We start from the raw sequence: 72,089 nt of genomic DNA, 5'->3' as shown, positions 1-72,089 counted from the left end.
CACTGCTAGCTGTCAGAGGAACACAGAAAGACCTTTCACTTCAGCAAGAGCACAAGTGATCATGTCTACACAGCTATATCTGAGTGGCTTTCAACCGTGGGGATTGACCTTGTGACGGATTGGGTCACAGAAACCCGCTTAGGACTGCCGCCCGATGTGCTGAGACTACCTTGAAGCCCATTTTCCCTGGCAGCTTGGGACTTCTGGTTGTGCCAGACATGCTAGTCTGCTACAAACCCAGACCCAGGTCTGAACCACGTCCCCCAAAAGCTGCAGGCTTAACTGAAAACAGCTTAAGTAGTGTTCCTGTCTCCAACACCCAGATACCCAGTTCCCAATGGGATCCAAACCCCAAATAAATCTGTTTTACTCTGTATAAAACTTATACGGCATAAACTCATAAATTGTTCTCCCTCTATAACACTGATAGAGAGATATACACAGCTGTTTGCTCCCCCAGGTATTAATACTTGCTCTGAGTTAATTAATAAGTAAAAAGTGATTTTGTTAAATATAAAAAGTAGGATTTAAGTGGTTCCAAGTAATAACACACAGAACAAAGTAAGTTACCAAGCAAAATAAAATAAAACACACAAGTCTAAGCCTAATACAGTAAAAAACTAAATGCAGGTAAATCTTACCATCAGAGATGTTCCAATAAGCTTCTTTTACAAACTACAGAGTAGCAGCCGTGTTAGTCTGTATACGCAAAAAGAAAAGGAGTACTTGTGGCACCTTAAAGACTAACAAATTTATCTGAGCATAAGCTTTTGTGAGCTACAGCTCACTTCATCGGATGCATGCAGTGGAAAATACAGTGGGGGGATTTTATATACAGAGAACATGAAACAATGGGTGTTGCCATATACACGGTAAGGAGAGTGATCAGGTAAGGTGAGCTATTACCAGCAGGAGAGAAAAAATCTTTTGTAGTGATAATCAAGGTGGGCCATTTCCAGCAGTTGACAAGAACATGTGAGGAACAGTTCTTGTCAGAATAGAGAACCTATCCTTGCAACAAAGCCCATTGCCAACTGTGTCCACATATCTATTCAGGGGACATCATCATAGGGCCTAATCACATCAGCCACACTATCAGAGTCTCATTCATCTGCACATCTACCAATGTGATATATGCCATCATGTGCCAGCAATGCCCCTCTGCCATGTACATTGGCCAAACTGGACAGTCTACGTAAAAGAATAAATGGACACAAATCAGACGTCAAGAATTATAACGTTCAAAAACCAGTCGGGGAACACTTCAATCTCTCTGATCACTCGATTACAGACCTAAAAGACGCAATATTACAACAAAAAAACCTTCAAAAACAGACTCCAATGAGACTGCTGAATTGGAATTAATTTGCAAACTGGACAACATTAAATTAGGCTTGAATAAAGACTGGGAGCGGATATGTCATTACACAAAGTAAAACTATTTCCCCATGTTTATTTTCCCCCCTACTGTTCCTCAGACGTTCTTGTCAACTGCTGGAAATGGCCCACCTTGATTATCAGTACAAAAGGTTTATTTCTCCTGCTGATGATAGCCAACCTTAATTGATCACTCTCGTTATAGTGTGTATGGCAACACCCATTTTTTCATGTTCTCTGTGTGTATATATATATATATATATATATATATCTTCTTACTGTATTTTCAACTGCATGCATCCAAAGAAGTGGGTTTTAGCTCACGAAAGCTTATGCTTAAATAAATTGGTTAGTCTCTAAGGTACCATAAGTACTCCTTTTCTTTTTACAGACTAGACTTCCTCCTAGTCTGAGTCCAGCAATCACTCCCACCCCTGTACAGGTTTCAGAGTAACAGCCGTGTTAGTCTGTATTCGCAAAAAGAAAAGGAGTACTTGTGGCACCTTAGAGACTAACCAATTTATTTGAGCGTGAGCTTTCGTGAGCTACAGCTCACTTCATCGGATGCATACCGTGGAAACTGCAGAAGACATTATATACACACAGAGTATTGTTTCATGGTCTCTGTGTGTATATAATGTCTTCTGCAGTTTCCACGGTATGCATCCGATGAAGTGAGCTGTAGCTCACGAAAGCTCACGCTCAAATAAATTGGTTAGTCTCTAAGGTGCCACAAGTACTCCTTTTCCCACCCCTGTAGTTACTGTCCTTTGTTCCAGTTTCTTTCAGGCATCTCTTTGGGGTGGAGAGGCTATCTTCTGAGCCAGCTGAAGACAAAATGGAGGGGTTTCCAGGCGTTTATATAGTCTCTCTTGTGGGTGGAAACCCCTCTCTTCTCCTGTGTAAAACCCCCTCCATAAGATGGAATTTTGCAGTCGCCTGGACAAGTCACATGTCTATGAATGATTCAGCTTTTTGCAGGCAGACGCCGATGTTCACATGTTAGTTTGAACATTCCCAGGAAAGCTTAGATATGGATTGACATCTCCTAAGGTCCATTGTTAGCTAAGTACCCCCAATTACTTGAATAACCCCTTCATACTATGTTGACCAAATCGGCCTTATGTGCTTCCTACAGCAAATGCTTTAAATACAAGCATAGAGCCAACGCTCATAACTTCAGATATAAAAATGATACATGCATACTAATAGGATGAATACATTCAGAATAACAAACGTTGCAAAGATATGCTAGATATGCCATGTAACATAAAACATATTTGTTTTGTCATATTTACACTCAGAAGCATATTTCTATAAAGCATTATGGGGTGCAACGACACAGATGTGACTGGTAATCATACAGAGAACAAATCAAGTGGCTCAAGACTGACTACCGCAAAGCCAAAGATGCTAATGGCACCTCTGGGAAGTCTTCCTCTTCCTACCTCCTTTACAAGTAATTCCACCAGGTTCAGGGAACTTCAGCAAGTATTGAAGCCCCATGGTAGTGCACGACAATCTGCTGAGCAGAGATTGGCACCTCAATCACAGGCACCTCCGGAGGAGAGCCAACAGCTACCAGGCAAAGGGTAAGAAGTGACATTGGTGCTCCGGCCAGTCACCAAGGAGACTATGATGCCAGAGCAACTGCAGCACATTCAGTGTCAATATTCAGAGGAGCTGTTTGGGAAGCAGCCCATAGTGGGACTGGCAGCAAAGTTCTTCTAACATGTTTGTTATTAATACATGAATGGGAGGGCTCTCCAGCATATGGTTGAGTTATTAATACAAGCCAAGACTGTAGTGTGCTTCCATTCAGGGAGGATCTTATACCAATTTCCTAGCAATACCAATTTTATACCAATTTCCTTTCCCCTGACACTGTGTGGGACACCAAGAACTGAGAGGGTAAAATAGTTAAACGACCAGTTATGAATTTTTTACTAGTTACTCACTGACCGCTTGAAATATGGGTTTGGGTACTACATTTTGGAGCATCACATACCCCTCACTGCTAATACAACACATCTTATACATCAGCACTATCTCAGACCATGTGTACAATGAATGAGTAAAAACAAAACCCAGTCCCAAACCTGGAGTGTGTACTTGGTCCACAACTGGTTGTAATAAGTCCAAACAAAACCAGAATGTGTATTTGGTCCACAGCTGGGTGAAATAGGAGTCCAAACAGTAACAAACAACAGAGACCCAGACCCCCAGAGGTATTTGGGCACCTAATTCCCATTGAAATCACTTATAATCTATCTTTTGTAGTTAATACATTTATTTTGTTTTAATGTAAGCTAGTGAGTTTGGAGCGAAGTGTATGGGAATCTTAGCTCAGAGAAGCTGTTGTATATTCCTCTCCACATTGAGAGGGATGTGAACTGGATAATAAATTCATACTGATTGGGGTTTGGACCAGGGCAGGACGGTACCGCTCTGGGGTCTGTGGCTGGTCAGAGAGCCTGCATGTAACTGCAGCTTGGTGTGTCCATACCTGTGTGAACGCTGGTGGAAGTGCAAGACTGGGAGCATGTCTGAAGCTTGTCACAGCAGCATAGTGTGAGAGGGAACCCAGGCTGGTGGGTCAGAAGGCTCAGTGGTACCCAGTTCCAGGTGCACTCCCAGGGGAACCCGTCATATACACTACAGAGTTAGTTCAACGCAAGCAGCTTATGTTGACCTAACTCTGTAAGAATCTACAATAAAATGTAGCTCCCACTAATGCAATTTGGCCACCACACCGAATTAATTCCACCTCCACAAGAGGTGTAGCACTTAGATTTATGTAGTTAGGTCGATGCAGTGTCAGTGTAGATACTGCATTGCTTATATTGACTGTTGCTGCCTTTCAGAAGCCATCCCACAATGCCCCACATCAACAGTTAAATCGTTGCAAGCGATCCTGGTAAGGATATGCACTGCCGACACAAGGAGCGTAGTGTGGATATGCAAAAGCAACTTAATTACTGCCATGGCTGTATGTTGAAGTAACTCAGGTTGACTTAGTTTTGTAATGCAGACTTGCCCATAGTCTTCCCACTACATGTCAAGTTCCTGCGATAAAATGGATGGTCTAATTCACAGTAAAGGTTAAAATTACAAAATTACATTCATAAAACCAAATGGAATTCGTAAGTGGAAACAGGCATATTCACTAAACTGTCAAAGTAACCACCTTTATTTTCTTAATGGCTAGATGGGAGGGGTCCTGGCTTTGTTTTCTTTGTAACATGGAGTCATGGTATGGAAATCTTGAGGACTCATTGTACAGGAGTATAAAATGATCTCCCTAGAGAAGTGGTGAAAGCACTCCAGCTTGGAACTTTTAATCTAGGTTGGATACAGCTGCAGTAAATTAAATTGTGTGCAACTCTCATGCCAGACTGGCAAATGGATGGAGTATGTGAATTAACAGATATTTTCTATTTCTACAATTGTTTAAATCTGTTAAATTGAGAAAAACAAGACATTTAACACCTTCTCACTTGATTTCAAAGGTTTTGAAAAGTGTAAATCAACAAAGTAGATCCTGACATTTCCTTAGACCTTATTAACAGAAAAAGATTTTTCTTTCTTTTACGTTACCATTATATTCAGCTGAGGCCAATTATTTATGTACACGTTGGGCAAATTCTGCAGTTGCTACTCAGTGGGAATTTGCATGAGCCATGAGTGAACAGAAACTGAAGGATTTGTCTTGTTGTTTTTCAATATTTCCACTGGAAACAATAAATACAAAGTAATTCATTTCTACCTCTGTCAAGAGATATTTGAAATTTGGCTGTTGTGCATTTCCTGTTAGCAACTACTGTTTATTCTTTTACTGTGGTGAGCTCCTAACAATTATTATTCAAAAAAAGAGGATGTGGAATGACCAGTTCATGCAGACTCTGAAAAGCTAATACTCTTTGCCTAAAAAAGACTGCCACTAAGTAATTGCACGTAGAGTGTCAAAAACGACAAATAAAACACAATGGTAGGGAAAAGATGTACCACTTCATATCATATCTTTCTGAGGGCTTGTCTACACAGTGCACAGCAAGCTACTGTTTGAACCTACCTCCCATTAGACTTCTGTGGTCTAACTGTTCACATGCACTCTGCTGATGTGCATTAACAGTTTTGTTAAGGCACTTTGAGGTAGTCCTGTTTCAAAGAGGACTAGATCAAAGCAGATAGATGCAGCAGACAAGCACAGGGCACTTGCCATGGACTAACTGATTGTGTAGACAAGCCCTTAGTAAATATTTGTTATAGTTCTTTCTGAAGTCAGTAGATAATATCTTGGCCCTATTGAAGTCAAAGAGTTTTGCCATTGACTTATATAGCATCTGGATTTCACTCTGTACAAACAACATGGGGTTTGGTTTGTTTTTTTGGAGGGCTCCATTTCTTGGGTCTGTTAATTTATCTACAATTTTAATATCAGTTACTTTATTATCATGCCTCCCCTGCCTTACAAAGAGCATGAGCATTTTCAGATAATCCTAGTTAAATCCTATAATCCTTATATAATCCTTGTTAAAAGGTTGGAAAGCTTCTCATTCCCTAATTTATAAATGCCCTTGTGCTGGTTGTTTACAATTAGTCAAATTCAATGATCAATGAAATAACAGATGTATTTTTCCCCAATCTAAAGGGGCTGGATAAATTAAAACTGACTGGTTTTGTATGTTACTGATTGAATGAGGCACACATAAGCCAAATTACAATGGAAGAGAGATGATGCAGTGTTGTTGAAGGTCCCAGGATATTAGAAAGATACGATGGGGGAGGTAATAACTTTTATTGGACCAACTTCTGTTGGCTACAGAGACAAGCTTTTGAGCTACACAGAATTCTTTGGACCTTGTCTCTCTCGCCAACAGAAGTTGGTCCAATAAAAGATATTACCTCCCCCACCTTGTCTTTCTAATGGAAGAGAGTGTGACACTTAACTTGCATAAATGAACTGTAGGGAATTACAATATATTAAAGTAGTATTAGGGGTCAGACAAGCCCAGAAAAGCAAAGATTTACTCTGTTGTGCTTGGATACCATACAATAAGATTCTGTATGCAAGAGGCCTGTGCAAGTACTAGCATAAATGGACTAAAAGGTTAGTGTTTCTGATATAACTCAAATTCATTGTAAGTGTGGGTTGAAATATTTAGGGGCAAATCTTCATCCCAACCTCTGATTTGTATGCATACTATTTGGACATGTCCTTCATATGAAAAAAGGAAAGTTAAACATTAGCAGGAAGTCAGCCAACTGGCAATCAACTAAAATACCTTAAAGGTTGAGCAGGCCCAGGTAAGTGCTATAGAACTAAAAATGAAAAGCTGATTAAGTACTTTCAAGAGATTTTGATTCCTAGCCAGTCAAAGAATGAGCTGTTCTTTTCCTTGTATCTTACTTCCACTTTCTCTCTCTGTGATTAGGAAGAAAGGAGGACTATTTCTCTCTATGAATCCCTTGACACTTGGGTTAAATTGTAGCCATCCATCCATATTTTTAAATAAGACACACCTAAGAGCACTGTGGGGAAAAGAGAAAGCGAGAGTGTGTGTATATTAGGTTATATATCTGGAAAGAAATATTAGCAGTAAAGTAGGTTAGGCCTGACCCATTCTCCTGGGGACCAGTTCATGACAGGGAGTTAGCACCTATACTGAGATTTCAGAATGCAAGAGGCCACATGTGCCAAACAGCTGCCTACTTAAACTGAGGGATTGTTGAACCTGGTTTCTAGTTACCCTGTGCCTGAGAAGACTCCGGTTTCTTGGGTCTAAGGTATACGTTCGGGCAGGCACCCTAAATGTACTTTCCCCCTGGACAACATTCACATTCTTTATGAATCCATAGACTAGGTATAATTAAAACCCCTCTGAAAAATAATTATTTTGCATTAGTAGACACTTTCAAAGTTTAATCTCTTAGCTGTTTTGAGGGGAAAGTGGGCCTAAGCCATAGTATGGAATAACAGCCCATAAAATCCCTAAATTACTAGAACTATAAATGCGGGGGGGGGGGAAAGCATCTGAAACTAGTATCTGATAGTAATCAGATTTGTAATTGAAAACCACCCACACCATTTTGAGAAATGTAGTACTATATTAAACTCACCAACACCACCCCACTAGAGTGGTATCTTTTGTTTCAGTTCTCAACTCCAAGAAAATCTTAACGGCCATATTTTAAGCACCTGAAAATAGACATTTTTAATAGAAATGCTGAGAGAGCTGTAAGTGTGTCACAGCACTATAAAGGGACCTTGAGGCAGAATGATTTTCAATTGAAAATGTTGTGTATTCCTCATCATTCCTGCCCAGAACAATGTGTACCTAACAATGAACTGTGTCATAGCCAGTATGTCCCAGACAGTAGCCCCAACAATCACTTTGAATAGTACATCTCAGAAGCACCCAGTCTTTATAGCCGTCTCCTTGTCAAGTACAAACACAAAGGTTTCAGAGTAACAGCCGTGTTAGTCTGTATTCGCAAAAAGAAAAGGAGGACTTGTGGCACCTTAGAGACTAACCAATTTATTTGAGCATAAGCTTTCGTGAGCACAAAAGCTTATGCTCAAATAAATTGGTTAGTCTCTAAGGTGCCACAAGTACTCCTTTTCTTTTTACAAACACAAAGTGTCCCTAAGAAACAATGATGGGCTAACCTGACTGTCCAGATCAGAGTTTACCACAGCACATGGTTCATTGCTTCTCTGTCCAACAGGGACTGGGAGTGGTGTGGAAGCCACCAGTTTAATCTGGAGAGGAGAGTTTAATGGGAGAGAGTCATTTCAAAATAAAACATTCTGACCAAACCTCAGAGCACTATTGACGCTCTCTAAATGGAGCGTCCTGCCAACAGAGGGTTTTGGTGAGACATGTTGTCAAGGTTCCTTCCCCACTCTGAACTCTAGGGTACAGATGTGGGGACCTGCATGAAAGACCCCCTAAGCTTATTCTTACTAGCTTAGGTTAAAAACTTCCTCAAGCTACAAGCTTTGCCTTGTCCTTGAATCGTATGTTGCCACCACCAAGCCTGTTAAACAAAGAACAGGGAAAGAGCCCACTTGGAGACGCCTTCCCCCAAAATATCCCCCCAAGCCCTACATCCCCTTTCCTGGGGAAGGCTTGATAAGAATCCTCACCAATTTGTACAGGTGAACACAGACCCAAACCCTTGGATCTTAAGAACAATGAAAAAGCAATCAGGTTCTTAAAGGAAGAATTTTAATTGAAGAAAAAGTAAAAGAATCACCTCTGTAAAATCAGGATGGTAAATACCTTACAGGGTAATCAGATTCAAAACATAGAGAATCCCTCTAGGCAAAACCTTAAGTTACAAAAAGACACAAAAACAGGAATATACATTCCATTCAGCACAACTTATTTTATCAGCCATTTAAACAAAACAGAATCTAACGCATATCTAACTAGATTACTTACTAAGTTCTAAGACTCCATTCCTTTTCTGTTCCTCGCAAAAAACAACACACAGACAGAGAACCTTTGTTTCTCCCCCCCTCCAGTTTTGAAAGTATCTTGTCTCCTCATTGGTCATGTTGGTCAGGTGCCAGCAAGGTTATCCTAGCTTCTTAACCCTTTACAGGTGAAAGGGTTTTTCCTCTGGCCAGGAGGGATTTTAAAGGTGTTTATCCTTCCCTTTATATTTATGACACATGTGAAAGGTAAGTAAATAGGGGCAGTAGAAATTACTTTCTTTCTAACAGCTCAGTTATGTTACTACTGTCCTTATTCTATCCTAGAGGGAAAGCTGTTTTCTTCTCCATAACATTTGTTCTTGTCATTTTGGCAAAGATCAAGTATAGCAACGATTAGAGATATGGTAAATTCTCTAAGGAGGGTGGAGGTGAACAAATATGTCCTGCATTTGGGGACAAGGAATGATCAGAAAATGGGATCTATGATCTAGGAAGTCTAATGTCTCTAACTACTATGAATTAAAGTTATTTAACAGAATACTGTATTTCTGGGAAATAAGCTGGTTTGACTACTATTTCGTTCTTTTCAGATAGCAAATAGTCAGGACGGAAAAAAATAAGGAGGCTGAAGGTGCTTCTTTCAGAGCCCTGTTACTTTAATACAGACAGCATAAAACTTCTTGAGTCAGGCTGCCTTTGTTGTGCTGAATCTTTACTCCACGAGGTTGAGAGCAAGTTTTCTATAACTGCTCCTATGAAATTAAACACTGCAGCTAAGGCCTAGCCTACTGTATGACAGCTTCAGCCACTATTTAAACCCAGTGTTTAAACAGGCAAGCATTTTTAGGGTAGCAAAGATCCTAATGAGAATGCATTACAGACTTCTCACTGATATGCTGGCAGGCATTGCTCAGCAACTCTGAAAATAAGGCCCAAGGGTCTCAAGTTGAGCACCTAAAATCAGTGGCTGTTTTGAAAACTCGAGCCTGTGGCTTCATTAAAAATGCCACAAAGTTTAAAAACAACAATTTTAATGGACAACCAACCAATCCAGGTATGGGATTGCTATTTTTTACCAAAGCCTTTTTTAAACTATTAGGTTAGCGCTGTGTTCAGTAGATCAAAATAAGCTCACACTTATTCACCACAACAGACAAATAGACATTTCACTACTCAGTACAAAAACAGAAGATGACATGTAAGCATCTCATTTCCCTGTTCCCTTTTAAAAGTCTCGATTTTTAATCACATTGCCAGCTGTCGGTTCCTTCAATATTTTTCTGCAAGAGTACAGTTAGATCTGTTTAAGCTTATGCTTAAACATTGATTCAGAAATACTGGCTATTTGGCCTTCTAAAACAACAGATGTGATGCATCGTCTATCTACATCATCTTTTACTTCCTGTAATCAAGCAGACTCACCCAGCGGCGCCTCCTGCTGCACATCTGCGGGAATTAGTGGGTCAGCTTCTGGAGGGCCCTCTGCTGAGCCACCTTACCACTGGGCCCGGTCCCTCTTCCCACTGGGGTGCTGCCCCCTGGCAGTAAACCCCAACAATCCCTGAGGGTCTCCCCTCCCTGGGGAACCCCCACCCACTACCCCCACCTTTCCTCAGTCTTGGCTACTGCCAGTCATCGCTTAGTCCCGCTCCCCGGGGCAGACTGCAGTGTATCAGCCACTCATCACCGGCAAGGGGGGTGGGACCTGCTGCCTCTGCCTACCCATGGGCTGCCCCCTTGCAACCCCAGTACCTAATAGGCCCTGATCTAACCTCGCAGCCTGGAGGTTTCCGGCCAGAGCTCCCCCTGCTCCCCTGGCCTTTCCCCCTCAGCCCTGATCCAATCTAGGTACTTCCTCTGGTCCCTGCAGCCAGGCCCTTCTCTTTCTGAATGCAGAGAGAGACTGGCTAAGCTTCAGCCTAGCAGCCCCTTTATACGCCCAGCTGCGGCCTGATAGGGGTGTGGCCCAGCTGCAGCCATTTCCCCATTCAGCCTAGCTTTTCTTACCCTCAGCCCTGGCTCTCTCCCAGGGCTGGCTTTTAACCCCCACAGGGCAGGAGTGGGTAACCACCCCGCTATACTTCCCATCTACGTTGTACAAAAGTTTACACTTGTGCGCCAGTAAAAACAATTCTCTTGTATTGGCTTCTTGTTTCACTTTTGCTCTTTGAATTTTTTTTTAAATCTTAACAAGTGAAACTAAATGGTTGGTGCTTCAAATGCTTTAACCGTACCAATTTAATCTGCATGTTAAATGCCCTAAAGGTGTGAAAAGTTGTAAGTGGGAAGCTAGGTATTAGCAAGCTTCACTGAGTGGTAATCAGCATACATTATCCCAATACCAGTTCCCCAATACAGGTGCGTAGCTTCTTTCGTGCATTTAACATGCGCGAATTCAGCTTTGTGTGATCTGCAAAAAAAAAAAAAAGAGAGAGAAAAATAATTTAAAATACTGTACCTGTAGTGCGGGTGATTCTGCCTGCCATTACACTCAATGTAATATTGACTATATGCGATTTTCGCTTTATGCACTGACTGCAGAACGTAACCCCAGCATAAGATGAGACTCGCCTGTAAATGTCTGATTTAGCTAATGTTCCATATGAGACACTAAAGTGGGTGCTACATTAATAAATGAATATAAGAGACTTCAAATTACAGGTATGTTCCTCAGATGGTCATTTCTCCTCCATCTCCCAATGGATAACTTGATCCGGCCAAAAGAGCTGCTGTTTGACATCTTTTTCCAAATTCAGATACAATAGTACGCTTAAGCAATAAATGTTGAGTACTTTACAGAGTCTATAGGACTTTCTGTCAAAGAACTAGAGGTCAGGTGGGAATAAAGTAAACTGTAAAGCTGAAGGTCTTGAAAAGCCTACTACAGAGAGTTTCAAGTCATCTGCTATTCCAAGTGTATGGTTTGTTTGGTTTTTTTTTAACTAATCAGTGAGATATATTTTTCAAAGTACTTTTCAAATAAAAGTAATTATACTTTTAGCACAAATGAATATTTTACCATTTAAACATCATAGACTAGCACTAAATCGCATCATGAAAACCATAAGGTTTGTTAATAATTGCAGAATACCATTGCTCTAATGCATATTCAAGATGCCATCTAATGCATTTTAGCGAAAGAGCAGGCTTTTTGCAGTCACAAATCACAATAACAATGTTCTAATTATGTTTGACAGGCATATATATCATGATTACAATAGCAAAAGCAAAACTATAAAAGGTTTCTTGGGGATATTCTTTTAAATGTAGAGCAATCATGCGTAAACCATAGAAAGCAGATTCCATGTTGTAAATTTTCTATTTCTGGACAAAAGCATCTCCCAATTAGGAAATCTTTGACTGGTTATGTCAGGCAAGAAGCTATCAGTCTATGGATGGGTACAACAGTTGTTACCAGATAAAGTTTTTCAATCCAATCCCATATTAAATATTTCCCAGTAGTATTCAGAAGCATCTTCATCTGTTCCATATCACAAAACAATCTCTTTGAACAAAAACATGACTCTCTCTCAAAGCACTATCTTCAACAAACAAACAAATGTTACCACAATGATTTAGGGTTCTCTGGGCTCAGACAAAAAATGGAAACATATGTACTTGCAGAAATTTCTGGAAAGCACTAGGTCAATCTAGTATTAAACTAAAAGATATAGACGCTCAGTTTTTTAATAAAGTACTTTGAAGAGGAGAACTAAAATCTGGAAATGCAAGTGAATGTGGATAGACAGAGATGGATTTTAAGTTAGTCTGTAACTTTAATAAACTTAACCCCAGAATGCCCCATTTCCCCATACCAGGCATTTAAGTAGATCCAATCCAATCCCATCTAACCTATAACTCAGGATAGGCAGTGGAAAGTTTATCCTTACAAGTCAGCTCATTCTTCTGAATCTTCTCACCTTCCCCCCTGCGAAAGGGACAGAAGGTACCAAAGAGGGACCCTGGTCTCTACATATTTCCAGTCTCCCCTTTTCCCATAGGCCCAAGGTTTGACTGCAAAATCCTAAGTCTCTTATTTCTGGGCACTAGCCCTTTTGGCTGAACTAAACATTCATACAATTCTCATTATTAAATGTCTGACTCCTATTCTTAGCTGGGTCTCCATGATGCTGCAAGGAAAGGGGTTGAGGGGAACAGGTGATCCCTCAGATCCACAGCATCCTAAAAACACACACTAAATACAACATAACTAGAGGCAAGGAGGGTGGATTCAGCTAAAATGGGGCTATGGGCTTGAGAAACTCAGGACAAAAGGTTTAAATAACTATTGTGGTGAGCAAGGAGCCAGTAGGCTTCTGCGGCTTTAAGACTAGCCACTGGAGTGTCCAGGGGGAGGAGGGGTCTAACTCTGCCTATACTCCCCCTTTAATTCTAAACCTCTCCAGCAACTTGCAGATCCAATCAAGTCTCCCACCTGTAAACTAGGTGGGCAGCCATTTTGGAGGACCTGACCGTACAGTCACCTGAGAAAATGGTTTTTAACTATATTCCATTGGGCACCTCCTGGGCCATTCCAATGACAAACATTTGTTCTGATGAAGAGTTTGAATGGGTCATTGGTAAAGGGTCATCCCTGGCCAAGGATGTTTTAGCTGTATTTAAAAAGATGGCGGAAATCCCCCAATCCCACATTCTATTCAACTATTGTGCCAGTTCATAGGGTAGCTGAGAAGTGACATTTTTTACTGATTACGGTTAACGTATTAATAGTTCCATGTAATCATAGCCTAATTTGTGGGGCTTAAATTCACCAATTAGCATCCATTCATCCTGAGGGTAAATAAGTTTTCAGCTCAGAGAATTGTGAATGGAAGCATGAAACTTAAGAATCTGTGCAACTAGTACCTTTAAAGAAATGCAGTTTTTTCCAAAGAAAATGTTTTGCAAAGATTCACAGGAAGGGTTTCATATAGTCTTGGCTCACTGTGCTCAACATCAGGGGGAGAGTCAATTTTCTCTTTCCAACCATATACCGCTGCCAGGTGTTCAGCTTCCTCAACATTCTTTGTAGCAACAACTTGCAGGATCAAGCTTCTTGTTTCTCAACTATCTAAGAGTACGTCTACAGTATGAAATTTTGAAATTATTGTATTCGAATTTTCAAAAGTGATTTTATACATTCGGTCTTGTGTGTCCCCACTAAGCGTGTGAATTCAGCGGAGTGCGTCCACAGTACCAAGGCTAGCATCGAATGTCTGAGTGGTGCACTGTGGGTAGCTATCCCGCAGTCCCCGCAGCCCATTGGAATGATGGGATAAGCTCCCAGTGCATGCTGGCGCAAAAAACATTCTCATGGGTGTTTCACGGTGTGTGTCATCAGTCGCTCCTCCCTCCGTGAAAGCTATGGCAGACAATCATTTTGCGCCTTTTTGGTGTGCAGACACCATACTGCTTTCAGCAGACAGTGCAGTACGGTACACTGCTGCTCTCCTGCTACTATGAATCCACCTCGCATTTCCTCTCATCTTCCTATGTAATCTCTATAATATCTACTCTTTCTCTTCCTCGTCGACCGCTTCCGCTGCCAACTCTGCTCAGCCATCGTGAACTGAGCAGCACAGCTTCCGCCGCCAATGCTGTTCTCCCGCTCTTGCCGCGCTACTGAGCCTTTCCATGTTGTCTGCCCTGGGCTCCTGCCTCCTTGAAAGCTACAGAAGACAACCATTTCCCACCTTTTTTTGGCTATCGTGATCCGAACAGCACCTCTCCACTGCCACTCTGCTCTCCTACGTTTCGTGCCCTTTTTCCAGGATTACCTGTGCAGGTGCCATAGCGCAGCAAGCATGGAGCCCGCTCAGATCTCTGCTGCAGTTTTCACCATTGTAAATACCTTGCACATTATCCAGCAGTACCTGCAAAATGGGGTGAGGAAGCAACGACAGCACGATTACGATACTGATGAGGACATGGACACAGGCGTTCCTAGAAGCACAGCATGTGGCGATTGGGAGATCATGGTGGCGTTGGGCCAGGTTCATGCCATGGAACGCCGATTCTGGGCCCGGGAAACAAGCACAGTGGTGGGACCGCATAGTGTTGCAGGTATGGGATGATTCCCAGTGGCTGCGAAACTTTTGTATGGGTAGGGCCACTTTCATGGAACTTTGTGACTTGCTGTCCACTGCCCTGAAGCGCAAAGACACTAAAATGAGAGCAGCCCTCACACTTGAGAAGCGAGTGGCCATAGCCCTGTGGAACCTTGCAACTCCTGACAGCTACCAGTTGGGTCGCAAATCAGTTTGGAATGGGCAAATCTACTGTGGGGGCTGCTGTGCTGCAAGTAGCCAATGCAATCATTGACCAGCTGCTATCAAAGATAGTGACTATGGGAAATCCGAAGACCACTGTGGATGGCTTTAATGCGCTGGGGTTCCCTAACTGTGGCGGGGCAATAGACGGAATGCCTGTGATGGTGGACTGTGCTCATGGTCACCTGTGCTGATGAGATCGCCACGGTGACCAAACAGGAAATGAAATTCAAAAGTTCCCGGGGCTTTTACTGCCTACCTGGCTAGTGCATCGGAGTTGACAGTGTTGTCCAGAGCGGTCACAAGGGAGCATTCTGGGATAGCTCCCGGAAGCCAATAACGTCAAATTGCGTCCACAATTAACGTAATTAATTAAATTAACACAATTAATGTAACCCGGAACTGCGATCTCTACTTTAGCGCTACTCCACTTGCCGAGGTGGAGTACAGAAACCGGATTAAAGAGCCCTTTAAATAGAAAAAGCCGGTTTGGTTGCGTGGATGGAATCAGTTTTATTTCAAATTAACTCGCTAATTCCAAAATAACTGCGTACTGTAGACGAGGCCTTAGGTTTCAGTAAAATGGTCTTAAAAGATGCAATAGTATCAAACACATAGTAATATACTGTTTGTGCTAAAAAAAAAGCCAAAACCCATAAATGATTTTTAATTTTAAACATGTTTTATTGGTAGGATAGACTTGCAACAACATTCTTCAGCAGCTAACATCTTCAACACCTGAGAACTGCCTTCTAACAGTCTACCTGTTTTATATTATGCAAAGAAAAAAAAATTACTAGCAAGTTTTGGCTGTGGTTTTTTTTTTTTTTTGGTTGGTTGGTCAACGTAGTGCTATAACTTCTTGCTTGTCCCTCAGAATCTCTTCCTCCTCATCTGTATGGCTTTCATCACAGTCTCTAAAAATAAAAAAACAAAAAAAAACCCACACAATACAATGATTATCAACAGTTTGTGCTCAAGGTCCTCAAGGAAACAAATCCTGGTAGGATTTTTTGGTCCTGTTTCTCATATTCATCTAATGTTAACTTGATTTATCATATTAAAAAAGGTATGACCGTTGTGCAATCGGTAAATTGTAACAAAGTATACTTTTGGCCAAAACTACCGCGTCCATTTATTTTTCTCAACTTCGGACAAGTTGTTTCTCAACTCTCTCAACTAGGCTTGGCAGGATTTGATTTTCTTAAAATAATTTCACTGGATGATATCAATGTTTATTTTTAAGCTTTTTAATTTTCATCAATTTAAATGTTAACAGTTGTGCAAAATTATGGGTGGGGCAGACAATTATTTAATTACAGTAGATTTTGAGATTTTAAAAGTTAAAGCTTTAACACCATTAAACACAAATGGAATATTTTGATGCTGATAAAGTAAATGTCCTTAAAATCAAATTTTAATAGGTTATCAAGCAGTTTCTTACTTTCCTTATGTGTAAATTTTGATTATCATCGAAAAAATATTTCCATCAGTTTGTGTGTGCATGGTGAAATCAACAAAGTTCACCAACATTTACTAATGAAAATCTAATCCTTCCAACCCCACTCTTAGCTAAGTGGTGAGTCAAAAGTACCTTCCTTATCCTGTCTCACCTGAAAATCCCAAGTCCCAGAATGAATAAGCTAAGTAAGGGGTTTTCATTTGTGCCATCATCATTGGTTTAAATAGCAACCAAGAAAAAAAACAAACTAAAATTTGTTTGAAATAGCTTTCTAGAATCTTGAGCATAACATTTCTTCTGCTACTGTTTTTATTTAATTTGCAAATTTTGTTTAATTCCCTGTTGACATGCACCTGCTTCATTATTAAACAGGTTTCATTTCCAAAACATTGTACAAAGTTTAACTAATCCTTTGAGATAGAATCATTATTATTTCCATTTTATAGATGAGTTAACTGAGAGGCAGAGAAGTTAAGTGACTTTTCCTAAGGTCATGTACAGAATTCGTGTCAATCAAAGGATTTTCTGGTTTTCAGTCACATGCTCAGTCCACTGGACCATCCTGCACCATAACTGATGACAGAAACATTGATTCCATAACTGTTCTCATTAACCTATGCCTTTTGGTTAGTTGGAAAACAGTTCCCACAGCAAACTGTCGAGGACTTTCATTAACAGCTGCAATTTTTATGTGTCTTGGCAACAGGGCAAGGTATTTAAAACCAAAACCCAACATTAATAATCTATAGGCATTTACCAGCAAATTACACCATTTTCATGATTTCTGATAGCTTTCCCTCCCCCATGAGAGTTGCAACAAATTTCCTATCACCTAGACCTGTCCACACTCTGTTCTTTCAGATATCTAGCAACTAGCAGTGTCATTCTACTTTCCTGGCAACAGCAATCATACCACTCTAACTGCCAGATATCAAATTCCAAGTAACGTATCAGAGGGCAGATGCAGAGGACATGGTTAAATGATGGAATTGTACAATTTTTTTTTTATCAGACATCAAGCAGTGACTGAGAAAATGGAAACATCTGCACTGCAATGGTCCAGAAAAGGCTTAAAAACAATGTTCAGTGAACCGTGCACAAGAACTAATGTTTTCCAATAAAAAACATAATTTCATTATTTTCTTAAATTAAGATTACACAAGTGAAAATAAATTAGTCTAGCTATGTAAATTACTTTGTGTGGTCATGAAATTTCACATTTAATAAATGGGTCCTTACAATTTTATTTCTAACGAAGAATAACTCTCTCCCCAATCACAGATGTCATGAGTTAGCTAGAAATTACTTGGCTAATTTACACAAGCAGCATATTTTTAGATTTATATTACTTCTACCCCAATATATTGCTATAATCTTGGTGGCTAGGGACTATTTTTTCTTATTTTTAATGGACTGTATTCCCTTACAATTTTCATCTTTACATGTTATATTAACTCTGTGATTTAACAAAACATTGTGCAGTGTAACAAACATGTTAGGGCATTTTTTAATTCTTTTAAAAATCCCATCAATATAGTAAGTCATTCAGATGAAACACATATACTAATAATTGTCCCTTTAAAAAAAAAAAGTCAATGAGTAGTTTGCCAGTCAAGCATTTTACTAAACAGCTAAAAAAAATAATCAGCAGGTTTAACTTACCTACAAATATCAACTCTACTGTGGTATTTTATTTCTAGGTTATTATGGAAATCTGTAATATTTTCACTTATCTTCTTTGAATGTCTGCTGAAGGTGGATAAGTCTTCAGAGGTAAAGCTGTAAAGCTTTTCCTGAGAATCTGAAATATTTTGTAATTTTCAGTAGCCTATGTAACAAAAGTGCAGTATCTACAATATATGGTCTCTAAAAACTCTCTCAGAACAGTATAGTCATATCAGCAAAAAACATGACATCATTAAGATAACAGTGATAAAACACTCTGGTTTCAGATGTTACTGGAAACACAAATTAATTATAACTTTATTATATGGTTGCAGCGTTTCTATTATTTTCAAGAGTTCATAGTAAGGACAAAATACCACAACTTAAAGATTGAAACACATGGTCCATCAGCAGCTGCTACTATAGTTGCATACATTCCTATGGTCTTGAAATACCATAGATAGGGTAGAGAGACCTGATTTACTAGTTCACAATACTTCAAGAAGACTAAACAACATGGATCCCCACTCCTGGTGATATGTATGCACCAAAAGTTATATGGTCACTATGATTGCTAGAGGCTGCACCACTTCTTTATGACACTGAAGATACATAAGATAATATAGCCCTAACTATCCCTCAATTACTTCCACTTTTTCAGAAGCCTGTAGCAAAGTCTGAAGAAGTGGTGTCAGAAGCAGAAATTAAGAGTGAGACCATCTGACAGTCTTCTCAAAAGTCACTGGTATTTTATTTCTCCTTCTCCTTTGAGTATTGTCAGCATGCATCCTAACCCCTGGGAGATTAGCAGCAACAGAAACCTACAAGGATGTGAATTCGATGAGAATTAGTTAAATGACAACTGCAGGCCTGAAATGTGCATCGTAACTCAAAACCAAGACTAAAGTAATGCTGCATGAACATATACATGGAACTCTAAAGTACCAGCAGTATATGTCTCAATGATGGAAGAATCTCTTGAGTCTGGACTACAGCTTCCATGTATCATGTTGCATCACGGCCAGGGACACCCAGGAGGCACCATGGTGGCTCATCAAGAGGAGACCATGATATATTATGGGAAATGAAGCCTAGCCCATAAAGGAAATCTGAGGCATTAAGCACCCAAACTACAACTTCTATGAGGGACTGCGCCACACCTGGAGTATTGTGTCCAGTTTTGGTCCCCACACTACAGAAGGCATGTGGACAAATTGGAGAGCGTCCAGTGGAAGGCAATGAAAATGATTAGGGGGCTGGAGCACATGACCTATGAGGAGAGGCTGAGGAAACTGGGTTTATTTAGTCTGCAGAAGAGAAGAGTGAGGAGGGATTTGTTAGCAGCCTTCAACTACCTGAAGGAGGATTCCAAAGAGGATGGAGCTTGGGTGTTCTCAGTGGTGGCAGATGACAACAAGGAGCAATGGTCTCAAGTTGCAGTGTGGGACGTCTAGGTTGGATATTAGGAGAGAGTATTTCACAAGGAGGGTGGTGAAGCACTGGAACGTGTTACCTAGGGAGGTGGTGGAATCTCCATCCTTAGAGATTTTTAAGGCCCGGCTTGACAAAGCCTTGGCTGGGATTATTTAGTTGGTGTTGGTCCTGCTTTGAGCAGGGAATTGGACTAGATGATCTCCTGAGGTCTCTTCCAACCCTAATATTCTATGATTCTATGATTTCTAAATTAAAAATTTTGGTTTTCAATTTTTCATCAAAAAGTTTAAATTGTCTGAAAGCAAAAAAAAACAAAAAAAACAAAAAACATAACCTTATCCAACCATCTCTATTCACCATGAATTGTCTTCATAGAGGTGGACTTAAAAAAACAAAAACAAAAAACCACAATCCCAGGAGGGAAGTGTTTCTTTGCCAACACTGCCTGATAACTGGCATGTGTCATCTTGAAGATGACACATTAATAAGATTTCCTTCTTGGCCTCTTTTTTCCTCCCTGTTTGATTTGATCCTGGTGGCAGGGTTCATTTGCTGTGTTCATTATCAAATATCAAGGAAGCAGGTGGCTATTAAAATACTCAGACCCAGAAGGGGTACCTGACACATCCTGTCAGATTTCTTTGATAGACATGCAGGAGGTGAGATAAGTATGAGCTGTCTGCAATTTGTTCCTATGGAGCTGAGCTGAAGATTATGTGATGGTTAAAAGTAAGAAGACCGTTCTATTAAGCCAGAAACCTAGAGTTTTGCATAGCCCAGAAGGATGCAAGTACTTTGTGCTGGATCAGGTCTTTAATCTTCCACAAATCAGAGCTCAAATAATGATCATGAACACAACAATAATGTAGTTTGCTTTACATTTTTGCATGCATAAACACAGCTAAATTACTCTTATGTTCTCACTGTAAGTAATTACCTGTATGACTTTTTAGTTCATTTTCCAAGCCAGCTAAGGCTTGTTGATCAGCAGTATATTCTAAGAGAGGGTCATTTTGTTCAGTTACATCAATGCATTCAATTTTTGAAATTTCAGTAGCAGCTCTAGATAAGGGCTGAGTAGTTAAATTTCTTGGTCTTGTCTGAGAGTGTGTACAGCAGATACCATCAGATTTCATAGATTTAGAGGATGGTATATTTGCTGACAAAGGTCTTTGGAAACTATTATCTGAAAGAAAAACAAAACAATCATTATTGCCTTCTAATTGTGAATCATGATTTTAGATGTATAATAGAATTTGATCTCACTAATGTCATTTTCTGTAATTAAAGTAATAAATTAGTATTAGTCTTGGCAGAATCTGATTTTTAAATAATTTTGACAGATAATATTGATTTAGATTTTAAGCATTTTTATCAATTTCAGTTTTCACAGTTGTACAAAATTATTGGAGGGCAAGCACAGTAAACACTGAGATTCAAAAAAGTTAAAGATTTATAACCATTATAACATAAATTGTATATTTCAACACTTGATGCTGATAAAAGTAAATATTCTTAAATCAAATTGTAATTTAAAGTTCTCAAGTAGTGTTTTTCTTACTTTGCCTATCTATACATTTTGATTATCATTGACAGAAATATTTTTCATCTGTTTGTATGTGTGCGGTGACAACAATTAGTAAAAATCTAATCCTTCCAAGCCTAACTATTATTACTGAACATGTACATAACACAATGAAAATTATAATTGGCATCTGATACTCCTTTTATAGTGCCATATAACTTTCTGGAAAAAAAGTATTCTAGATTGCAAGTTAGCACACTTGGTCTGTGTGGCATAGAATATTTTTCTGCCATGTTTAAAACTATTTGGTTCTGCCATTTTTGATGTGTATAAAAATAAAATATGAGTGTATAAACAAAAATAAATAAAATTTCAGATTTTTTGCACTGAATTCAAAATTGATTTTAAAATCGGTCAAGTAATACTTTCCAAACAATGAAAATGTCAACTTGGTTGCTCAGGATGAGCGAAGAAATATGTGAGCTGTGTGTCTTGGGAGGGAGATAGTTGAGGTTGAGGATAACTGATGAGATGAGAGAAGAATCATTTAACTGATCATTCCTTTTGTTTGTTATTATTTAGCATTTGTAAGATAACAGCACTTAAAGGCTCTGACTAAGATCAGGACCATATTGTGCTAAGCACTGTACAAACATATAGTAATAGAAAATCCCTGCTCTAGAGAGGTTTATAATTTAAATAGACAAGACAGACAAAGGGAGAGAGCGGAAACTGAGGCACAGAGAAGTGGCTTACTAAAGGATATGAAATCTAAGTTTTAAAATAAAGTAAACAAAGTTGTTTGTATGGAAGTTGTGAGAAAGATGGTTTGAGTATATACCGTTCAATATGTTATTTAATTTTTACTGTTGGTGAAGACATGAATATATTATATTCAACAGTGTGGCCACAAGCATTTGCTACTGCTGCTTGTTAAATGTTTAAGAGGTGCTTGATACATATTTTAAGAACACGTAATACTGAAATGGAAATTTTAAAAAAGAAAGCTTTAAAATGGTTAAAAACTGAGTGCAGGATCTTATCCATGGCTGGAAAAGTAAAGTGAGCTGTGTTTGGCCCTAGAATAGTTATTTGCAAATAAGTACTGTAATACATTCTGTTTTGTTTTTTCTAGTGATTAAGTGAACTGAAATAGCCAAGATGACCTTGGGATATGTGCCTGTTATACACATATCTTCGAACATGGGGGCTCCAAATTGAAGTGCCATCATTTACAGTATTTCTGGAGTATGGACAGCAGAAAATGGTACTTCTGAAAATGATTACACAATTATCTGTAACTATCATTGTATGACGTATCATTTCTTTAATAAAAATGTTGATATAATTCTTCATTTAACCTATTACAGAGCTGCTGCTTCCCTCAATAAAAATCCTTAAAATCTCATATCATCATCATCTACTACCCACCCCCTACTGTGCACCCAGAAGGGGAGATAAATCCAGATTAAGGACTAATATCCTATTGATTTGTAGCAGATTACACCATACCATGCATTTTAATTTCTTAGGTGCAAATCAGTGGAAATTTAGTTTGTGAAAATTAGGTATTTCAGATACGAGGCTGTTTTTAGTATTAGAATCAAATAATAAAAATTTGGCTCTGATAAAAAGAAATTGTTTTCTAATATATAAGATTTCCTGTAAAGACTCTTCTTTAAGCAAAGGCAATTTCAAACAATTAGCTAGTAAAGTATTTGCAACTAAAGTTTAATGGCCAATATACACTATAAGCTGTTACAAGCTTTTTAAGATTATAAATGTTCCTAAGGTGTATTTACATTGAGTTAAAATAAAAACTACAATTTTAAAAAAGTTTTAAAAGAAAATATAATTTCTTCTGCCTGAAAAAGGGAAAGGCAGTGGAGACAAACAGTTCCAACTTGTGTAGTACAAGAACGAACAAATCAGATTTCTCTCAAGCCTGTCTGCCTGTTTCATAAAGACCAGTGATACAGGACCAAGATAAACTGGTTATATTTATGAGACCGTTTTGCATTCAACTATAATACAGGTACATCATATTCGAAAACTACCATAAAGTGAAAATTCTTAATGATGTCAATTACTCTCTTCGTACAACTTAAACTACCTTGGAACTTTGAGTTGTCATACACCTTCAAATCTACAAGTTCCCTGGTGATGACAGTGAGTTAAAAATGTGAACCACCATGAAATTTAATCATGCAGTCATTGTGTATCTTTCAACAAAGTAAGCTCCAGAGAGAAATGGTTACTACCTATTTTTTCTTTTTATATACTTTTATTACTCTCTCACAGGCTCTTTTTAGATTTTAGATCAATTTTATGATGTGTTCTCTGGATTTTTGAAGACCAGGCAAATTGTTGCAGTGATGCACTTGCAGATTTATTTATTCACACTATCACCTGTACTAACCACATCTTTCCAACTACTTCAGGGCCAGATTCAACTCTCAGGGAAGAGTCCATAGCAAAGCCTTCACTGAATTCACTAGACATTGATAGGATATGCTATAATAAGCTGTATGGGAAAAGTCAAAGAAAAGATGGTTAAAATTAGTGGACTCAGTCTAAGGGTTGTGCAACACAGAAGCCAGCACTTAATATGTCTGGAGGCTACCGTATGTTGGTATTGCTGTCTGCCTGTTGCCAGGCCCAACTACTGTTATACCTCAAATACCGATAGGTAGGGAAAGCAAGCTGTCATGTAGCTCCTTGCACCTTTAGTGAGCTCCTGCTGTCTGATGTTGAGCTCACCGTCAGCCCAACCCTAAATGCTGGCATCTGGAAGACCTTTGGGAGTACGATTAGAGAAGCACAGTCTGACTTCTGAGTTTGTTATTGGATTTATCCATCTTTCAAATTGAGTTTGCATGATTTTTATTTTTGGAGATACGATTGAGGCAAAGTTGGGGATCCTGGTCTAATTTTTTTTTTTCAGTATTCCCCAGATTACTTGAGGGACAACTGAGTATGCTTCAGATTTTTCATTTTTCCAATATCTAAATCTAAAGTTAAACTGGGTAGACTCTAAAACTACCTATTTTAGAAAAGAATAGTAAACTAGCATTCAAAAAAATAATTAATTACAAATTGTATCGGACAGATCTAAGCCCCCGAGCCAACAAATCACTGAAGCATGTGCTTAGCTTTAAATCAAAGGGACTACTGATATGTTAAATTTCAGAGTAGCAGCCGTGTTAGTCTGTATCCACAAAAAGAAAAGGAGTACTTGTGGCACCTTAGAGCTTATGCTCAAATAAATCTGTTAGTCCCTAAGGTGCCACGAGTACTCCTTTTGATATGTTAAAGTTAGCCTGGTGATTACCTAACCTGCTAAATCAAGGCCTCCAAAAATTGTTACCTTGTCAATATTCTTACCAGTGGGTGACCTGTGCATTAATGTCCATGATGAAACTCCAGCACATAAGTTTTGTTGTTCCAAACTACTTGAAGATCTGCTCAGTTCACTTTGCAAGACATCCTGTACTACAGAATCATCAGCATATTCATTTAAGCTAGTGTCTCTGAACCAATATCCCTTTCCTGAAATAAAAAATGCAACATAAATAGCACCAGGAAAATATTAACACTTTTTTCATGTGCATATTTATTTGGCCTGTGAGACTGTAGCTGCTGTATTATTTAATATCTTTATGTCCAGAGGTGGTCAACAGTGCTATAATTAAAAATTTCACACAACAAAACATACAAGTATATTTTCAAGTGATATGCAGATAATTTGTTATACATTTTGTATTTTACAGATTCTATACTTCAAGTAAGGATTTAGTAACTTTTAATTCATAATTTCAGATGCTTTAATGGAAGCCATTAGAAGTAACAAAAGAGGCATGATTTTAAGCAGACCATCACATCAAAATTTACTACCAGCAGAAAAGTGTGAAGACTGATCGGAGTCCAAATTCTCAGGTGACATAGATAGAGGGAGAAATCAAGTATGTTGGTGTAATTTACAACTTAAAATAGAGGGCTGATTTATCCTATGCTTTCTTACATTCCATTAGTTGCTCTTCTTGGCAGAGCAAAATATCATACCAATATCAACCAATTTATCATATTGACCTAAAAATTATACCACAGGACCTAGCACATGCTTATATAGAGGTAGAAATAAATCTATGCACAGATAAAGGCTATGATGCACTGCAACATAGGTACTCAATATGTAATGTTCAGTTGTGGAGGATTTTATTTCCAGATTGTTACCTGAAACTGAAGTACTGTTTGTAGAGCTGCAATCTGAGAAAGGTGAAGGAACTGAATCAAGTCTTACTTGCTTAGAATTTGTATGCAAAATAAAGAATCCCTCAAGTCCTTGATATTGGGTCAAAGTAGGTTTTTCTCTCAGGGCTACGTCCTGTAACAACTAGGATAAAAGACAAAATATTAAAGACCACTAAAGGCTTATATTGTCTACTTATACCAAGTCCATTTTAATACAATGTTCATGTCATAAAACCTGAAGTCATTCTAATTAATATAAAAATATTTTTGTGAAAGGTTTACAGTTTAAGACATGCAATATTTCTAAAAAAAAATCCTAAAAACCTATCTTACTTAGTAGTCACCAAAGTAATCAGAGTATTACCTCCACTGATCTTCACACTTCTGTTAAACCATTGGGGGTATGACAACATAGGGATTTAAAAACAAAAACAAACAAACAAAAAAACACACACAGCTGGGCCAGGTCAGCTGACTCGGATTCATGCTCCAGGGCTGTAAAATCGCTGTGAAGATGTTTGGGCTTAGGCTGGAGACTGAGCTCTGGGACCCTGCAGTGGAAGGTCCCAGATCTCGGGCTCTAGCCCAAGCCTGAATGTCTGAATAGTGATTTTTAGCCCCGCAGCCTGAGCCCCGCAAGACCCAGCAAGCCACAACCATGGTGCGCATCTTTTATCCCAGTGTAGGCATACTGTGTGATCTGCAACCATCAAAAGAGAATCAAGATTAGTTGCCTTGATGAACACACAAAGACTGCATTCATAAATGGAAGCAAGCAAACAAATCAGCTCCGCAGACCTATTCAGTGAGAGATGTTTGAATACTATAGTTTCCATAGGAGGGCATGCTCAACCTCAGACAGCAAAGTTAAGGGGGAAGGGAGGGTGAGCAGCAGGCCACACAGAGCAGCCCTTCTGAGATTGCGACTAGTCGCCTGTTTTCTCTTGCTCTTTCTAAACTATCCCCATAGAAGACTGAAAGTGGGGGGTGAAAGCACTTTTATCCTCCCCAGTTGAAAGGCTGGGGCAGTGACAGCCAGCCCTCCTCCTGCCCCACTAAAATTTCATTCATGATTACCACTATTTTTAATGGAGTTACTTTGTTACTACGTATTAATGTGCAATATTTCATGGTAACTACTGTATATGGTTAACTACCAATACCACTCTACTGCATTGTGCCAAGATAAAATGTTGAAAAGGTGACAGGGCAATTATGCAATATTTATTTGAAGAATAGGTACAAAACATTTTACCACGGAAGCCTCTGTAGTTACAGGTAAAATCAAACTCTTGCTTGTGTGGAAACTGTCAAATTCCAGTGAATCTGTACTGTTTTTCAATGATCTTGTCATGAGGGAAGGTTCATTGCTGCCTAATTTAAGAAGATCAAAAGTCTTCTCAGGTGACATACAAGCACTAAGGGGTCTTCTATAAGTCTTTGTTTTAATACTTTCTTTTTCTGTTACAGCACTTTCATGAGAACTGCTGAGAACTGTTTCTTCTGTGCTAGAATGGATGCAATCAGTATAACTTCTTTCATGATTTACTGTAGATGTTCTTGCAGATGAAACTAAACAAAAAAAGGACAAACTGGATGTCTACAGATATTCTCAGGAAATTCAAAACAAAAATGTGCAGTCTTATAGCATTTCACTATTAGATAGCCCTAAGATGTCAAATAAGCAATTCATAAGGAAAACAATTGACTTTCATGTAAACTTACAGCTTGATTTTCAGAGATGCTGGGCAGCCAGAGCTCTCATCGAAATCTATGGGAACCACAGGTGCTCAGCTCCTCTAAAAATCAGACCCATAATAACTCATTATCCATGAATGTATTAAGTCATTTTGTATCTGACATTCCTAGAGGGGCAACTATCTCCAAGAAAACGCTTTATGAAATTGTAATTTTTCCTTTTAAAAAGGCACGAGATCTAATTGGAAACAGCTGAACAACTGCAATAGCAGCATTATATTTTCACTACAAAAAAGCGAGACGGCTACTTGGAAGTACATTTCTTTGAAAGCAGTAGCAGCTATGGATACATGCTCTCGGGACATGTATCTTTTGCATGCAGCACCAGAGTAATGATTAAGGGTTTTTTTTTCTTTTTATCTTAAGACATAGCTATTTGCCTTTCCTTCTCTGCACCCAAGGCCACACATAGCACACCTCACTGTCCAACTGTCAGTTTCTCTTTCACCGTTTGGGCCTGAGCTTGAACCAAATGCAAAAAAAGAGACTGGCTGAGCATGTAGAAGAACTAGTTTTTGACAGTTTGCAAGGAAGAAACAATTAAATGTAAAACATTAACCTAACATACTAATACTTTAAAACACTAATTATTAAAGAAAAATGGCATAGTAAAATAACCCAGTTTTCTGATTCTGGAATAAGAAAAACAAACTGTTTTCTGACTCGTGCTTAATAATGATTTCACAATACAAAGCTGCCACATTTTCAGATATCTTTCACTAATCCATCCACAAAATTTTGCAGGTACATCCATTTAAGTATTCAAATACTGCCTCCGTGCATGCAAATCAGACAGACAGCTAGCCAGGCATCCAGTCTGCAAACATTTGTTTACATAAAAATATATTCACAAATTGTGTGCATCAATCAATGTGCTCCATTAAAACTTTGAGTTAAGGGGCCATTCTGAGTGGTTGTATAAGCATACAGTCCATTTAACTCACATTCTCTAAAGAAACCTAGAGGCTTTGGTTCAAATCCTCACCTAGTATAATTGGGTCCTAATTATGCATGCCATAAACCCATATATTGCAAACATTATCTCTCCCTAATAATCAAGCTATAAACTTGTTTTTCTGCATGCCATATAATAATGCCACATGACTAAACTGAATATTCAAAGTAGTTTTAAAGAACAAATGTTTTTATTTTTGGCACAAAAAAAACATTGTATTTAACTGGTTACAATTTTGTCTGCTACAAACACAGAAAGATCATCATATAAAATACAGTACTGCCTACTAGAACAAAAGTTCTTTTCTCTCCCCCCATGTAAGGAAAGTGATAGCAAAAAATAATCTTACCAAAATTTACCTTTAGAAATTTCTTTAACGGGAACACTGCTTCTATCATGAGGAATGAAAAGGTCTTTTTTGTCAGATGTAGAAGCAGAATTACGAGATGTCTTGCTAGTTACAGCAGCAGCTGGTTCTGGTAAAAAGTCTGATATTGTATCCTTCTGATTTTCAGGTACTGCATCACTTTGGTTTGGTTTGGTTTTTTAAAATAAAAGAAAAAAGAAATTTCACACATAAAGGCTCCTAACAGACAATCACATCCAAAAGTTAGATAGTTTTTGGGAAGTCATGGAAGTTGCACAAGTGTCAATAGTAGTACTCTATATGAACTTTAATTTTTAGGACACAAAAGTGAAATAAAACAGTATTTAAAAAGATAAAAGGGCTTGATTACAGTGATTCATAATTTTGCCTGGACATACTAAATTAACCCAAAGGTATTGCTTTAAGAACATAATGTAATCATAGATACAGCTTTCAATAATATAGTGCCTCGGATTTCTTGGCATCCAAATCCTGATATGAAAGTACACAGAGGTCATTGTGAATGCAAGGAAAGATTTTCACTCATTCAAAAGCGTGTGTTGCACATTTTAAAGTGTGTTTTTATTTTAAAGTACCTTGCAACCTCTTACTCAGACAGGACCTTCACCAACAAGTCATCTAGGTAAGGTGAGATGAAAACCGTCCCACAGTGAAGAATAATGGAACAGTCAGGATCTTTGAAAAGACCCAGAAGGATGGGGAAGTCAAATGACAGTGTCATGTATTAAAGATACGAGTCACCTAACACAAACTGGATATATTTTTATGAGTAGGATGAAAAAATGCACATCATGGGCATCTTTAAATCAATTAATGCCAACAAGTCCCCAGATTCCACGGCTGCTTTGAATAAGCTGAGTCTCCATTGAAACTTATCATGAAAAAATTGAGCCTCTTCAGATCCAAGACAAGACTGTTCCCCTTCCTCTACCACAAGAATCTCTGCTTTTTCTGCGACCTTGCAACTGTTGCAAGCTAAATTGTGTGAACAAAGCCTGTCCGCCATAGATTTGCTGTTAATCTGGTGTCTTTTGCTACTTCATCTATGGGTCAAAACAAAGGAGTTAATACTAGTGGTAAACCCTTTAAAGATGTGGGACATACATGCTTTGGGGAAACATTTTTTGTACATGCTAGGGATGGTGACAAGACAGTCCCACAAGCATGTTGCTTTTCAGCCTATACCTGTAAACAGGCTGGAAGCTTGGCACAGCAGCAAAAGCATAAAAGGCCCATGCTGCTGTGTGGAAGGGGAAACTGAGGCACACTGCCTCATGGCACTGGTGGTTAAATGCCTAGACACCTACACTTTAACTGTTATTGCTGTCTGCATTCTGTTAGCAACACTACACCCCAACATGTTTTCAGGCACCCAGGGACCAGGAACCCCAAACCTTGCTAGAACACCTATGAATGACATCATACGGTTTAAAGGTACTGAAAGGGAGCGTGACCAGAGACAAACAGGTATTTTACACGTACTGCCTCCACCATGGACAGTGTCTAAGTCTCTGACAGTAAGTTCAGGAGGAGGGTGTGATGTTGCATCCCATAATGCTTTACAGAAATATGTTTATGAGTATAAATATGACATAACTGGAATGTGTTTTATGCTAGATATGCCATGTAACATATCTCTGCAAAGGTTATGATCTACTGGATATATTCATCCTATTTGTATGCATGTATCATTATTGTATTTGAAGTTATTTAATATTGGCTATGTACTTGTTTGATTTTAAGTAGCCTCAGTGAAGCAGTTGGTCAGCTTCTTGAGAAAAGACTATTCTCAATAAGTGCCCAATCAAGGAACACTTAAGCTAACAATGAACTTTGAGAGATGCCAATCCACATCTGAGCTTTCCTGGGAATGTGGTGTCAGCCTGTAAAGAACTGAGTCGTGCATGGACATGTGACTTGCCCATGTGACTCCAAAACTCCATCTTGGAGCTGGATTGTTCACAGGAGAGGGGAAGTGGTTTCCACCCACAAGGGAGAGACTATTTAAGCCCCTGGGGAAACCTCTCCATTTTGTCTTCAGCTGGCTCAGAAGATATTCTTTGGAGTGGAGAGGCTATCTGAAAGAAACCGGAAAAAAGGACAGTAACTACAGGGGCGTGAGTGATTGCTGGCTCCTAGAAGGAGGCTAGTCTGTAAAAGAAGCTTATTGGAACATCTCTGAGGGTGAGATTTCATCTGTAATCACTTTCGTACTGTATTAGGCTTAGACGTGCGTGTTTTATTTAATTTTGTTTGGTAATTTACTTTGTTCTGTCTGTTATTACTCGGAACCACTTAAATCCTACTTTTTGTATTTAATAAAATCACTTTTTACTTATTAATTAACCCAGAGCAAGTATTAATACCTGGGGGGGTGCAAACATCTGTGCATATCTCTGTATCAATGTTATAGAGGACAACAATTTATGAGTTTACCCTACTTAAGCTTTATACAGGGTAAAACGGATTTATTTGGGGTTAGATTCCCAGCTCCCAGTGGAGTCCAGAGTACTGGAGACAGGAGCCTTCTTAAGCTGTTTTCAGTGAAGCCTGCAGCTTGTGGGGAACGTGGTTCAGACTTGGATCTGTGTTTGCAGCAGGCAAGAGTGTCTGGCTCAAACAAGGCAAGGTAATGAAGTCCCAAGCTAGCAGGGAAAACAGGCTTAGAGGTAGTCTAGGCACATCAGGTGGCAGTCCCAAGGGGGTCTCAGTGACCGAACCCGTCTGTCAAGGTTCCTCACCCACTCTGAACTCTAGGGTACAGATGTGGGGACCTGCATGAAAAACCTCCTAAGCTTATCTTTACCAGCTTAGGTCAAAACTTCCCCAAGGTACAAAATATTCCACCCGTTGTCCTTGGACTGGCCGCTACCACCACCAAACTAATACTGGTTACTGGGAAAGAGCTGTTTGGACGCGTCCTTCCCCCCAAAATACTTCCCAAAATCTTGCACCCCACTTCCTGGACAAGGTTTGGTAAAAAGCCTCACCAATTTGCATAGGTGACCACAGACCCAAATCCTTGGATCTGAGAACAATGAAAAAGCATTCAGTTTTTTACAAGAAGACTTTTAATAAAAATATAGAAGTAAATAGAAATAAAGAAATCCCCCCTGTAAAATCAGGATGGTAGATATCTTACAGGGTAATTAGATTCAAAAACATAGAGAACCCCTCTAGGCAAAACCTTAAGTTACAAAAAAGATACACAGACAGAAATAGTTATTCTATTCAGCACAATTCTTTTCTCAGCCATTTAAAGAAATCATAATCTAACACACACCTAGCTAGATTACTTACTAAAAGTTCTAAGATTCCATTCCTGGTCTATCCCCGGCAAAGACCCAGCATACAGACAGACACAGACCCTTTGTTTCTCTCCCTCCTCCCAGCTTTTGAAAATATCTTGTCTCCTCATTGGTCATTTTGGTCAGGTGCCAGCGAGGTTACCTTTAGCTTCTTAACCCTTTACAGGTGAGAGGAGCTTTCCCCTGGCCAGGAGGGATTTCAAAGGCGTTTACCCTTCCCTTTATATTTATGACACGCCCCCCAAATCTCAGCTAGGGTGAAACACTGGCTGGGATTTCTTCCTGGAGCTCTAGGAAAAACAGAGTTAATAAGACACATGCATCTCTAAATATACTACCAAGTACATAAAGACTAACAATATTTTCCACATCTCAAGGACGATTTTAACCAGTTGATTCTGGGAAACTTTCACGGGAGAGTGCATCAGCCACTTTGTTAGAAGCTCCTGAGATGTGTTGGATGTCGAAATCAAAATCTTGGAGAGCTAAACTCCACCGAAGAAGTTTTATGTTAGTTTCCTTGACGGTGTGAAGCCACTTCAGTGCAGCATGGTCGGTTTGCAGGTGGAAACGCCGTCCCCAAACATATGGGCGTAGCTTTTCCAGAGCATAGACAATGGCGTAACATTCTTTTTCAGTGACTGACCAGTTGCTTTCCCTCTCAGACAGTTTTTTGCTGAGAAACACTACAGGGTGGAATTCTTGATCAGGTCCTTTCTGCATTAAAACTGCTCCCACACCACGCTCGGACGCATCTGTGGTTACTAGGAACGGTTTGTCAAAGTCTGGGGCCCTTAGTACAGGGTCAGACATGAGTGTCGCTTTAAGCTTGTTAAAGGCCTTCTGACACTTTTCGGTCCACTGAACAGCATTTGGCTGTTTCTTTTTGGTTAGGTCTGTCAGTGGGGCGGCGATTTGGCTGTAGTGCGGTACAAATCGTCTGTAATAACCGGCCAAGCCTAAGAAGGATTGAACCTGTTTCTTTGACTTTGGGACAGGCCACTTTTGGATAGCATCCACTTTGGCCTGTAGGGGGCTGATAGTTCCTTGACCCACCTGGTGTCCAAGGTAAGTCACTCTGTTTAGGCCTATTTGACACTTCTTAGCCTTAACAGTTAGTCCTGCCTCCCTTATGCGCTCAAGGACTTTTTGTAGATGTTCCAGGTGGTCTGCCCAGGAATCCGAAAATATGGCCACGTCATCAAGGTAGGCGACTGCATATTCTCCGAATCCCGCTAGGAGACCATCTACAAGTCTTTGGAAAGTGGCGGGTGCATTTCGCAGCCCGAAAGGGAGTACATTAAATTCATACAGCCCGAGATGTGTGGTGAAGGCTGACCTTTCCTTGGCAGATTCATCTAGCGGTACCTGCCAGTACCCCTTGGTTAAGTCCAAGGTAGAGATGAACTGGGCCCGTCCCAGTTTCTCTAATAGTTCATCTGTGCGTGGCATTGGATAGTTGTCTGGGCGAGTTACAGCATTTAGCTTACGGTAGTCCACACAAAAACGTATTTCCCCATCTGGTTTGGGAACTAGAACCACTGGAGATGCCCACGCACTTTCAGAGGGGCGGATTACACCCATCTGTAACATATCCTGGATCTCCCGTTCTATAGCAGTTTTAGCTTGAGGAGACACCCGGTAAGGTTGGACCCTAATTGGGTGAGCATTACCTGTGTCAATGGAGTGGTATGCCCGTTCAGTCAGTCCTGGGGTGGCTGAGAACGTTGGCGCGTAGCTAGTGCACAGCTCCTGGATCTGCTGTCGCTGCATACGCCCAAGGGTCATGGAGAGGTTCATCTCTTCCACACCACCAGCACATTTCCCTTCGTAGTAGACACCTTCAGGCCACTCAGCGTCGTCTCCTCCCTGGGCTGTAAACTGACAAACCTTTAATTCTCTGGAATAAAAGGGCTTTAGAGAATTAATATGGTACACCTTAGGCTTTCGGTTGGAGGTGTGGAATGCTATGAGATAATTAACAGCTCCCAGGCGCTCCTGGACCATGAATGGCCCTTCCCACGATGCTTCCATTTTATGGGCCTGGAGCGCCTTTAAGACCATGACCTGGTCTCCTACTTTGAAGGAACGCTCTCTGGCATGTTTATCATACCAGGCTTTTTGCTCATTTTGAGCATCCTGTAAGTTTTCTCTAGCAAGGGCTAAAGAGGTTCGGAGGGTGTTTTGTAGGTTGGTTACAAAGTCCAGAATGTTATTTCCTGGAGAAGGTGTAAATCCCTCCCATTGCTGCTTCACCAACTGCAATGGCCCCTTAACCTCACGGCCATATACAAGTTCAAATGGGGAAAACCCTAAACTGGGATGTGGTACAGCTCTGTAGGCGAAGAGCAACTGCTGCAATACTAGGTCCCAATCATTGGAGTGCTCATTTACGAATTTACGTATCATGGCCCCCAAAGTTCCATAAAACTTCTCCACCATGCCATTTGTTTGATGATGGTAAGGAGTGGCAACCAAGTGATTTACCCCATGAGCTTCCCAAAGGTTTTTCATAGTTCCTGCCAGGAAATTAGTCCCTGCATCTGTGAGGATGGCGGAGGGCCAACCTACCCTGGCAAAAATGTCTGCTAGTGCCTGGCACACACTTTTAGCCCTGGTGTTGCTTAGAGCTACTGCTTCAGGCCATCGGGTGGCAAAATCCATGAAAGTCAGTATGTACTGCTTTCCTCTGGGTGTCTTTTTCGGAAAAGGACCCAGAATATCCACAGCTACTCGCTGAAATGGAACTTCAATGATGGGGAGTGGTTGTAGAGGGGCTTTGACCTGGTCTTGGGGTTTTCCCACTCTTTGGCACACCTCACAAGACTGGACATAGGTAGAAACATCCTTGCCCATTCCCTCCCAGTGGAATGACCCCCCCAAACGGTCTTTGGTCCTGTTCACCCCAGCATGGCCACTAGGGTGATCGTGGGCTAAGCTCAAGAGCTTGGCCCGGTATTTAGTTGGAACTACCAACTGTCTCTGAGGATGCCAGTCTTCCTGGTGTCCACCAGAAAGAGTTTCCTTGTATAAAAGTCCTCTTTCTATAACAAACCTGGATAGATTAGAAGAGCCGAGAGGCGGTGGGTTGCTCTGTGCCGCCGTCCAAGCTCTCTGGAGGCTTTCATCTGCTTCCTGTTCGGTCTGGAACTGTTCCCTTGATGCTGGAGACATCAGTTCCTCATGGGATTGTGGACCTAGGCTTGGTCCCTCTGGAAGCGATATAGGGGATGGAGCTGTTTCTGTTGACTGTGAACTGCTCTCCGCTGGTGCACTATATTGGGATTCAGGCTCCGGCTGATAGAAGTTTCCGGAACAGAGCTAGGCCTCACGGCTTGTTTAGCCTGGCTGCGGGTGACCGTTCCCACCCTCTTGGCCTGCTTCACATGATTGGCCAAGTCTTCCCCCAACAGCATGGGGATGGGATAATCATCATAGACTGCAAAAGTCCACATTCCTGACCAGCCCTTGTACTGGACAGGCAACTTGGCTGTAGGCAAATTGAAAGAGTTGGACTTGAAGGGTTGAATCGTCACTTGGATCTCTGGGTTGATTAAATTGGGGTCCACTAAGGAAGCATGGATAGCTGACACTTGTGCTCCGGTGTCCCTCCACGCGGTGACCTTCTTCCCGCCCACACTCACAGTTTCCCTCCGCTCCAAGGGTATCTGGGAGGTATCTGGGCCTGTGGACCTCTGGTGTGATTCCGGTGCAATGAACTGTAATCTGTTGGGGTTCTTGGGGCAGTTGGCCTTTACATGCCCCAGCTCGTTACATTTAAAACATCGTCCAGCTGACGGGTCACTGGGGCGAGGAGGGTTGCTGGAGAACGGGGTGGTGGGACGATAAGGGGTCTGGAGGGTTCTTTGGGAGGTAGGTGGGGCTTTGGGCAGCCCCCGGGAATAGGGTGTGGTCTGGGGTGGTCCCTTCTGGTCTCCGCTCCATCTGCGACCAGTTTTCTTCTTCTCTGCCACCTCCACCCATCTGGCTCCAATCTCTCCTGCCTCGATTACAGTTTTGGGTTTCCCATCTAGGATGTATCTTTCTATTTCCTCAGGAACACCCTCTAAGAATTGTTCCATTTGCATTAGGAAGGGCAAATTTACTGGAGAGTCAACACTTGCTCCTGATATCCAGGCATCCCAATGTTTCACAATGTGGTAGGCATGTCGGGTAAATGACATGTCTGGTTTCCACCTTAGGGCTCTGAACCTCCGACGAGACTGCTCGGGTGTTATCCCCATTCTGACTCTCGCCTTGGATTTAAACAGTTCATACTTGTTCATGTGTTCTTTAGGCATTTCAGCTGCCACCTCAGCTAAGGGTCCACTGAGCTGCGGCCTCAGCTCTACCATGTATTGGTCAGTAGAGATGTTGTACCCAAGGCAGGCCCTTTTGAAGTTTTCTAGGAAGGCCTCAGTATCATCACCTGCCTTGTAGGTGGGGAACTTTCTGGGATGGGAAGTGGTACTTGGAGAAGGATTGCTAGGGTTTGTTGGGATATTCCGCTGAGCCTTTATCTTCTCCACCTCCTCCACATGCTTCCTCTCTTTTTCCTTCTCCTCCAGTTCTTTGGCCCTTGCTTCCATTTCTTTGTCCCTTGCTTCCATTTTCAGCCGCATGAGTTCTATCTGTCTTTCATGTTCCCTTTGTTTTTCCGCAGCCTGAAATCTGGCTAGTTCCAGCTTTTGTCGAGCCGTGGATTTTGTCATTCTAACCTCTCTGTTTTTAACTAACTTTACACCCAAGGTTTAGAAATAAACAACCAAAACTTGGCTGTAAAATTTTGCTGTGCTGGAATAGAATACCTATTCTCTGATAGTGATTGTCAGCCTACAGAAAAAGACAATTCCCTTGTCTCTGCTCTGGACCCAAATCAAAGCAAAAAACCTCCAACTACTTGGAAACCTGCTTACCAGCACCCAAAGGAAAAAAAAATTCCTTTTCAAACCTGTGCTCCTTGTAAAACAAAAAAATCAAAATCCTAAAAAAAAAACCTTGCCACTTTTGTCTCCAGGCAAATGGGTAGAACACACACACCCTATTTACTTTTAGGAAGAAAAGAAAAAAAAACTCTGGGTTGGAAGACTGTGAATTTCCCTGCAGGAGTTAAGTACCCTGCCTCCAGGCAAAGAAAACCTGCAATTCACAAAGATAATCCCCTTTTGTCTCGGCTTGGCCACAAAGCAGAGAAAAACCAAGCTGCTTTCAGTTTCAGCTGCTTTCTGGACTTCCTTTCCAAAGGAAAAAAAAAATTTCCTTTTTAAAATCTGTATTTCTAGTTCAAAAAATCTCAACTGGATCTCAAAATGATTTCAGGGTAATCCCACCACTATGCCACCATGTCAAGGTTCCTCCCCCACTCTGAACTCTAGGGTACAGATGTGGGGACCTGCATGAAAAACCTCCTAAGCTTATCTTTACCAGCTTAGGTCAAAACTTCCCCAAGGTACAAAATATTCCACCCGTTGTCCTTGGACTGGCCGCTACCACCACCAAACTAATACTGGTTACTGGGGAAGAGCTGTTTGGACGCGTCCTTCCCCCCAAAATACTTCCCAAAACCTTGCACCCCACTTCCTGGACAAGGTTTGGTAAAAAGCCTCACCAATTTGCATAGGTGACCACAGACCCAAATCCTTGGATCTGAGAACAATGAAAAAAGCATTCAGTTTTTTACAAGAAGACTTTTAATAAAAAAATAGAAGTAAATAGAAATAAAGAAATCCCCCCTGTAAAATCAGGATGGTAGATATCTTACAGGGTAATTAGATTCAAAAACATAGAGAACCCCTCTAGGCAAAACCTTAAGTTACAAAAAAGATACACAGAAATAGTTATTCTATTCAGCACAATTCTTTTCTCAGCCATTTAAAGAAATCATAATCTAACACACACCTAGCTAGATTACTTACTAAAAGTTCTAAGATTCCATTCCTGGTCTATCCCCGGCAAAGACCCAGCATACAGACAGACACAGACCCTTTGTTTCTCTCCTTCCTCCCAGCTTTTGAAAATATCTTGTCTCCTCATTGGTCATTTTGGTCAGGTGCCAGCGAGGTTACCTTTAGCTTCTTAACCCTTTACAGGTGAGAGGAGCTTTCCCCTGGCCAGGAGGGATTTCAAAGGCGTTTACCCTTCCCTTTATATTTATGACACCGTCATAAACAGATCCACAGTATAGGCTATCTTTATGCTTGTTGCCCTCTAGATGGTCTGGGACTCATGGCACTGATTCAGCCACTCCAAAGAGTGGTTGGAGAACTGAAGCAGCAGTCTCAATGGAAAGCACTGCCTTTTAAAATTTATTTCACATAACAAATATTCATATTCAGGCTCTTATGGCCTGGACTGGGTTTTTATAGAAAAATATTTTCTTCCACTCAAAAAAATATACAACAAACACTTTACCAATGAGGTTCATAGTATTATACCATACTGTTATGGCAAAATATTTGCTGAACTATGATATGTCAGTCATTACAGATCACTGGTTCAGCTCCTGGAAAGTAATGAAATCACAAACTACCCTATCATATTGTTCCATTTACCTTTGTTCATTTCTCAGTTTAGTGGATCCAACTTCCATCGCTATAGAGTTGCATGATTCATCTAGGTCCTCTTCACAAGACTAATTAAAAAATACACACACAGAGGGAGAGGGAGAGAGAGATTAGCTAAACAGTTCAAAAATATATCACCACAGTGAGTGAAAAACCGGACAGATTACTTTTGTGTGACCTCTGTACAGTTGGAGCCATCAGAGGAGAAATACTAGGAACATTTATTTACTTTTGGAAAACTGAACTTTCTATGGATGGACTGTAATCATTAACAATATACCAAAACAAGTACTTTAATTATATTTCTGATGATCTACAGTATCCCATTTAAGTTTGAAGTCTAGCCAACTCAATTTTCTGTTTAGCTCTTACTAATTTGAAAATTTAATTGCTCAATTTGTTTAAAGGATACAGGATAATTAAAGTGAACCATTTGCACTTTACTGTAAGAAACATATACTTACATCACTGAGTACCTCAATTTTCAAAGCAGACCCAAGGTTCTCAGGAACCGCGTAAGACTCTTCTGCTCTAAAGAGAGCTGTCCAATATTTTTTCATATCTTCAACTGGGAAATACAATTAGAGTAGTGCATTCACTTTTATTTTAATTTTTAAAATATTTTTATGTATTAAGTTACTGGGTTGGGGTTTTTTGGAGAGTGGGGGGGAGGCCATTTTGTTATTTTAACCACCATAAGTTTCCTTTGTTTCCTGACTAACCACATACATCTTCAGGAAAGAACAATCTACTTGCAGTTGTTCAGTGAATATGGATATGAGAAAGAATTGTAAGGAACTAAGATTTAATAGACTCAACTAATAGAAGTCCAACAAACCTATTAAATAATCATCATCATCATCATCTCCTCCTCCTCCTCTTTCTCCTCCACTCAGAGCATCATCAGGTACATTCATCAGTTCATGCTTAGGTCTGAATTCATCTGCTTGAATACCAGATATTTGATTAACTGGCATTCTTAAAACAAGAAGAAAAATAGGAGTTAAGTCTTTAAAAGTTACAGTATTATTACTATCACTCTCATACTATTACAGTGAACACTGACACTTCTTACAGACACTGAAGTTTGGGCCTCATCATGCAGAGCTGCTTGTGAGAAAGGCTGAACACCCATGGCTTCCATTGACTTCTGTAAGCATTGATGGTACTTAGTACATCCCAGAAACAGGGGATAACAAAATTATTGCACACCCTATATGCTTCAGATAATGTATTCTTACAGTAGTAAGCGCCATAAGAGTGAGCTGAAACTCCTATACTTTTTTGTTAATAATACCATCAAGTTCTACAAGAGGTTGTTATTTTTGTATTGACATTGAAGAAAATCTCTCTAAAATAATTCCAAAATAACAATTCATCAAAATATGGACATAATTAGTAATTTATTGTACAGGAAAACAAACAACACAATCATCTCATTTAAATTTTCCAATATTGAATATGTTCTCAAATATTCAGATAAAATTGCTTTAGATTGCTCATATTAACAAATGCATCTATTTCTGCATTCTTTTATTAGCAGTGTGTAATTGAATGACTACCTTCTATGCTTCTTAAGCCACAGTTTCTCCATATAGTTCAGGCTTTCTTCTTTGAATTCAATTTTAACAGGTTTTCTCAAAATTGTGAGATGGGTCTGTACCTCACAAACTCCCATGGATTCTATAAGTATAAATAGAACTGTAACATATATCATTAAAATATGTTAACAATATGCTTTCCTTTTTTAAACTATAAAATTCATTTTAATTAATAGTACATCAATAGTCTATGCTTGGTTTAGATGTTTGCTTATTCATGAAATTTAAAAAGGTTAATCTCATATTATTCATATTCTGTTGAGAGAGTTATCTGGAACTTGTGGCCCATATGAAAAGTGAGTTTACAATCTAATTTGGATTGATTGGATTTGTCTGAAAAAAATTCATACTCTCTCTCTCTTAGGGCTAAATCATCATACCCTGGGCGAAAACAGGCTTTAAACTGAAGATTTATTCAGAGTTGGATAGCTGACATCAGCTGACTTCTTCTTCTGCTCCTTAATTGGTAGCAAACAAATTGGAAGTTAAAAGGATATATGTAAAGATTCCACTGACAAGCAGTAAAGAAGAACTGTACAGTTAAGTTTTTCTCGTGCCTAATAAAAGACAAGGAACTAACTGTTTAAGACAATGATATATCCTTCAAGATATGTGCATTATCTGTACTATGTAAGCTTGCTAATTAATTCTGATGGTCATGTACTTGGAGGTCTGAGACTTCAAAAACAGATTTACATGGGATAACTGAGTGTCCAGATTGATCTGTAAGACCCCAAACTTGCACACACTTATGTCTTACTTTTATGCATTGAAAGCAACTGGGCTGCTCAGATGCATAAAGTTAAGCTCATACACATTTGCAGGATCAAAACCCATAGATTTCCAAATAAAAACCCCAAATCATAGGAAAAGGTATTAGTAAAAGTGCAAGATTATTCTAAATGTATCAAGTAGCAAGCCATTTATACTTCAGAAAAAGAGAAGACAGCAAACTGTCATCCATATACTAGTGGAGATACAGAATATCCTGCACAAATCCAAGGAGACAAGATTTTGTTTCATGGTTCATGATTAAGAGACCACATCTCTTCATAGGGAAGGAGTCAACCTGATACTCAGAGATTGATGCGGATACTCAGCTATGAGAGAAAAAGAAAATGCACTAAGATGTAATGTACATAATCCTGAGGCATGTGCATTGCTCACCTCAATAAACAGGCAGTAATCTTTAGACTTTGAATTTACAGTATAGAAATCTCAGGTGAAAGCAAGAGACCCAAGACCGGAGAGGTATATGACAGAAATGCTTTGAACTCTTAGCAAGTACCTTTGATCTGAATATCTGAAAAATCTGTGGCAGCTAAATCTTATTAAATTATTTTTACAGATTTCACTGAAGAACAGCGGTTAAATGACTTGCCCAGGGTCACAGAATCAGAAATAGAACTCTGGTCCCCTGCACCACCAGTAAACAACACTGTCTGTATACTATTCCACTATTCTAAATAATAGAGAGAATACTTCAAGGAAAATATATTCACTTCCTAGAGAATATTATCTTCACCAACAGTGTCTTAGAAACAATTCCAAATACTTACGTCCCTGTTTGCAATGTACATAAAAAGGCTATAATATTCCAACAATATAATGCAGCCTACCTGAGCAAACTGAAGTTATAGACACAGATTAACCAGCATTCAGAGTGCTTCAATGTACAAACAAAGGCACTAATATTCATTTGGTGTGTCTCACATAGTGTATACTTGAGGAACACCATATAACCATCACAATAATAGTACGAAAAAAAAAAACACACAGTAACATTTGAAAAATATTCCAGAAAGTACAGACTTGCTAGCAGTATGTAAATGAGCTGTTTACTTATTTATGTACTGTTCTGTGCAGCACTCCATTCTGGTCTTCATTTGGTTCTAGGGAGCCCAGCATCAGTTTCCCTTCGTGCCAGAGCTCCTCAGTAAGTCCAGCAAGGCCTTTGTCACATACCAATGCTCCTTCTTAAGGACTAGTTTATCAATGTACAATCTGCTCAAATACAGCCTCTTTCATCCCAGACTACCAAAAGGTACATCCTTCCTTTCCTCCTCCTACTGCAGCTTCAAATAAAGTCTGTTTCTGAGGTCTTTCACTTGGCACACGCCCCTCCTTTGTGAGGTTTGTCTAACACAGCTACTTTCTTATTCTCTCTCCTGTCAGAGTGCTCTGGATTACTCAGGCTTGTTTTCTTAAAACCTGTGCTCTCTGGATTCTGGGCCACACCTCCAGAAGGCTTCCCCAATTACTTCCCTCAGCAACCCTTTCAGCAGCTCAGCCCCAGCTTGAACAGTTCCTCCCTGCCTTTTTGTCCACTCTTCCCGGTCTTATAGAGCCTAGGGACCTTCCACTTCAATCAATCAGCAGCAGTTAATCAGCCAGAAGCCTCCTCTTTCAGTTAATTGGGCATCAAGGAATCAGTCACACTTTCACCCTCTGACACACATTTTATCAATCTATTTGACATATTGTTAAATCAGTGCAATGGGTGGAAAGGAAAAGATTTACTATCTAAGAAAGAGGCATACAGTTTGTGTCATGAACTATGTCACCTTCCAGTAGCACGGTAATCAGCTGGAAACTTAGAAATGGTCATTTTAATAAAAAAATTATGAATTCATACATTACTAGTTGATACTGTAAAGGCTGATATATGTTCATCAGTACATAAGCCTTGAGAATATGCACTATTGATCAAAATGGGTTCAGTTTTCTTTTTAAAAATGTATTTAGCAGAAGCTAATTCCTACCTGGTTGAGCCTCATCAGAGTTCTGTTCCTTTGTGTATTCATGACTTCCATTTCTCCATTGAGTTAAAGCTTCTTGAAAGGACTCTGCAGATTCTTCCTCATCAAAAGTACCATACAGTAATAACCCACCATTCTGATTCTCAAAAACTGCCCCTGTTGGTACTGTGGAAACTTCCTGAATCAATTTCAGGAAAGTGATCAATCAAATATGTCCTAATGGCAACTGTCTTCCCCACCACACACACAAATACCTGATGACAAAGGATTAATGGTTTCACATCTTAACTGCTGAAGGGATTCAGTTCTTTGATGTGGTCCCCTTTCTTATGCACTACATTTGGGTTAAACTGTGATCAAGATAATTCAAGGCTATTTTCGGAAATCGCTCCTTTTAGCCAGATTGAATTGAGATGCCCCATCAACAGAGCTCTAAGCCAGACTACTAAACAAATGCATGAAGGGATGCAGACTTACAGCCATAGAGTTTAAGGCCAGAAGGGACCACCAGATCATCCAGCCTGACTCAGTGTATATCACAGGCCACACGCATACTAAATTCAACTAGGAATGAAAGCAATTTCTAAATTATCACTACTATTAAGTAGTACTATTAAGGCCATTCATATATTAGTGATAAGTATAAAATAGTTTATTATTAAAAGAAAATAGTTAATTCTAATGCTACAGATGTAATCTGCCAAAAGTCCAATAGAATCAGGGCTTGTTTAATTACAAGCAAAGCAGTAGCAATCTGAGGTCCTGCATCTCAGACGGACCACATGCACAGATATGGATCAGAGGGGTGGATCAAATGGATAGCCTGATCTGACTTTTGGCAATTTGTGGCACCAGAAATCACAGGACCAATACACTTTAAGGAATTATGAGTGTAAAAATTGAATTTTCTGTTGTTTTACAGGAACACACACAGCTCACAGAAATTCTTCAGCCTACCTCAGCATTGCCTGTTGACATTAGCAGAGATGAAGAAATGTCTGACATGAACTGATTCTTGCTATTTGCTTTCTTCTGTTCATGATTCTCTTTGGATTCATCAGGATTAAAGTATTTCATGAATTGATGGGTAGCTTCTAATTTTCCAACTGATACACGGGTTTTTGCCTACAAACAATACAGATCACCAGATTAATTCAAAATAAACACACACACTTTCCACTAAACAATGCTCAAATTACAGAGGCAAAAACAAAGAAACAGAGCAGAATACAGAATGATGGTGGACTGAACACATCCTATCTTCAACAATCTGAATCAAACCGAATATCCACATCAGACAGGAATGTAAGAGACTACCAGATTATTTAATGAATATGGGAGATAATCTACAAGTGCATGTCATTTGTTAAAAGAACTTTATAATCAACATGCTATAAAATTTGTAACTAAGGAAGATCAATCAGATATTGGTTAGATTTTGTCTTCTTTAAAACTGCAGCTGGAGAGACCCGTAAGAGATTAAGCTGATTTAAGTAGCTCAAAGAAATTCCAAACAAAGGCTGGAAGTAGCAGGTCAAAGGCTGGAAATAGTTCTTAGATGACAACACCAATTTTTAATCACATTGTTGTTTGCATTGTTGTTGTAGCTGTGTTGGTCCCAGAATATTAGAGATACCAGGTGGGTGAAATATTATCTTTTATTGAACCAACTTCTGTTGATGAAAGACTTAAGCTTTCTCCAACAGAAGCTGGTCCAATAAAAGATATTACCTCACCCACCTGATCTCTCTAATTCCATTGCCACTTTCTTTTATTCCTCTGCAACTTATGTTAGTATAAAGCAAACTGCTCCATAAATTTCATCTTATGAGGTTCTAATTGCCCATACTTGAATAATTACCTCAATGAGAAAAGGTAAAACCAAAGAGAATAGAAAAAAGAATGCAAATCTCCTCTCTCCATTTGTCCTGTGGAAATATTTTGTTTCAGAGCCACATTTAGGATCTAGAAAATACAGTGGACATAAAGTGCTAAGTAGAAATACGTATGATGCCACAAAGGTCCCTGTGTTTCCTTCCTATGTAAAAATATGCATAGAAGAAAAAGCTAATAAGAATACTCCTTGGGTCTCAGAACAAGCAAGAATGCACACAGGAAGAGTGGCCAGAAAAAGCTGAAGAACACAGAGATCCATTGTAAACCTAGGCCCAATCACTTTGGCTCTGTGACTTCATCCACTCCAGGGAACTCCCTCTAGCCCCATCTACCTATGACAATACAGTTGATCTAGTATCCTTGCTGTCACTGGCTTGCACCTCCCATACCATATTCTACGACCTTCCAACAAGTATGCAAGAAGAGTTAATGTTGCTTCAAGCTACATTCGCTTTTTGCCATTTTGACTGCATATATTCTACTCAGATTCTTATCCCATAATTCTCAGCATGATATGGTGGGGGATACATTTTCCCAGGGGAAATATACTACTTTGTTGTGTCCCCTAGTTCTGATTCCCCACAACTACTGGCAACAATCCATGTCGGCAAAAGATCGCTAAAATACTTGGAGACCAGAAGCCACATATTTAGAGAGAAGCAGGAGACCTTCTCTACATATTTGCATTTCCTCTTGGCAGGGTTCCTTAAGGCATTTTATGCTCATTTGCGTCCCTCCAGAGGTAAAGTATAAGGCCAAAGAAAATGAGTTTGGTGCTCTCTAGTCACTTTCTATTTGATTTTTGACCATAGCATTCAGGTGAAACTCAGCAAGACTAGTTTTAGAGTAACAGTCGTGTTAGTCTGTATTCGCAAAAAGAAAAGGAGTACTTGTGGCACCTTAGAGACTAACCAATTTATTTGAGCATAAGCTTTCGTGAGCTACAGCTCACTTCATCGGATGCATACTGTGGAAAGTGTAGAAGATCTTTTTATATACACAATATTCCCTGCTCAAGAGATAGTAGCATGTGGAAGCAAGTGAAGCAACTGACTGTATTGTTTGTGGCTCTAAATGGTACTATAACACATTTATATATGTCTATCACAAATATTTGTAAAACTGCCACCTAGAGTTCTATCTATACATTTTACACAGCATTACTCTCTTGATTTGGCATTTTGCTCATTTGTTTTGGAATTAATTCTATTTAACTGATTTCAAAGAGAATACTCGGATAAACGTACTGGACTGTTTCCTATATTATTATAGTTCCTAGCAAGTGATTTTAGATGCTCTCTGAGTTTCCTCTGCCTTGCTAACTAAACAAGATAAGATTATGGTGAAACATTCCAATTAGGGGGTAGGATTTTGAAAAATACTGAAGTGATTTCAGAGTACAAGTCCCATCAACTTTCAGTGGAACTTGTGCTTTCAAAAATCCCATCCATGATCCTTTCTAAACTTTGTATGATATGTAACTGCCTGTTTCCACACCAATTTGTTGAATTTTGAATTAATAAGAATTGTATCTTAAATGCATAAAATGATCTGGAAAATAATAAAAATGGGTTATATTCACAGGTTTTACTGTCACAATCTCAACCTATAGAATCTACTGCAAACTGTCATCATACTAAGAAGATAAAAAACCACCTCCAATCATCTATTTAAAAAGAAAACAATTAAAAATGAGCATTTTTATTATGATACTTGTTTTTATACTAACTTCAGGGCAGATCCGCAGGTGGTATAAATTAATTACTTCAGTGAGGCTCTTACAATTTACAACAGCTGAGGATCTGTCCCTTCCTTTCAAAAGAAAATTTTGACACTGCCACTGATTTTTAAAATCAGGGTTCAAGTATTATTCAGAATGTGTCTATATGAATATTTCCTTCCCACCCCCTCACAAAGACTGTTTCACTGGGCTTTCTAAATGTATTTTTAAAACATGAAGATCAATAACACTTAAGTATTTAGGATGATGGCAGGCTGTCAATCTTTTGGACTAATAGAAACTCAATTATTTTGGCACAAATGTCAGAAAGTTATTTTAATGTGAAAGCATTCCAGATAACAATGTCATAAAGATGATAGCAGCAGATCCAACCTACTTCCATTCCTCAAATGTAATGTATCTTGATTGCCAAGGACTTTCCTGAACCCCATTAAGGCCTAGGACTGTAGAAGCAGCAACTAAGGCCACAGTTGGATTTTCAATTTTCTCCTTTATCACATTAAAAATAAACGTATTCCTGCCATCTCATACATGCTGAACAGTTGAGACTGGATGTACAGCTACTTACTTGTTTTCCGAAGCCTTAGAGGCACACTAAATAGATGCTCTAGCACATATCAATACATTCAGTGTTAGGCTTCGTAGATTAGCTAACACTTTCCCAGAATTTAGCAAACATCATTTTATGTCGTTAGCTTAATTCTCACTGCCTTGCATTTCCCATTTTGTGCTGTACTTTTCCTTTGCCTACACAGCTGACACGAAGATTCTTTCTTCCTCGCCCTCTTGCAATACATCTGTTCGCATGCTTTGCTAGATGTTTGCAAGAGTATATACTAAAAGGCAAAGTTACTATCTATAACTGTTTAGGTATTTGCTTCCAGAGATCAATCATTATGGGGATTTGGAGTCCTAGTACCAGGAGCTCTGAGCTGTCTAGAAGGGCAGTCCCTGTTGAGGCCACATAAGTGTTTCTTACTTTGACTGTTCAGATCCCATACAATTCTCCCCCAAGGAGTTCAGTCACAAATTTAATTAATGCATTATTTTTTTAATGAGCACCATCAGCATGGAAGCATGTTCTCTGGAATAGTGGTCAAAGCATCAAGGGGCATATGAATCTTTAGCGCATCTGGCACAAATATCTTGCAACGCCAGCTACATCAGTGCCATGCAAACACCTGTTCTCACTTTCAGGTGACACTGTAAACAAGAAGTGGGAAGTATTATCTCCTGCAAATGTAAAGAAACTTGTTTGTCTGAGTGATTGGTGGAACAAGAAGTAGGACTAAGTAGGCGCTAAAGTTTTACGTTGTTTTATTTTTGAATGTGGTTATTTTTTGTACTTAATTCAACATTTGTAAGTTCACCTTTCATAATAAAGAGATTGCACTACAGTACTTGTAAAAGTGAACTGAAAAATAGTATTTTATTTTTACAATGTAAATACTTTTAATAAAAAATAATTATAAAGTGAGCACTGTACACTTTGTATTCTGTGCTGTAACTGAAATCAATATATTTGAAAAATGTGGGAAACATCCAAAATATTTATATCAATAGTATTCTATTAATGTTTAACAGCGCAATTAATCATGATTTTTTTTTAAATTGCTTGACAGCCCTAGTTTCTGCTATATAAAGGGAAAAGAAAATATGATGGCATATACCCTGTTCAGGAAAGAGGGCTCTGACCTGCTGCCTCCAGGTCGCCAGCTGCTAGCCCTCTGGCAGCTGTGTACAGGGGGAGATGTGACCTTAAGAGCTTCCCAGTTTCAGCTGGCTTAACCAATTCAGTGTACCCCAACTCACTATGGTTATATTTTGTATATTAAAAGTGTCATGTAAGGTATCATTGGAAAACTAATAAAACTCACTGATATTAACATTCTTGCATGATGTACGTATGTGGCGTATACAAGAAGTTATTAAGAGGACCTTGTGCAGTAACAACAGTTCTTCGAGATGTGTCCCTATGAGTGCTCCACTGTAGGTGCACTTGCGTCATTGCGCTGCTGTTCAGAGAACTTTGATAGGCGTGTCCATTCGGCCTGCACACATGCTGTCCCCTACTCATGCCCTGCCATGAGGCTAACCAGCATGTGCGGGCGAACCCCCACTCAGTTCCTTCTCTACCACAGAGTCCTTGACAAGAACTCCGAAGTAGAGGGGAGGAGGGTGGGATATGGAGCACTCATAGGGACACACATCTCAAAGAACCATTGTTACTGCAAAAGGTGAATAACTTTCTCTTTTTCTTTGAGTAACATCCCTCTGGATGCTCCACTGTAGGCAACTCCGAGCAGTATCCCCATTGCAGGGCCAGAGCTTCAGAGTCAAGTCTTTGGATGACAATACCGTAAAGCCAAAGATAGCATCGGAGGCAGAGTCCCCGGTAATCACATAATGTTCTGCAAAGGTATACTCAGATGCCCAGGTTTCAGCCCTGAAAATTTTCAAGATAAGGACGTTCTTGAGGAAGGCAACAGAGGAGGAAAACGACCTCATGGAGTGCATGCTGTGAACCTGATAGCAGTGTTTGATACAGTTCAAGACCCATTTGGAGAGTCTCTGAGCCAATATTGCTGCACCTTTAGACGTTTTCATAATGGATAAGAAAAGCTTAGATTTCCTAAAGCCTTCATCCTGTCCACGTAAAGGGCCAAACGTCTCCTAATGTCTAGTGTGTGCAGTATAGCCTCACTGTGATAACAGGGTAAAAGGCCAGGAGGTGAATCAGTTGGTTTATGTGAACAGACTAAGCCACCTTGAGGATGATCTTCGGGTGCAGTTCGAGTAACCTTGTCCGGAAAGCATACTGTATGACAGGGTGTGCCATTAATGCCACTACCTCCCCAATTCTCTTCACTGAGGTGATCACCACTAGGAATGCTGTCTTCATGGACAGGGTTGTGAGTGAACAGATGGCCATAGGTTCAAAGGGTGGCCTAGTCAGGTTTTTTAGTACTAAGTTTAGGTCCCATGACTGGGGGGGTTGGGGTGGGGGGAAAGACATCTGGATTGGAGAAAAAGGTTTACTACATCCTTGAGGAATCACTGTGTAGTGGGGAGTGAGAGCACTGAATCTCTATTTGTTGAGGGAAGACTGCTATGGCCAGCAGGTGAATTTTGAGTGAATTAAGGGATAATCCTGATTTCTTGAGATTCAATATATACTCTAGGGCAGCGTTTCCCAAATTTGGGATGCCGCTTGTGCAGGGAAAGCCCCTGGTGGGCCGGGCCGGTTTGTTTACCTGCCGCGTCCGCAGGTTCAGCCAATCGCGGCTCCCAGTGGCTGCGGTTTGCTGTGCCCAGCCAATGGGGGCTACGGGAAGCTTTAGTGCTTCTGCACAAAGGAAAGGCTATCTGGCATGACCATGACAATTTGTGTAGTAAATGAATGCTATGTTATCTGTAAGGATCCTTGTGTGTACACCTCTGATCAATGGAAGGAAACGAGCACGTGTTCCTCACCGCTCTGAATTTGAGGAAGTCGATATGAACATGCCTTTATGGGTAACCATTTGCCTTGTTGGTGAGGTTGTTGAGATGTGCTCCCCATCCTAAGAGGGATGCATTGGTGATGAGGAGTAGTGACGGAGAGGGCTGTGCAAACGGAATCCCCATGTACAGTGGGTACTTCTACCAGTTCAAGGATTGTTTGACCTTGGTGGGTAACAATAGGGGGGTTTTTTAGACTGTCTCTGTTCGACCTGTACACTGAGCTGAACCACAACTGGAGACACCTCATGTGTAATCTGGCCTGAGCTATCACAAACGTGCCCACAGCCATATGCCCCAGAAGTTGAAGGTAGCATTTGGCTAATATTTGAGGGCTGGTCTGCACTGTCTCTGTGGACAGATTGAGGAATCTATGTTGTGGGAGGAGCACTCTCACTCGAAGAGAGTTGAGACCAGCTCCTGTGAACTCTAATCTTTGTACTGGGGTTAATGTCGATTTTTGGACATTGATTTGTAGGCCCAGGCTTCTGAATAAGTCCACAGTCACATGGGTAACCTGTAGGGCTTTGAAGGAATGAGCCCTGAGGAGGCAGACGTCCAAATAGGGGTAGATCATGATCCCCTGGGAACAAAGGTGAGATGCCATTACTGAGAGGACCTTGGAGAATACTCTGGGTGCCAATGATAGCCTGAAGGGGAGTACTCTGTATTGGTAGTGGTACTGTCCTAAGATAAATCTGAGGAACTGTCTGTGGGAAAGTAATATGGAAATATAGAAATAAGCATCCTGAAGCTCGAGGGCCGAAAATCAGTCTCCCTGTTCCACAGCTGGAATAATCAATGCTAGAGTGACCATCTTGAATTTTTGAGCCTTGACAAACTTGTTGAGTGCTCCGAGGTCCACTATGGGTCTCCAACCCCCCTTTTCTTGATATGGGGAAGTAGCGAGAGTAAAAACCTTTCCTTCATACTTGCTGAGGTACTGGTTTTATGGCTTCTACACAGAGGAGGCGATCTATCTGTTGTCACAATAAACTCTCATGAGAAGCGTCCCTGGAGAGGGATGCGAAGGGTGTTGTGGAGGAAGGGTGGGTGGGCAGGGAGGTGAAATGAATGGGATACCCATTACAGATGATGATTTCTAGCACTCATTTGTCAAATGTTATCCCATTCCCAGGTGCAGTGGAACAGAACAAGGCATTATCCAAAGGGATGCAAAAGGTTGGTCAGCATCAGGTAGCTCTGAAGTGAGTGATCTGTTGGCACCCCATCTAATCCATCAGAATTGATATTTTGAAGTGGATGGTTGGAAAGACGAAGGTTGAGGGTCCAACGGTTTGTGCTTTGCGAATCTGGACTCTCTCTTTTGTAGTTCATAAAAGCGTTGAGATTGATATGTGATTTAAGAGAGGGATAAGAACTGCATTTACTCTTCTGTCCAGATGCATAAATCCCCAATGACTGAAGCATAGCCCTGGAATCTTAGAGTTTGTGGAGGGATGATCTTTGAGTTTTGTTTTCCGCAAACAATTTGGTGTCTTTGAACGGAAGGTCCTCCACAGTTTCTGTAGTTCCTTGGGGAAGCCAGAAAAATGTAGCGAAGAGGCTCCTTGCATTACTACTGCTGTGGAGATGGATCGGTATCAGTCATGTTGAGCACTGACTGGAGTGCCATCTTGGTCACCAGTTGTCCTTCATAGATAATGGCCCTGAACTGATCTCTGTAAGATTCTAGAAACTGATAAATAAATTGAATTTGGAATAATCAAAGTAGTCGTATTTTGCTGTTAGCGCTTGATAATTCGCTCTGCGGAATTGTAGATTGGCACGAAGGATGCAGGGGCCTGCCATAAAAGTTTGGCTGGATCCAAGAGAGCCTCATTGATGGGGAGGGCTACTCTCAATGAAGAAAAGGAGTGTAAAATGTCTATCAGTTTATGCTGTGATTCTTTTACCTCCTCTAGAGGTAACTGCAGAGTGTCTGCCACCCCCTTAGCTAAGTCTTGAAAGAGACAGCAGAAGGGGCATCACTGCCTCATCTGGTGAAGGGGACAAAATGTTGGTCAGAAGTGTGACCTCTTCATCAAGGTCCACCTCCTGTTTCTCCCTCATCTCTTCGGGAGGTTCAGTGGCTCTAGATCAGTGGTTCCCAAACTTGGTTCGCGGCTTGTTTGGAGTAAGCCCCTGGTGGGCCACAAGATGCTTTGTTTTCCTGGAGCATCTGCAGGTACGGCCACTCACAACTCCCAGTGGCCATGGTTTGCCATTCCCAGCCAATGGGAGCTGCGGGAAGCGGTGGCCCAGCTCACACTGCTTCCCGCAACTCCCATTCGCCAGGAACAGTGAACCACCACCACTGGGAGCTGCAAGCAGCCATACCTGCAGACACTCAGGTAAACAAAGTGTCTCTGGGCCCACCAAGGGCTAACCCTGAACAAGCTGCGAACCAAGTTTGGGAACCACTGCTCTAGACGCAGAGGCTAATGGAAGGCACTTCATTAATTTGTAATGGGCCACGCTAGATGCCCAGTAGGCATAATGTCTATACGCCTCTCACGGGTCCCATTGGGATGGCAGGAAAGGTCCCAGTGGCTGGCACCATAGTTGTCCATATCAGGGTGGTTGAGGGCCCGATGGACTGTACAGCTGTGAAGGCCCAGACTGGTAATGGGCACTATAGGGTGCATGAAAGGAGCGATGGGAAACAAGCTCCTCCTACTCGCTATCAGACTCTCCACTGGACAATGGTGGTGCATAGCATAGTGCTGGTGGTGACTCCCGAGTTCGGGGTAGACTCAGTACCGAGCAGCGGAGACTCAGGTACATTAGATATTGTAAAGTCTTTCAAGCATCTGAACTCCTGTGTTGCTGGGGAGGTCAATACCAGCGATGGCTGCTGGTGCGGAGACGACAGTACTGACCAGGTCAGCAATGTATGCCAGGCTAAACGCGCCAGCGTTGTTTGGCATACCATTGATGGTACTGAGGCATTGCCCATACAGAGGATTCTTCCCCTAAGCATGGTCTCGGTCTTTATCTCTGCCAGTCAATACCATAGCTTCAGTGCCTGTGCCCATCAGATTTTTAGGCATGTCAATGCATCCTGCTGAGACAGTACCGTCTGAGATCTGGGTACCATGTTTGGCCAGCTCCAGTGCCATTGGTACGGACGATACCGAACATGCCAGGGATCTTTTCCAGCTGGTTTGGGCTCATTCTGGGGATTCACAGCTCTCTTTTTTTGAAGCCTTATGTGAGTGTCTCATGGTTTTAGTTCACCACCTTTGGATTTGGAGGGCTCCTGTGAAGACTCCCATTTGGGTAAATCTTGGCATGGGTCTGAAGGAGGTTGGAGAGCTGCCTCCATTAGAAGGAGTTTAAATCTGAGCTCCCTGTCTTTTCAAAATTGCGGCTTCAGTTGCTGACAAAAAACACACTTCTGGGGTTTTCCCCGAGGCAACAGACACTATAAGAATGTCCGTCCATTACAGGGAAGGCCTCTTTACATGAAAGGCATCTCTTAAACCCCAGTGAACTAGGCATACCCTGGAGAAAGAGAAAGAAGAAGATAAAGTTTTGGGGTTTTTAAAAACAAAAACAAATATAAAAAGATTAGTAACTATTTAATTTTGAACAACAGAGTCAACGATCCGATGAACAGACTGCTAATACCTCCATCTATAGCCAGGAGTGGTTGAGAAGAAACTGAGGGTGGGGCTGAATGCACACACTGGTTAGCTTCATGGCAGAGCATGAAGAAGGGACAGCATATGTGCAGGCCAAACAAATACTGCTATCCAAAGTTCTCTAATCAGCTGCACAGGGACGCAAAAACACCTATAGTGGATCACTATTCGAAGAAGAAGGAGTGTTACAATTATATTCTTAAAATGTGTTTAAGCACAGTCGTCCTTAGAAAAAGGAATGTATACTTGATTCTCTGACCAGCTCTGTCTTCAGGCAAAGACAATGAAGGTCCATATTTACATACCAGGTAAACAAAAATATCAAGCTAACAAGTGGGGGAGAAGGTAGCATGGCTTCTATGCCCCAGCAGGATAGAAAAACTAAGTCTGGGTTTTACTTTTCAAAGAATACATTGCAAAGGTTTACTGGTCTATACAGACAGGTGGACTGAAGGTCAAGAGATAAGCAATTGAACCAACTGATTACACACAATATTACTATATTATCGAAGTGTACGGAGCTAATGAGACACCGGTGATTAATAGCATTGTGAAATGTATGTATTAATACAATATGAGGAAATATGGATACTGAATGATATTATACTTTAAAGTCTATGGCCAAACATGGAGAAACAGGTTTCCTGAGAGATAAGAGAAAAGTTAGCTATCTACCAATTAAATTAAGCAAGTTGCAACCAGAAACAATGGAAGCCAAATTTACATAGAAATCAGCAAGGAAGTGGGGAGTCCACAGGAAGGGAAGAACAGCATGAAGTCATCCTGCTTCTTGAAACAAAGTCACTGAAGTTTGGAAGATATAAGCAAAGGCAGAAACCATATTTGGGATCCATCACCAGGCAGACAAGGGAACAGAGCTCTTGCAAGCTGAGAAAGATGTGTCCTTCAACCAAGGGTGGGGGAGGGAGTCTCTGTCTCTGGGAAATGACTATAGGTAAGAAAAAACATCTTGAACAAACCCTGTACCTTGCTAGATTAAGTTTTAGATTTTTAGATGTGTGTTTTCACTTCTGTTTGCTAGTAACCCTTTCTAACTTTATTTCTTTTATGTGCCACCACTTAACCTAAATCCTAACGTTAATAATTTGGTTTATTTTTACTATGAGAAAACTCAGTGCTGTGTTTAAGCAGAATTGTGCACTTATCCCAGTTAAGTTAATAAGCTGTGACGTGCTTGTGTGTCTTTAGAGGAACAAACAAACATTATTTCTCTGAACTGCCCAGCAGATGGCTGGACATTGCAGAGCACACAGGTCTGGGGAAATTCAGGACTGGGAGTATGTTTGGGTCACCTTGCGGGAAGTAACCCAGGCTGGTGGAAGCCAGAGTGGGGCTCTCGGGCTATACAGGCTGCTGAGCTCAGAGCTGCTGAACCAGGTCTGTCTACCACACAACCACTTCAGGGTTTGACCAGCATGCTTGTAGGTTGGTTGTGAACATCCCAGGCTGGAAGCTACAGAAACAAAGCATTGTAAGGCACCTATGGTTGCATGGCAAATGGTGTCACAACCCCTCAACTGGTCTGGACTGCACCCCTGAAGACCAGGACAATCTGCCCCGATTCACTGTATGATCTGGTATAAAACCCTTAATCTCGGTGTGTCTCAACTTCCCCATTTATAAATAAAAATAACAATTTTTCCTCCTTTATAAAGCATTTTCAGATCTATGAATGAGACTGCAAGTTATTATTATTAATTATTAATACTCCAACCTTATGTTCTGAATGTACAAATTGTGAGAACTGATAGATCAAATAGATTTGATATATCACTGTTTGTGACTGTTCAATGTAGAGAAAATGCTTTTAAATCCAGCCAAAATAGCTGACAGAACACATATATCTTGCTGTATAAGGTGGGCTAGTAACACGGGTCCAAGAAGATGATTTACTACCTGCTTTTCTACACTACTGACTATCATCCCTCAATGTGCTGGGTCATCCTGTAACTCTCTTAATTTTTTCCTCTTAATGTAATCTTTCAAATAATACACTCTGAGCATGCATCATTCTAACAAGAACACATTAATCAGAGCAACAACTTTGATAATTTATAGCATTACTAAAAAGATTATACTTTTGGGGGGAAAAGGTCTGACATCTGCAAATAAATTTCAGTGAGAGAAAGTACCATAAGATTGTCACAGGGCACATCTTGACAATCAAACATTGTCATTGTCCAAAAATACAGTTTGACTTGGTAATAAACACAAATTAAATGGAAAGGAAACATTTAAGTTTCCTAAGATTCAGTCAACATGCTGTTATACATATTCCCTATATTTACAATAATTTTCATATTTATCTTAAAGTAATTTTGTTTCTCTCCACGGAAGAAAGTCTAAACACTTCTACATACAGAACTCCTGACTTGTTTTCTCTTTGATTCATTAAAACAGCCCATAAAACAGTTCAACCATAATTAATGTATCAACGAAACAAAATAAAAAGTAGGATAATTTTATATAATTTCTACAAATTGAACTGCATAAAAACACCACCTCATTTAACAAAAATCAAATACTGTTTGATGTGTAAAATGGAAGAAACAGCGGATCTAAAAATTGGACAAAAGTTATTACCATGATCAATTTATGTAATATAGCAAAATGTGATGAATGAGAAGTAAAGCAGTTTTAAATAAGTGTGTTATTATAATTTTATGCAGAAATCCTTACAACAGTGGTCATTGAAATGTTATTGATACATCAAAAGAATACATAGTACAAATAAAGCTGTACTTTAAAGATGATTTTTTTAATGCTGTTAACTCAGGCCCAAATGACAATGAACTATACTACTTTACAAAGAACATTACACTTTTCAGATTTCACCATCGTTTAATTATTTGTTGTTCTGAAAAAAATAAATCTTTCCAATTATATCACTATCATTTTCACCAATATGGGATTGTTCATTTCACAGACAAGAGCTAATTGTATATGGGAATTCTCTACTATTTGAGTGACAGATTTATAGGCCGTGTAGCATAAAACCACCCCTCCCCCAGTCTGTGGAGGTTTATGTATGCAAAGTCTCTTCAACTAACAACCTGCCGGCTGCTTTTTAGAACCTTGTGGCATGACAGTTATTTTAGTCATATTTTTTCCCATGAGAAATCAAAAGACTGTAAAACCTATTAGTGCACAGAGTAAGAACTGTACATTTTTTTCCAACATTAGAATCAGTATAATATACATTTGCTGCGTTTTACAGGAAGTTTCTGTACAAACACTAAAGCTCCTTTTAATTAAAATATGTTCATTTTTCTTAGGTAAAATTTAAAAGCACCACTTTTTATAAATTGTAATTAAAAAACACTGCATGGAACAAAACTCAGCTTATTTTTAACCCAACTGATCTTAAAATTTAGCTTGCTTATGAAGTATAAATACTATTCATATGCATCAGTGTTTCTAGGATCAGGCCTCAGAAACACAGTTTGGTATAAATAAAGATTGTGGGGTATTAAAAAAAGTTGATGACCTTATTATAAAACAAAATCTCTAACCTACTGATGACTGAAATTGAAACGTATATTAAAGATGTAATAATAAATGCATCTGCTACAAATAAATGCAGAAAAATATGTCCTTGTGTGACAAAAAAGGCTTCTGATGAATGAAAACGTTTAAGAATTGCATTTCTTAAACAATTAAGTTTTGAACTATTTACAGAGACAATTTTTATTATAAATACAAGATTATCCAAAAAAAGTCCCTACCTGCAAAGGAATCATTCTATGGAGCTTCAGTGCCCCCTTCTGGTGGACTCTGGCAAAGCAACTACCACAGTAATCTTCCCCACATTCTAAGCATACCTTGAACAAAAAGACAGATTTCAGAGGAGCCGTGTTAGTCTGTATTCGCAAAAAGAAAAGGAGTACTTGTGGCACCTTAGAGACTAAAATTTATTTGAGCATAAGCTTTTGTGAGCTACAGCTCACTTCATGCATCCGATGAAGTGAGCTGTAGCTCACGAAAGCTTATGCTCAAATAAATTTGTTAGTCTCTAAGGTGCCACAAGTACTCCTTTTCTTGAACAAAAAGTAACAGCAGCAAAAATGGGTTCATGATATACAGTTACTGCTGAGGATATTTTCCCTTATTCATATTTTCCAAAATGTTACAAATAAAACTTGAGGAAATAAAATTATATTTTTTTAGGGGGTTCCACTAATTAATGTATACACGCCTCATATTAATTTGGTCATAATTAGACATTTTAAAAGAGGATTATTTTAAATTAATCCAATCCAAAGCCCATTGGCTAGCTTTCTATACTCAAATATTAATACTTTTGCTGCCATCTACTCACCAGTAAAGCATTTTTGGCCTCACACTGTCCACATGCCTTCCCCTTCATTTTAGGTTTTTCAGGGATTGCAACATTTGCCATTTTATGTATAAATGGCTGTTTCATTGGCTCTGGAAAAATACAATGGAAGGCAAAAAAAGAGATCAATATTTTATAAGACATTAAGCATGTATTCTGACTGATGGGAGTGGATATTTTGGTTCCATATACTTCTTTTGAACCCCCTTAAAATTCAGTATGTTAAAGTCTTCAACACAACTATTTAAATGTTCTTAAGAAAAAAATATCATCATGCAGCACATAGGAAAATAAAATTTAGTAAGGCTATTAATTTTAATTTTAGGCTTCTTAGTGGTGGTAACTATAAACAGTAAAGGTTCTTTTTTTCTAAACTATGAAAAGTATCTTCCAAACTATTTAATTAACAACCTCTAAGGAACACATAAAATATTAACATATAATAATATTTTATTTTACTTGGTGAATACAAACATCACTTTACCATGAATCTGTTCTTTGAGTATCTTCAATTTCACTTTTCCTGAAGAAACCTATAGTGAAACATTTATACATGTATATACAGAGAAAAGTAAAAGAATTATAAATAAATATAAATACAAAATATAGCCACTGAAGTATGCATGTTAAAATGCTACGTTAATGACAAAAAAATATATTTGACTAATGATTTTCTAAAAAATGATGTTTTCATTTTAAAAGATACAAATAAGCAATGTTTGTCATATTCATGATTTCTGTGACAAAAATCATGAATTTTACCGGGTTTTCATAAAAAGCATGGTCTTTGTTACCCCAGCATGACATGATCTACCAATGTGATGTGACTGTGAAAAAGGCAAATGCAATCCTAGAATGTATCAGGCAAGGTATTTCCAGTAAAGATAGGAAAATATCGATGCCATTGTACAAAGCACTAGTAAGACCTCTTCTGAAGTTCTGTATACAATTTCGTATACAAAACCCATGTGTAGCAAAGATTAATTCAGACTGGAACAGATATAAAGATGGGACACTGGGATGATTGGGGAATACAGAGCCTAATTTATGAGAGGAGACTAAGAGATATTGGCTTTATCCTAGCAAAATGGAGGCTGAGAGGGATACAACTGCTCTATATAAATACATGGGGGCGGGGGGAGGCACGGTGAACACGAAGGATGGAGAATAGAGAATACCTATTAATGCTGCAGGCCAACATTAGTATGAGAACAAACAGGTATAAACTGGCCATGAATACATTTAGACTGGAAATTAAAAGAATGTTTCTAATCATCAGAGGTGCGAGGTTGTAGAACAGCCTTTCAACAGTAGCGTACCAAACAACCTAACTAGTTTTAAAACGAACTTGTTCAGTTTATGAATAGGATTATATGATGGGGTTGCCTGTAATAGCCGGGGATTGGACCTGATGGCCCAGGTGGTCCCTTCCAGTCTTATGTTCCTGTGTAAGGCTAACCAGCAATTCACAATCCAAGACAGCTAGGGAACCTCCAGTAACAGGACCTTACTGCCCGGGGCTGAGGCCTCTGTTCCACCTGCCCCACACCATCTCATATTGCCTAAATTTTATTTAAATGCCATTCACACAGTCTATTGTGCAGAGTACAAGCAGCTGTAAAGAGCTCTATATATCTCCTTCTGCAACAGCCTTCTGCGACTAGACCCCCATTTTCTAGGGCAATAATTGATCACTTTCAAAAAATTCTCCTGCATTTTCCCTTTCAAACATAGAGAAGTCTACAGTGCACCCACACTTTCCACCCCTTGTGCATGTTACACTATTGCCTTTTTGAAATTGTTGCCCTATGTGTCTTTACCAAAACTGACAGCTTCAGCCGGAGTTTGAAGTATCAGCAGCTGTAATTGAGCAACTTGCCTCAAAAAGGAGAGAAAAAAAGGGGAGGGGGTTAAAGAAAACCTTTTCAATCTCACCCTCTTTTAATCATACATGAGTAGGTAATGTTATTGAAATTGAGTATGTTAACTAAAAACACCTTCATAACAAACAGCTGCTCTTTCAACGCCTTCAAATAACAAATGCCACTACTTGGTCTAAGGTTGTAAATGTCTCTTTCTGGACTTATATGAATTTTATTATATAAAGTTTCTAATGAGCTCTATTAAGTAAAGCTTGCAGTTCAGGATGAGCTTGGCTTCCTGAAGAAACACAGTGAGAAACTCCCTCTTTATGCATTATTCAGCCCAATTTGTATGCATCTCTCGATAAATCAATTTGAGCTCAAGGAATTAGGAAGCATATCTTTACTTCTAAGCTGAATTTAGACCATTTAGACTTGGGTATCCTTTTAGGATTCTTCATACTAGTTGAGACTGTGAGCAAAGAAAACTGATTTTGCCATCAGAACCAGTATTTTTAGCAGAGATCATAAACATAAATTGTTTGACTCAGTAGGTAGCTCTTGAATCACATGCAGTGCAAGCATGTGTCAATTAATACCACAAGGCCAAAATCCTTAGCTAACAAAAACATGAATCTATTTTCCAAGAGCTGTGACACTCAGGAATGTATGTTATAGGTGGCGCTAGTAGCACTGGCTACAATTAAGGTTCCCCAATACTTCTCATTATAAGAATATGTTTTCAACTGCTTATAAGTTTGCCAAACAAACTGTTTGGACTGAAATTTCCCAAGCAGGCTGAATATTTTTGTAAGGTTTCACCAAAAATAGTTCAACCATTTCTGTGAAGGAGATTAGGGAAAAATACATTATTTTGCCTGTGTTAAAAAAAAAAAAATTCTCAAACATTTTGTTGAGAAGCTCTAGCACACTGCATACTTTGGAGAATGGACTTGATATTTGGCCTGGGTATTGTTTTTAGTACCAGGGATATGCCTTTTACTGCTCTTGAGAAAAAAATGCCGAAGTTATAAACCTTGGAAAAATCTGAACGTGCACATGTTTTATAGAGACTTGCCAGAGCTTTCAGCTGAAATTCGTAAAGATTCTGTCTGCACTTGGCATGCTCCAACCCAGGGATGCAGGGACTGAGCAGGATTTTGCCTGCAATTGCTGTAGCACTGGACATCAGAACTGAGAACAAGGACAATATCTCTTCTGTGCTCTCAGTAATGCCCGCTTTGCTGGCACCCAGGCAGCATGGAGGAGAAAGCAAACTGATTTGAATGTAGACATAACAAGAGCTAGGCTGGGGGCAAGTAGCAGAGGGAGTAGATTCCAAAAAGCAGCCTGGGGGTAGAGGAGAACAAGACACTGAATGATGTATGAATCCTGTGGTAAAAAGGATAGGCTATTATTTTAATTAAAAAGACTATCATAATGCAAGTGCACAAGAGAACAAGAAGACTAAATTAAGATTTCACAGGCAACCTTAATTCCAGTGTTCCTTAACTTCTGAGTGCTTGACTTTGCAACCATAACATTCTTTTAATGTTGTTGTTTTGTATGTACATTTCACTTTGCAGAATATACCTGTTTATCTTGAATTTCCCCTTAAGCTAAATGTTAGTATCTCCCTAAAGAAAACTGATTACAAATTTTTTATAGAAGAAAAGTCTGAAAATGTTTCCTGGTAAAAGTTTTCTACACACACACACAAAATACTTTGGACAGTAAATATGACAAATTTAGCTAATACAGCATACTACAATTTGATCATTCAAACAGATCTGTACTTGGGTCTTATCTAATGCCCACTGAAATTAATGGGAAGATTCCCAAATGACTGCAGTGAGCACTGAAGCTGTTCTTGTAGAAGTAGCACAACCTTACCCCTTAACTAACCTAATTTATGTAATACAACATAACACCAAACAATTATTTCAAATACTGTAGTCCAGAACTGAATCTTCCTTTAGCTCAGTAGGATAGTATATGCTCTGTGCAGAAAAACAAATACCTTTGAAATGTTACTTATAAAATATTCCATTTCTCATCTTAATACAATATTTAAAACTGTCTTATTAATTCAGTTGCATTACACCAAAATAGTGAATGACTGACTGTAACCCACAAAAACCTCTTCTAAATCTTGTATCTTATGAGACTATCTGCAAATCCAATGAAATTTTTGTACCTTAACAACATTTTCTCTATTTTGTGACCACACTTGAGGTTGAATGCCCAATGGTCCTGCCTGTCCAGATTGCCAACGACAGCCACTTGATCGTCTAGGAAAAAAACAGTACCCTAAACTTAATTACTAAGCATATTTCTCCTGTAAATTGGGGTGGATGAATCATTTTCCCAATATGCAGATTTGTAGTTAATAGCAACAAATAGGATACCAGAAAAATGAGGAAAAAATCATCTCTGTAGAAGCACTGATTCCTGAAACATAACTCCCCTTTAATTTTGATTGCTTTCATGTCAAGATTGAAAACCTGAAAGACTGACAAAGTAACTCTTGTTGGATAATTTACCAAACTAAGTATTTTTTTTACTGTCATATATAAACCTGCACATTACATTAGTTTCCTGGATGTTTACAAGTAGTTTGCTTTAATGACATGCCCCCAGAAGTAGATATCATTCCACTGTGAAAACTATCTACCCAGACAGTTGCTTTGACAATATCCATCAGCTTTTAAAATCCCTTCATTGTCTCCCATGCCAATTTCCACAGCAGATTTATGCTTGTTGTTACCTTCAAGGTCCTGCACAATTTAGTACTATTTGCCTTGTCATTTAGCTCTCTTTCACCTCAACCAACACACACAACTCAGTGCTTCTTTACTATCCATCTCCTTGCCTTCTTTCATGCAGCTCCTAAGCCTGGAAGTTTCCTCCTGGATCTAGTCTACTATGATTCTATACTCTCTTCTCTCAAAACATGCTTCTTCCACAAGATCCATAAATCCTAGCCCTCAGCTCAGAGAGAGAGAGAGATGGAGTAAGAAAAAGTGCAAGAGAGATTTTAAAAATTGTGGAACTAACGTGTGTGCCTAATGTCAATTCTCAGTCGTCTACTTCTCTTGCTTTCTCCCCATCCCTTCTGTCCTCTACCTGCTCTCTCTTTAAGTAGGAATAAATGTAAATAAGATCCTGTGTCTTTGTTTTTGCCTGAAAAGCGTTTAGTACACGATCAGTGCTACATAAATTGAAAAATTAAGAACAGTAGCAGCACCTCTACGATAGCCTATCTTGAACTGATTAGTTTTGAGGAGCAGCCAAGCTGGTGGTCTCAGTCTCAACATTTTGTCAACGCATAAAGGCAACTAGAACCCAGCTTTAATTGCTCTGAGAAAAAGGAATTTAGAAATGAATTACTATGATCCAATGCAATTAATGGCACTTAGTGCTCAAATAGCATTTTATACCTTTTAAAGTACTGTACAAACATTAATGAATTTATCCTTATAACACCTCTGTGACGCACGAAAATAAGTATTATCCACATTTTACAGATAGGGAAGCAGACACAGAGGTTACAGTTATTTGGTAATGTCACACAGTGAGTCACTAGCAGAGCCAAGATTTGTCTACGGCTCGGCTCGTTTCACCAGACAATGGTACCTTCCTAAATGGGTTCTTTCCATCATATATAAAACTATTACAATGTTCCAGTCCTTTTGTGATGTTATGTACATGCATTTAACTCACTAAAACAGTGACAAAGTGAAATACACTAGGAGATACAGGGTACTGATTGGCTGATTTAACTCCAACGTTACAATTTCACTGGGAAAAAAAAAGAATGTCGGGGGGGGAAGGAAACTGGCTGGCAGTTCTAATATCATATTCCACTGGGGAGGAGAAATAGAAATGATTGTGACATCAGAAGTAAATCAACCAATCTCACAGGAGAAACTGTAAAAAAAAAAAAAAATACCCACCAAGCAAAAAACATGCTTATCACAGGACAGCGCGAGGCTGTGGAGAGGAAAAGAAAAGAAAAGAGGAGATAAAAGACAGAATAGGGTAAACAAATAAAAAAAGCAGGGAAAGGAAACAGCTCAGAGGGAATAGTGCAGAACACTACCAAAAATGCTAGTCTTTAGATGGGTTATCCACAAGTGATTTTTCAAAAGAACACACATCTCATTGTGATTCCTTGATTTTACAGTTAAAAATTCCAAAGAAATTTCACCTACTCCCTCCTCTCTTCTTTTTCTCTGCTCATATTAGATTGTAGTTGCTGTAGTTTCTTCTCCATCTCCTTGTTTTCTAGTTCTAACTGTACTTTCTCCAACTTCAGCTCTCGTACATTTCTAGAGAAATTAAATTGAAACATTCAAATGTGTATTAGCAAGAAAATTATAAAGACGTTGATCAGAACATGAAGGAGAATGAAAACAGATATCTGAATACATTTTAAGCAGTTTTAACAACTTTTAATATTGAAGTATGTAATCCGTATCCCCCATAGCAAGCCTAAAACTCCAGCTCTGACAACTACACCATTTGTCAGACAGGGCTATTTTCAGGGCTAAAACAGCTGTGCATGCCCAGGAATGCTTAACCACAAAAGAGGAGTTTGCTGGAACTAGTAAGCTCCGTCGCTCCCCTGAACTTGTGGATGAGTGACCAGGAGAGATGGAGATCTACTCCACTCCACTCTCCTCAGCCCCTGCGTGACCTGAGTGGATTCAGGCATGTAGGAGGAGAAAAGAAAGGGGGATAGGCATGCCCTTCCTCCAACCTAGGGCTATTTTCAGGGCTAAAACTACTTAACCAGCAAAGCCTTCCTAGTATGGACACAGTATAGTAATTAAACTGTGTCCATACCAGCACTTATACTGGTATAGCCATGTCAATAAAACAAGCAAAACAAAACATATCCCTAACCAACATAGCTATTCTGGTAAAAGTTTTAAGCCTAGACAAGTCCCTTAAAGCACAAAGAATTTTGAAGACCAGGGAGTAGATTTTGCGCTGCATTCTGAAGTGGACAGAAAAATGGACCCTGGAGATTTCTGAGGCTTGGAACATGTTCAGTCAGGGGATAAGCCACTATATTTTGAACAGAATGAACTTTGGGAGATATCAGTGGGGCAGGGGGAAAATGAATGGTCACCATCAAGAAAGTGAGGATAGGATAGATTTAGGACTTGCCTACTTTGAAAAGTTATAATGGTAATGTTATGTGGGTTAGGGGTGTGATTTTTTTTTTTTTTTACCGACATAGCTATGCTGATATAAGACCCTATGCGGTAACTGCATCCATACTTGGAAGATTTTGCTGGTTAACTATGCTGGAAAACCCTCTATAGGGTACACAAGGCCTTAATAAAAACAGTATATATTAGATAATCTGCATAGCAATAATTCCCACGAATAAATTCAGTAAGAAGGTTAAAAAAAACCTAAGGAGGAGGAGGCAGATAAGAATAAGAGCCTGGAAAAACAGTAGTAGAGAGACATATCTATGATTCTTACTTTTGTGCAAACATAACCTCATACTTAATGTTGCATATAAAGTTATTAAAAATGTAAAGTCAACATTTCTATCATAGTCAGAAGAAATGCACTTACTTCACTTTTAATTTTACGGAAGTTCCAGTCTTTGAACCTGGCAGTATTACAAAGTCATTGATGTTCATGATTCCCAGTGCGAACTCTTCTCAAAAAAATCAGAATGATTTGTGAAATTCTTTGTGGTTAGTAACCTGTTCAAATTGAACAACCGGATTGCAATTAATATGTTAGAGCATTGTAATAGTTTTTACAATTTTTAATGTACAGGAAAAAGAGTTGGAAAGCAGAAATGCATTATATAATATGGCAATAAAATGCTAAAGAAAATATAAATTAAACTAAAATAACTTTTAGAGCATTTATATGAAACTCTGGGCCACATTCCATTCTCAGTTACACCCATGCAAATCCACTGAATACAATGTGGTTGCATGGATTAACCAAGGTTGAACTTGGTTCAGTATTTAATAAAACATGGCTTTCTTGAAGACTACCTATAGAAAAGATGGACAAAATAAGGTCCAAATACCAGTGCTAAAATGAGCACTAACAGGCGGCAAAGTCAGAATAAAATCACAGTAAAGTATTAGGGAAGCTGAAAGCTATCATATATCAAGCACAAATCCATACAAAATGGTAACTATATGTTTTTTTTCGGGTTTCTGCTATACTCTCCAGAATCAAAGATCTTGACTATACTTTCAATTTTTTATTTTTATTCTTTTAATCTCAGTTATGACATGCTCATGTGATCCAGTTTCAACTTTGTAAAGACAAAACCATAGCATGGGCATGTCTATATGTGTCATGACACTAATCATGTTTATTTCATTGCATTTTGGGAAAAGTCTCACAATCAGAAGTACGAGCAACCTGAGAGACAATGCACTCTGGCATGGCCTACTACCAAGATTTCTGGAATGGCTGAAGATCATGTTGTGCAGACATGGTTTAGAGAGTTCCAACTACATAGTAGAATGACATTGTTACAGCCTAACCACAGGAATACAGCCATAAGCCAGCCTAGGATGCTGGCAAGGATGACTCATGATTAGCAGTCACAGTTTCTTAATGCACACTAAACACAAACCATCTTTAGAGCCAATCATGTTGCTAACTGGTTAAAAACTTGGTTAAAAATCCTAGTACAGAAGGACTGAAAATGGTGACCATTTTAATGCTGAAAGAAGTGTCAGAAACATGCACCAAGTGCATTTATCTAATGTGACTGGATGCCCTTGGAAAGACTTGATGCTCCATTCATCTCAATGGATGTTCAATAATAAAAAAAAAGAATCTGCTTTCAGAGGACGTGTGTTCTAGCAGCAGTGAGGCAGTTAAACAAGCTGGCACAGCTATTCTACTTTTGATTCAGACTCTGAAAAATTAAAAACCCATACGACAAAGAACTGAGGCCAGTTTAGTGGCCTCAAGTAGTATTTTTTAAAACTATATTTCTAAGGCATTGTTTAGATTTAATGCCTGTAACACCGTTGTGACAGATATGGCAGTTGTCTACAATATTCCTGAAGAAAACCTATTGAACTATTATCTGCTGATTACCTGTTCCTGTAGTCTCAAAATCAAAGGTCTAAGATGTATAAAGAAAAAACTAACCTATTCATGGATATTCTAGTTCTGAATCTGAGACAGCTTTGAATTTGTAACCACTGAGAAAACCTAGCTGTGGATCTCGAAGGCTGACACTACCAGAGGTTGGAGTTGGGATGACTTCTGCTAAGCTTTTTAGCTTGCACAAAGGTTCTTTTATTTTTTTTGTTTAATCTTTTCTCTGTAACGCTTTCATATTAAGAATAAATGTGCTTGTTTAGCAGGGCCGCCCAGAGGATTCAGGGGGCCTAGGATCTTCGGCAGCAGGGGTCCTTCCACTCCAGGTCACTTCGCCAAAGACATGGAGTGGAAGGACCCTCCACAGCCGAATTGCTGCCGAAGATCCAGAGCGGATGAAGCGACGGCGGGTCCTTCACTCCAGGTGTGTTCGGCAGCACTGAAGGACCCCCGCCGCCAAAGTGCCACTGAAAACTCTCCTGGGGGGCCCTGAAAACTCTCCTGGGGGGCCCTGGGGGGCCTGGAGCAAATTGCTCCCACTTGCCCCCCTCCCCCGGGCAGCCCTGTTGTTTAGGAAAAGTTGTATGGTAACTTATAACTGTTGCCAATTACACTGTTTATAGCCTCTGGAGAGCAAGCAAAGCGCAGACCTGGGCCTGTTCAGGCAGTCTGGCTTGCTGGGAGTATTACAGTGTAGGCAAGGAACTTTGCAGCCTGGAAAAAAATCATTCAGGAGGGAGAGAGATGTAGGTCTCGACCCAAGAGATACAATGGCTGAGGACCCAGGAGCCTACAGTGGGTGCCTTCGAGGCTTTGACCATTTTCTTTGAAGAAAACCTGTAATAAATTATTATGCATTCTGTCTGTGCATAGGTCATGATATCACAGTACAACAATGGAAGACAAAGTAAATTCTTAGTCATTCAAAGTAAATGTTTACAAAAATACATAATCTGAAGCACTTTATGTAAAAGTAGAATTTTCAAAACAATTCTCTTTACCTTTAGCAAGTCACCTTAGGACGAGACACTAATGACCTGGTGCTGTTAGATGTATTTTTTGAAGCACCAGGTTGTTCATAAAGATAATCAGAGACAAAACACTTGACTTATTTTGGAAAAAAAAACACATGATTTCACTTTACAATTATTTACTATACAACTGGCAGTAGCAAACACCCCACTAACAGTTAAATAAAGATTTCACTGCTACACTGTTTTAGTTACATATCAATGGTATAAATGTGACATTTTACATTAACTGCACAACACTTCAGTTAATATGGACCCTACGCTGAAATCAGATCCATATGAGTGGACTTTTACAACCACGTAGTACTCCACTGACTTCAACGGGACTCCGCCTGAATGTAAAAGTATATTCATTTGGATCCAGTTGCAGGTTCAGAGCCATAGGTCGCAAAATCTTAGGATATGTTTTAGATATTTAAAAGCTAATTCAAAAAAATTGCAAGCAGCTATGCAAAGATTTCTGAGTTTTACTTATACAAATCCTGCGTGTCTGTGTATAGCTTTATCAAATGAAAAGAGGTACTTGAGTGGCAAGCAAAAATTTCAAATCATTTCTTTCATGTTGTGACTTACAGTTGAAAATTATAAATCTTTAGTGCATGCTGCTATAAAGAAGCATGTAGGAGCAGGAGTTTGCACAGCTGCGTACTAGTTTCCTTCTTGCACTGAAGTTTAATCTTGTAGTCTTCATTTTAGTAAAATGCCCAATGAAATCCCCTCTCCTTTTGTCAGCCAGGATCCACCAGTCATGCTTGCTCTCCCTCTTTCACAGCAGTCTTTTTTTAACTTTAACAGAAAATTTTATTTCCAAATATCCTTTTACTGCTAATTGGAATCCTAGCAAAAAGAAACTCAGAAAAATATCTCCTTCCTATATTTCATTCTCACCCTACCTCCCCCACTCACTTTTGGGCATTTACATCTTGCTACCTAGTCTCTTTCTCTGATTACTGCATGTTCCTAAAGCCTCTTTGCCGTGCTGCCTCCTCACCCCATTTTGTTTCCATTTCCCCATTTTCTTTCTTCCATGGGTCTTCCCTATTTTATCTCCCTTTCACTTTCCCCTAACTTTAAAGGACATAGTTGACACCAATCTTCCCTCTTGCCAAGGAAAGATGGAGTGGCTTCCTTCAAAGTTTGTCAATGTTTCTTTCAAAAGTTTACACATGAATATTGACTTAATACAGCTTTGAAACTTTACTATACAAAAGAAAAATGCTGCTTTTAACCATTTTAATTTAAACAAACACAAAAACAGTTTCCTTACTTTGTCAAATCTTTTTTTAAGACTTTCCCTTTTTCTTAGTAGTTTACATTTAACACAATACAGTACTGTATAGTATTTGCTTCTTCTCCTCCCCACCCCCACCCCCGCCATCTCTGCTGTCTGACTACATACTTTCAGCTCCAAATGAGATGTGTGGTTGACTGGTTAGTTTGTAACTCTGGTGTTCTTATGTCTGAGGTTCTACTATATTTCTAACATTAAAACACTTTCAGGCACCTACACTTGTGCTGAAGACTTCCCAAGAGAGGGCCCTTGAACTTCCTCTGCCTATTTCTTAGGCATTCAAAACCTCAAGCAAATTAAACTCTTGCCTTTAGCAATTTCATTAAAACTAACTCTTCTCCCAGCTAAGTAAGGTTCACAGGTTTGGTTGCTCCTCGGATTAGCTCTGGAGAGACAGGAGGGAGAATTTCAATGAACTTGTACAGAGATGCAACATAACCTGAATCATGAGTTAGACTTATTAAAAGTCTCATGTTTCTCTGTCCATAATGCACACAGCACTGTAGGTGATTTACACAGCAAAAAGGAAAAATAGCAGGGTGAGCAGATGTCCCGATTTTATAGGGACAGTCCCGATTTGGGGGTCTTTTTCTTCTATAGGTCCTATTACCCCCTCCCCCCTGATTTTTCACACTTGCTGTCTGGTCACCCTAAAAAATACTATAAACAGCATTCAGCTGTACCTCCATAAAGGGGGCGTTTCCATATACATGTGTAGGACTGTCTCTAGGGTACACCTCCCCAATCCCTAGGGACTCTAATGCCCCCCGGACCTTGCCCCCTCCCCCGCGCGCACTCGCACACCCCTCACCCAGGGGGCTGCTGGAAACCAAGCATCCATTCCCCCCCTCCCCCACAACCTGCTCCCGTGCTCCCACACAGGGACCGCCTGGAGTCCACTGCCTACCCCATCTCCGCTCCCCTCCCGGGGCCTGTGCCAAGGCTCCCACCACCCACCCCTACTGCCCCTCCCCCGGTCTGCTCCAATGCTCCCCCCGCCCCCAGAGGTCTGCTGGGGTCCGCTGACTGGCCACCTCCATGCCCCTCCCAGGGGCCCCGCCCGCGCACGCGGGAGCCAGGCACCTGCTTCCCCCCGGCCTAGGCTCCGGCCGCCGCTGCCTCCCTGTCCCCGAGCTGAAGGGGCGGCTCGCCCAGGCTCCCCTCACCCACACCTGCTGGCGCGGCTCCAGCGCCGTGCGCATAGCGACCGGTGTACGCGGTTCCCACGACAACTGCGACGCGGAATGTACCACTGAGACTGCCGGGAGGGTAATGCGGGGTTAGGGGAAAGTCCATTCTGGGCGGCAGGAGGGGGGAGGTAGAGGCGAATCCATGTTACACTATGGTGAAGGGAGGGGGAGTGCTCGTTTCGTGACCCTGCTGAGCAAGGGATGCTCCCCTGGTGCCCAATGGTCCAGGCCATGGCTTGCTAGTGACTTTACCTAGAGGAGTTTTTAGTTCTCAGGCAGCGCTTGCAAATAAGCACCGAGCAGCCCCTCGTAGCCCAGGGACCAAATACACCAGGGCCCTGAGCCCCACCCTGGCCTGCTTAGGCCCACACCAGCTGGGTAACACGCTATTGCCCCCAGCTGAACACGCAGCCCCCACTTAATGCAGTGCTTATCATGCATGCGGCCAATACATCCATCAGTGCGGCTACCCCCACACAAATCACATCAAGGGATTCCCCGACCCTGTATTGTCAGCTCCAGGTGTTCAAAAACCGGGATGCAGGCTACCAAATATCATGATATGACTTTTAAGTCTCAGATTTCTAAAAAATAATACATTTTGGGTTCTTTGTACGGGCCTGCTGATTACTGAATTTAGGGTGCACTAGCTTCATGTTCCCAAGCATTTCTCTCCAAACATGAGGACTTAAAACTTACATTCCACACCTGCCCAAACACACCCCTCCACCCTCCCCCCCGGAAAGCTGAGATTCTCATGTAGTACTTTGATTCTAGCAGCTGGGAGTTTAAGAAAAAGCATTGTGAGACTTGCAATGAAATCATGAGATTTGGTAAAGCTATCGCTGTTGCCCTCAAATCAGTTGGTCTTACTCCCACCACATTATCGTAATGCTGCACCGTCTTCCCCCCATCCAAGAATTCAGTTTGTACCGGCCCCATACATAGAGCTCTCTGTGGGAGGCTTAGGTGTCCTCCTTCCAGAACTAGAGGAGGAGGCTAAGAAGCTGTGAGGCATCTTGCAACCAGAACTTATCTGCTACCATAGCCACTTGTATGGTTGGCTCCCCTCACCCAGATGTTACTACACCAAGCACAGGGTTCCTCATATGTGTGGGTGCCTGTGCCACCAATGAGTGGGATGTTTGTACCCTTCTGCACTACATAGAGTTGAGGGGACCTCCAGATCATTTCATCTGACTTCATCTATCACAGGCCACCAACACCACCACCTAGCACTTGAACGCTGAACCAAGCACCCAAGGTGAGACCAAAGTATTACAGCCCACAAAAGACTAGACTTTTATGTGCCACAAGCAGATAATTGGAGGGATAAGGTACACCAGTGCTCAAGGCTTCCATAATGGCAGGGAAATGATTAAGTGAAATATACTCAGATAATCCTGACAAGTGACCCACATCCACACACTGGAGATGAAGGCAAAATAAATGAATAAACCCACAAGATCACTGCTAATGTGACCTGGGGAAAAATTCCTTCCCAATCCCACATATGGCGAGCAAAGCCTGAGCATCTGAGCAAAAACCAGACAGCCAAATCCCTGAGAGAAAGAATGATTGGAGCCACTGCACAGCAGGGGGCCCACCCCACCCAATGTCACAGCAGATTGGTTTTATGAAGGGATCCCCCTCCACTTCCACAGCTGCAGAGCTATTTGGCCCATGGCATTCTACTCCAAGCAGCAG

At 40.0% G+C, this 72,089-nt stretch overlaps 1 protein-coding gene across 5 annotated transcripts; it reads right to left on the bottom strand.

Annotated features, from left to right (window-relative positions):
- Positions 1 to 15,750: 15,750 nt before the first annotated feature.
- Positions 15,751 to 70,449, bottom strand: ZBBX (zinc finger B-box domain containing). 5 transcript variants are annotated; one of them, XM_048863995.2, is made up of 21 exons: positions 70,276 to 70,337; positions 68,475 to 68,687; positions 65,359 to 65,492; positions 63,978 to 64,094; positions 61,961 to 62,054; positions 58,386 to 58,434; positions 57,884 to 57,993; positions 57,291 to 57,386; positions 43,717 to 43,884; positions 42,763 to 42,937; positions 39,962 to 40,100; positions 39,238 to 39,377; positions 38,864 to 38,967; positions 38,388 to 38,467; positions 28,500 to 28,666; positions 26,683 to 26,999; positions 25,410 to 25,569; positions 24,561 to 24,725; positions 20,589 to 20,837; positions 18,215 to 18,353; positions 15,751 to 16,007 (listed from the first exon to the last, which is right to left on the bottom strand). In XM_048863995.2, the coding sequence occupies exons 3-21, from the start codon at positions 65,424 to 65,426 to the stop codon at positions 15,932 to 15,934; spliced, it is 2,613 nt and encodes an 870-aa protein (XP_048719952.2). In that variant the 5' UTR covers positions 65,427 to 65,492; positions 68,475 to 68,687; positions 70,276 to 70,337; the 3' UTR covers positions 15,751 to 15,931. The 5 variants fall into 5 exon arrangements, with proteins under 5 accessions (XP_048719952.2, XP_048719951.2, XP_048719953.2 ...); XM_048863994.2 differs by lacking the exons at positions 68,475 to 68,687; positions 70,276 to 70,337 and adding an exon at positions 70,365 to 70,449; XM_048863996.2 differs by lacking the exon at positions 68,475 to 68,687 and having other exon boundaries at positions 70,276 to 70,367.
- Between the last annotated feature and the right edge of the window lie 1,640 nt (positions 70,450 to 72,089).

Source organism: Caretta caretta, chromosome 9 (genome assembly GCF_965140235.1).
Source record: "Caretta caretta isolate rCarCar2 chromosome 9, rCarCar1.hap1, whole genome shotgun sequence".
In the NCBI taxonomy this organism is placed as follows: Eukaryota; Metazoa; Chordata; order Testudines; family Cheloniidae; genus Caretta; species Caretta caretta.
This window is presented reverse-complemented; position numbering and strand designations above follow the sequence as displayed.

Bases quoted from the DNA above. Each gene is read 5' to 3' on its own strand.
- ZBBX (XM_048863994.2), bottom strand. From the start codon at position 65,426: ATGAACATCAATGACTTTGTAATACTGCCAGGTTCAAAGACTGGAACT. The intron at 64,095-65,358 runs GTAAGTGCATTT...TAATTTCTCTAG, and splicing joins TCCGTAAAATTAAAAGTGAA to AAATGTACGAGAGCTGAAGT. The intron at 24,726-25,409 runs GTAACAATCTGG...TTTTTATTTCAG, and splicing joins AAACAGTACTTCAGTTTCAG to GAAAGGGATATTGGTTCAGA.